The sequence below is a fragment of the Danio rerio genome, chromosome 21 (assembly GCF_052040795.2).
Source record: "Danio rerio strain M-AB ecotype USA chromosome 21, GRCz13ab, whole genome shotgun sequence".
Taxonomy (NCBI): domain Eukaryota; kingdom Metazoa; phylum Chordata; class Actinopteri; order Cypriniformes; family Danionidae; genus Danio; species Danio rerio.
In genome coordinates this window covers 32,818,871-32,890,959 of record NC_141041.1, presented here as the reverse complement: position 1 = coordinate 32,890,959, position 72,089 = coordinate 32,818,871, and the positions used below count along the sequence as shown (strand labels likewise).

The 72,089-nt window shown below is 36.0% G+C and overlaps 1 protein-coding gene across 7 annotated transcripts; it reads left to right on the top strand.

Annotated features, from left to right (window-relative positions):
• The first annotated feature begins 17,164 nt into the window (after positions 1-17,164).
• cxxc5a (CXXC finger protein 5a) lies at positions 17,165-68,405 on the top strand. Of its 7 annotated transcripts, none has more exons than XR_015520414.1 (3): positions 17,165-17,407; positions 36,335-37,709; positions 67,048-68,405. XR_015520414.1 is itself a non-coding variant. In XM_087301647.1 (3 exons), the coding sequence occupies exons 2-3, from the start codon at positions 36,558-36,560 to the stop codon at positions 67,087-67,089; spliced, it is 852 nt and encodes a 283-aa protein (XP_087157773.1). In that variant the 5' UTR covers positions 17,165-17,407; positions 36,335-36,557; the 3' UTR covers positions 67,090-68,405. The 7 variants fall into 7 exon arrangements, 6 of the variants coding, with proteins under 6 accessions (XP_087157773.1, XP_087157770.1, XP_087157775.1 ...); XM_087301647.1 differs by having other exon boundaries at positions 36,335-37,367; XM_087301644.1 differs by having other exon boundaries at positions 36,335-37,367; positions 67,045-68,405.
• The last annotated feature ends 3,684 nt before the right edge of the window (positions 68,406-72,089 follow it).

The window sequence follows — 72,089 nt, the reverse complement described above, 5'->3', positions numbered from 1 at the left end:
TATTATATATATTGTTTGCTTAAAGTGAATTCATGAAAAAAAAATTTGAATAAACTTTTGGTTTTTAAAACTAAATCTTCCCCTGATTTGACTGCTGACTAATCCATGATTGGGAGTGAGGTGACACATTTGCAAAGATGTAATAATTATGGTAGAATTGTTTTTGTTAAACATTGACCAAACAAAACATATCACAAAATGCCATTTCATATCATTTAGAAAAACTTTATTACTAGCTTCATGGGGCCCTAAGCAAACACTTACCTCTCTTGTTGGTTGAATCTGCCCCCGGTTGAAAACCTTTATTTTTACTTTGTTTACTGATGTTCACACGGCCATACATGCATTGAGTCTATTGAATTTTCCCAGAACACACTTCTCAAATGTGAATGTTATTTTGACATATAAACCCCTAAACAAATTATGACAAATCTGCACATTTTAGGTGAAAGTATAATAAATTTATTTAAAAATATAGTATTTAAGTATCCAGCTTTGTTCACCCAAATAAGCCAGCATTTGTGAAAATGTAGATTTGTGCTTTCACTCTGTATAGATTTGAAATGTATTATGAAATGCACTGTACAAAAAAGTGAACTAAATGCAGTGACAGCATACAGTAGGTGGAACAACCTTTGGATGATATTAAATGGTCTTATGTTTGGTCACTCTCCTAGAATTTTAAACAAATAAAATTAAAGAAATCTATTTTTTAAAATATTCAGAGATTTTATCCAGTTAAACAATTTTCAAAAAATGACATTGACATCTCTTGCTATAAAAGTAAACAAAATTTTAACTTTAAACTTTTAAACTTTTAAACTTTAAACGAGAATTGGATTTGTACTTGAATACTATATAAGAGTCTCATAACAAGAAAGCAATTAAAACTTCTAAAATGTGTGCTTTATTTAATATTCTGCATTCATTTTGATTTTATATTGTATTGTCTTTTTTTCTTTCTCACTATTTTTCTCTTACCATTGCAATAATTCTTAAAAATTTGTCATTCTCTTTTCGTGCAAAGGGTATTTGCATTGTTTGTATTATAGCTACTTATTCTTCTGTATTTTCATTGTTGTTACAATAAGAAAGGCAGCATAGGATTTTCACTATCGTTCTGCCAAAAAACACAGAAGCAAGGTACTGTATGTCCCAAACTCTAACACTTCAGATGTGGCTAATAGTCAAGGAGACATTAAATAAATAAATAAATAAATAAATAAATAAATAAATAAATAAATAAATAAACGACGCATTACAGGAACAGAAGATGATCCAGTCTGACGGGGATCTTGTTGTGCTGATCGAGGCGGTGGTGGGGGTGAGCAGGACAGAGCCTCGGGGCAGAGAAAGATCGGCACTGCGGTGTTTGTTAGAAATCTCACACAGCTCGCAACATTCCAGAGCGTCTGCGAAACCGGACTTCTTCCTCTCTCTATTCCGCTGGTCTTCTGGGGCTCTCCTGCGGTGCTAGTCTTGTATGCAGCTGGAGTGGGAACCAGTGGGCAGAGTAAAAAACCTAATACCCCCCTCTCCCTCTGTCAGGAAAGCGCCTGTGCGTCGTCTCACGCAGAGAGAAAGCAACAAAGATGTGAGTGTGGCCGCAGCCCCGGGGCGAACGCGCCCGCCGCGGCCTCTCCTGTGTCACGCATTGCTGATCGCGCTCCTTTCCATTCCAGACCCTTACTTTTCTCTCTCTCTCTCTTTCGGTTTTTTTTTTTTTTTTTTTGGATATAACTTAGTTTCTTGGTTAAACGTTTGGTTGGTTTTCTTATTTCTGTGCTTCTGTGGTAATTGTTTACACTTTTAAAAAGTTGTGATTGAGCATTCATTCATTCATTTTCTTGTCGGCTTAGTCCCTTTATTAATCCGGGGTCGCCACAGCGGAATGAACCGTCAACTTATCCAGCACGTTGTAACGCAGTTGATTCCCTTCCAGCCGCAACCCATCTCTGGGAAATGTGATTGAAGATTGAGCATACACTCAAATATGATATCTGCTGTTTGTTTAAGCTATTTATCTAAATGTGTTGAAACAACATAATTCTGGATATTTTTTGCAGAATCAATTGGTTTTTGATCAATCCACTTGTGTTGCGATAACAGGAATAACCTTGAATTAAAACTGTAGGCTACTTTTTGTCCATATAAAACACTTTTTTAAAGAATTTTAAAGGGATAGTTCACAAAAATGTGAAAATTTTGGTCAATTTTCTCACCGCCATTTCGTCCAATTTTATAGATGAAGTGATATTCAAGTCAGTGGCTATCAGCAAAATGAGAGTAGAAAAAAAACACACTATCCCCCTACCCAACCTTATACCCCTAAACCAAAACCTCAGAGGAAACAATCTGCATTTTTACAATGAGAAATGATGAAATTTCAATCATAACTATGTCATAATGTAATTTTTGATTAGTAATATTCATTGCTAAATACTTAGTGTCACATGTAGCCCACTTACAGTGATTTCACAGCTTATCATGGGAGTACTAAAGATTTCTGACATGTGTGACTTACTGATTAGAAGAATTGTCGGTACAACATTATTACTAGGTACATTATTTTATTCTGCTCAAATTGTACAATTTAACATGACTGAATAATTGGGTTGAACACACAAAGGGTCTGTCTTTAAACATTTTTCAACTGCTTTTACTGTTTGAACCCGACTCTTGCACTCCCATTTGTTCACATTAGTTACTGTAATATTAACCAGTGATAAGTTAGTATCATTAAGATACAAGTGTTTATATAGAATAATTTTTAAAATCTATTTTATGAACAGTTTAAGTTTTTTCACAAAAATATTTGTTAAAGTTTAAGTAATTATGTTGTTTTTATTAGTTTATTTTCATGTGGTGCAGTGGGTAGTGCTGTCACCTTAAACCAAGAAGGTCGCAGGTTTGAACCTCGGCTTGGTCAGTTGGCATTTCTGTGTGGAGTTTGCATGTTCTGCCTGTGTTCTCGTGGGTTTCCTCTAGGTGCTCCTGTTTCCCACACAAGTCCACAGACATGCAGTATGTGAATTAAGCTCAATTGTCAGTTGTGTATGCATGTGAATGAGAGTGTGTGGATGTTTTCCAGTGACGGGTTGGCAGTTCATTGATACAGCAGAATAATTAATAAGGTGATTAATAAAATGACTAAGCCAAAAAGAAAATAAATGAATGAATGGATAGTTTTTTTTCTTTGTTAGATTTCTTTGCTTATATTAATATATGAACAGCAAACATATTGTAGTTATGCAAATGTAGATTTTTTTAGGTATATTGTGCAGTTTATACGTGTAATGTCTGTATGTGCTCCACATTTTATTTCACTTTTATTCATGATAATGCAAAGAAAGCTGTTTGTTGTGGAATGCGTCTACTCAATCCCTGAAGAGATTTAACGCATCTGTAGTTTGCCTTTTTTGCCATGTAATGTAGTCAATAATTGTATAAAATATTTTTAATCGGTTTAACCCCTCCCAATGTAACATGTTCCTCATATTTTGATGCTATTACAGTATAATTAAACAAATAATGTGCAAATTTTTCATCCGGACATCACTTTTGTTGACTAATTTGACTAATCTTTTAATTATTTTGTTTTAGTGAAGTTTATTCATAAACTAATTTTGAGAGGATCACGTGCTTATGATTTATCACGGCCGGTCTCGCATTTGCTAATCACTATCTTCCAATCATATGAGCCCTAAGCTACTATAAATAGCCACAGTTTTCAGTTCACTTTATCTTCGTTTGGAAGAAACCCCCCTCCTCCCCTATTCTCCTCCTTTACCTCTGATTGGGCGGCACGGCGGCCCAGTGGTTAGCACTGTGAGCCCCACAGCAAGAACACTGCCAGCCCTGGTTCCACAGGACCGGTGGGTGTTTCTGTGAGAAGTTTGTATGTTCTCCCCGTGTCCGCGTGGGTTTTCCCCGGGTTCTCCGGTTTCCTCCCACCATCCAAAGACATTCAACATACATAACAATCAAGCTTTGTCTAATCCCTTGTGTTCCCTTAGCTACCGGAAGTTCTGAGATCCACCGAGCTCAGGCTCCCCTCTTGCTCTGCCAACAGGAGGAAGCTCCGGGCTCGAGGAGCCCTTGAGCTCGGGGCTCTCTCCCGGGACAGCATGCCAAACAAGCTTTTATAAATCATCAGCTAAGTGTGAACTCTTGAATTATTGTTATTATTAATCAGGTTAAACCAAATGTCAATTAAAATTACATTTCCATGGCAACACACTGAAATAAAATAAGTTTTTGATAAATTTTGTTCATTTCATGTAACAAAAAAAAAAAAAAAGAGGTTGTAGCAAACCCAAACCTGAAAAAGTAAAATATGTGTTAAAGGTTGTCCATTGAGTACACTGTAAATCAACCAGCAGTATTGATGTGATAATATTACTATTAAACAGTATTTATTCAAGTGAACAGCCAATAAAAGTATGTCAATTTTTTCTATGTTAAAGAGGATTAGATGTACAGGAAATTGTTCTGTCAAAGTAAAACAAACAAGAATTTCAGAGTACAAACTGATAGATGATGCATCACGCTGTATAAGCTGTCAGAATTCTGGGAAATTCATTGCTTTCAGTGAAGAGTGACACAGTGCAAAGATCATCACTTTACAACTACTGTAAGTCAGCACAGCAGTGCATTAATATTTATATGTTTTTATTTTCCTACTCTTTCTAATTCACTTAACTCTCTTTAAAAATGTGTATACATAACTTCAGATTTAGAATTTTATTATGATACTTTACAGTCGAAGAGGGCTCATTCGTTTGTTTAATTATTCTTAAGGATTTGTGTCAAAATATTACTTAGAAACATAATAAAGTCTGACTGTTATTTGCATTACATACAGTGAAAAGTATGGTTCTATAAAACACTTTTTATTGTTTTTCTTATTATAAAAGCTACATTTTGAGATATAAACTTGTCTTTTTGTCATAATCTTTAAAGTTAATTGTTGATGATAGACAAAATGACATCAAAAAATGTGTAAAAAAATCCCAATTGATTTGATGTCAAAACCTGGATATCCAATTGACATCCACACATTGATGTCCTTTTGACCACGAAAATAATGACAGAAAAGTTTCATTTCCATACACTGGCACATTCAGACACAAGTCCTGTATACAGTAAAAAATCAATTATTGACTATAGATAGTAATTGAAAATCAATGACTGTCCTGTAATTGATTTACTTGTTATGGCTGTCAAATGTAGATGCCAAATGGACGTCAACTTTTTATATCAAGGTGTATTTTCATTACAGTGGGGAAAATAAGTATTGAACACATCACATTTAAATAATATTTCTAAAGGAACTTTTAACATGGAATTGAACCAGATTTTGGTAAAAACCCAAACAATTCAAACATAATAATAATACAAAAAAAATTATCTGAAAATTAGTTATGTTTAATAACAATGAAACGACACAAGAATAAAGTTCTGAACTATTGAAACACATTTAATACTTTATATAAAAAGCTTTTTTGGTGATGGCAGCTTAAAGACGCATCTTAAATGGATAATGAAGTCACATCAATTGTTCAGGTGAGAGTTTTTGACTACAACAGAGTGTAAGAATCTTGATGGTTCTGTGCGTCTTGTCTATCAAATCTGATCTTTCATTTGTATTTTATATAGGACTCAAGTCAGGTTATTAGCTGGGCCATTCTACAGCTTGATTTTCTTTCTCTGAAAGAATTTGAGAGTTTCCTTGTCTGTGTTTTGGATCATTGTCTTGTTGAAATGTCCACCCCAGTTTCATCTTTATCATCTTGCTAATGTAGCTGTTGAACTGAAGAAGCTATAATATTAATTTACAATGACGAAGGGCAGAGGGTTGCTGAATAACTACTTTTACTGTCTTTCTACATGTGTTTAATACTTTTTTCCCTGTGTCATTTCATTTTGTTATGCATTACTTAATTTGAAAACTCATTAGTTTTGTTTTTTGTGCATGTATGGGTTTCTTTGGTTGTTACCAAAATCTTGGGAAAATTTCAAGTCAACAGCATCTTTAGAAATATGCTTTCTGAGAAAAATGCTAACGTGTTCAATGCTTATTTTCCCCGCTGTATGTAGGTCACAATTAGATAACTTTACACACACTTTTGTCATTGAATGCTAAACTCATGCAATACTCCACACATCCTGAGGCTATACTATTAAAATACTAAATGTTTTAATGTTTACTTCAAACATTGTTTTGCCTTTTTAAATAGAAAAAAAGGTAAAGTGACTCATCAACAATTAAAACTGCGCCACCAAATCTGTCAACTGATCTTGAACTTTTAATACTCATAGAATATTTAATCTAATAAAGGTTTCAGAAGACCGCTTTGAATGATACTATTTATTTCTTCATGTCTGTAAATTACAGCACACGATTTGGAAGAATGTGGTCTGGTTAGCTAAAACCAGGCAAGTATTTAAGAATTTTAATACCTATTTTAATACTTTTTTTTTAGCTAGAAATTGAATTACATGTTGAAAATGTAACGTAATTGAATCAACATTTCCCTTCCTTTATATCAACTGTTAACTCAGGATTATAAAAAGACAATAAGCATCAATCCTGCATTTTAAAAAAGCAGATTAACCAGAATTTGATTTACATATAACCAACAGTTAAAATGTGTGATCGTGCCCTAAAGTGCGGTCACATGCTTTGCACGTGCCATAGTTCTGGATCCCAGGGTCAGTCTCTATCAGTTTCTTCCAATGTGAGTTCCTTATCCCTCACAATTCTTGAGAAAAGCTGAGGTCAAGCTTGGAATGCTGTGAAGTCTCAGGGTCAGCCTGATGCAATGAATCTAGAAATGTCAGGATTTCAGCACTTTCTGATTTTGAGGGAGTCGATTCGGTTTTGCCTCTATACTTATAGCCAGAGTTATAGCTGAAACTAATAATGGAGACAAGTACAACTTTTCTGTCAAGTGTCATGATTTCATCAGCTTTTTTTCCAGACTAGTTCCACTATCATTCTTTTACTTTAATTACATCAGCCCGATTAGTTGATTCACTCACTTGCTGGATTCATTTTCTTGTAAGGTTGCCTCAACTGCTGCTCGGAAAACTTCCCAAACCTTTAAAGATATCTACTGTTTAAGAAATTGTAGCAAGACTCAAATGTAGCACTAAAACTTTTGTAATGGTACAAAAGATATGTATATTTAAAAAAAAAAAAAAAAAAAAGTTTTTTTTTTAGAACTTCCTATATTCAACAATGAAAGTATCATATAATATAGACCAATTCAGTGTGGTGATGTCATTAGCCAATGAACATTTCCTGCATGTTGTCAAACTTCATAACCATAACAAGAGAGAATTCAGTCATTATTATCTAATTTAACATTATTTATGAATATGTTGCTAATTTTTTAATCTTGGAAGCTATGGAAATAAAAAAAATAAAACAAGAAATGTGTTAGGATCATTGCTATTGTTTACATCCTTCATAATGGTCTATGAGGTTTGTTTTCAACAATGATAATAAGAAATGGTTTTAAACACCAAATTAGCATATGATTTCTGTGGACTGGAATAATGAGCCAGAAAATTCACAAGAATAAATTAAATGTCAAAATAGAAAACAGACATTTAAAATAGTAATAATGTTTCACAATATTATTATTTTTACAGTGTTATTGTTTTTAAATGCAGCTGTGATGAGCATAATAAGTAGTTTCTTTTAAAACTTTTTTAGAAAATGACTGGAAAAGCCAACTCTAAAAACATTGTGTATTTTTACATTAAAATCAATCAATCAATCAATCAATCAATCAATCAATCAATCAATCAATCAATCAATCAATCAATCAATCAATCAATCAATCAATCAATAAGTCTTTAGCAAGGTTAAGGACAAAAAATAAATAACTAGGTGATTAAAAATTCAAGGTATTATTTTCTACCACAACATAGAAACCAAGATCTTTATAGCTCTGGTTTCCCCCACAGTGCAAAGACATGCATTACAGGTGAATTGAATAAACTAAATTGGCCATAGTGTATGTGAGTGAATGAGTGTGTATGGAGGTTTTCCAGTACTGGAAAGGCATCTGCTTTGTAAAACCAAATGCTGGATAAATTGGCGGTTCAGTCCGCTGCTGTGATCCCTGATGAATAAAGGGACTAAGCTGAAGGAAATTGAATAAATTAAGTTATTTTTAATAATAAAATAGATTTTTTTAAATGTTTCTGTATAGCTATGCAATTTATAATACAATTTAAGAGAAGTTTACACAACAGCACTTTCAACCAAAACATAATAATATTGTGAAACATTAGTAGAATTTTAAATGACTGTATTCAATTTTAACATATTTAAAAATGTGTTTTATATCTGTGAATTTTCTGCATCATTACTCCAGTCCACAGAAATCATATGCTAATTTGGTAATTAAAATATGCATGTTGTTTAGGGTGCATGAATATACAAAACTTTTTGGATTCTGGGTTTCACAATACAAGCTTCTGAAAACAATACTGTTATAGTTTTTGTGTTAAAACAGTAACACAATTTTATGAAATCAATGACATCATGTGCATTATGTATTCAGTCTAGACGTTCATAAGTACCTGACAACCAAAACATCAATGGTGAACTACAGGACTGTATGTGAATATTTAGCACCTACAGGTCTGGCACGCAAAGTACAGTGTTTTAATCATTTTTGAGTTGTGAATGGAGGTGAGTGATAACATCGCTGACTGAAACTAAATGAAAAATGCAAAAACATTACAATTAGTGTCACTATTCAGTTCCAGAGTCCCTAAACTATATTGCATGTAAATGTATATTTTGTAAATGTTTGGGTATAAGAAATTTTATGAATCAAAAGTGACACTAAAGACATTCAAACAACCCGGGCTTTTTGGAAGGAGCTACATTATTTTACTTATTTTTTGCAGTTTTTGTTTTTGCGAATCTTACACTGTGTATGCTTTTTCAGATCTCAAATTTCTCTCACAAGCGCTGTTCCCACCTGCTTTTCTCATGTAACTGACTGACTGACTGTCAACTGACTGAATGACTGACTGACTGAAAGATCGACTCACCCACCCTCCTCCTTCCCTAAACCCAACCATTAGTATTTTCAAAAGCACCAATCGACCTGCACACCCACTACCCTAAACCTAATCAACAGTTTTAAAAAGCAATCCAGAAAATGAAAAGTGCTCATCTGATTTTTACCACGTTTACTTTTTGGCTTCTGTTTTTGTCTTACCTGCTTTCTAGAACCGTTTTTTCCTGGACTCAAACCCGGTTGTTGTGGTCAACTCCTCTCTGCATCTCAAGTAAGCTAACTGAACAAACTGGTAACAGCAGGAAAGTCATCCATAAAGAGGTAAGCGGTCAGCTGGTAAGAACGAAAAAAAAAAAAAGCGTAATACTGCCCCTTAACGCTCGTTTTAAAAACTAAATGCAGCCATACGTACTTCTGGCTACATAATTTGCGACTTTTCAGAATTGTATATGGGGGACGTTTTCAGAATAAGCCTTAATGTTCTTTACTTCAACAAAGTATCCCGTTTCTTTTCAAATAATCCATTACAAGAAAATAAAAATTCTCAAGTTATTTATTAATAACTCTTAATCGCACATTTACAAATAAACATCTCAAATTGATGATAAAATTTCTGTCTTTTGTTTTTCATTTAGATATAATAGTACATCAACCAAACGGGTGTATTCCTCAGTTCACGCACGTCTATAGGAACTCAAATTGTCACCATAATCATTGCACACACCGATACCGGACCACCGGCTAATATTTTTGCCCATCCCGCTCTCTCCTGGACCTGGTTCTGTAGGACTTGAGAGTTGGCGGCGCCCAGGCACAGAAAGCGGTCAGGCACTTCGACATGGAAGTGATTTTCAAAAGCGAAAGGAGGACGAACGGATTGACGTCTGCTTAATGTAAGATACGGTGAGGCCAGGCACTTTGCCAGAGCCATAGAGACACTCAGGGGATTACGGAGCAATGCGTGTCCAATTTATTCACGCCAGCCCGTCAGTGAGGGACTGGATGCGTCCATTGTGCGCTTATCTCTCTGACGAAACCCGTGCGTGTCTGCCCACGACCACGAAAATATGTCAGCGGTGAAACAAAAGCTAATTGTCAAACTTAGACAACCCGTGTAACGCAGCACAAACCTGGATTAGAAAACAGTGGCCTCTGTACATGCTAGATATTTTTTCTCCGTGGACAGAGAAGAATCTGTTTGGTTTGTGCTGCTTTTTTGACAGCTAATGATAAGAAGAGATTCGCATGCCAAAACTTTTTTGCTTAGCAACAGCAAAATGAGATGTTTAATGTTAATAATTTGGTTAATGGCACACAGGCAGGGTGTCACGGTGGTGTAGCAAAAAGGTCGCTGGTTCGAGCCTCGGCTCGGTCACTTGGTATTTCTGTGTGGATTTTGCATGTTCTCCCCGTGTTCGTGTGGGTTTCCACAGTCCAAAGTCTATAGGTGGCTTGGGTGAGCTAAATTGGCCGAATGAGTGTGTATGGGTGTTTCCCAGTGATGGATTGCAGCTGCAAGGGCATCTGCTGCATAAAACATATGCTGGATAAGTTAGTGGTTCATTCCGCTGTGGCGACCCCAGATTAATAAAGGGATGAGCCGAAAAGATTATGAATGAATGAAAGACACACAGGCAGAGTGCGAATTACAGGGGGGTTTGGGGGGGTCTGACCCCCTTAATTAATGCTTGATGACCTCTAAAAAACATAAAAAGAGCCCTTCAATATTTAATAAATGGTTTGCTCTAATCTGTTTCTTGAATGAATATTAATTAAATAATAGATAATGTAAACATACACTCATTGTAAAGGCATGTTGATGCATAAAACATTAGTTTAGCGGAAAATCTAGAGCACCAACAGACAGCTTAAGAGTTTACAAAACATGTTTCTTGTAAAATAGACGTTTGTACTGTAGGTGTCCATAAATCTCGATGCATAGTTTGCATTTAAACACTTACTCGCATGGAAGTTAAACAGTAAAATAAAAATGATGTGCAGTCATGATGTGCAGTCTTTCATGTTTATCCATTAAAATGCAGGAGTGCAAACCTGTCACCATTTATTTAATATCACAAATGTCATTGAGAACCACTCAATATGCCCCAAAACATTGAAAACAATAGTTTGATTAATAAGGATGTAATTGAATTAAATAGATAACTTTGGTTCTATGAGGCATATTACCCTGAATACAGGCATGTTATAAAACTACTGCTGTGTCAGTTTTTTTTTTTTTTTGTATACTCTTAACACAGATCTATTCACCTGTCAGACATGTAGCCACCATTGACTCATTAGTGATCTTTCATTTTTGTTCTTTCTTTTTATTTTTTGGCAAAAGAGATTTACCAAAGAGTTTTTATGGGGGCGTTACCATGGCATCACCACAGTTGCTATGGCATTACCAAAGTGTTACTATAACAAGATGTTTTGAAAGTTACCGACAGACCTTGGATTTTCCTCCCGATCTCTACTAGAAATGTAATGTTATAGATCTGTGTGTTTGTTATGTGATAATATGCATACATTTGCTGCATTACAATGAAATAACATATTTCTGGAGAAAAGCCTTTGATTTGATTTGAAAAGTGCATTGTACCACATGCAAACATTGTCAATGGATCCACATGCTCATAAATAATGCTGGATAATAAATTATTACATTTATGGGTGATGCAAACATTCAATAGGCTGCCTGTTATTATGTTATAATACTATAATATTATGTTATAATACTACAATATAGATCTTTGTGCAGATCTTTCAGAAACGCCAGTTTGGAAACACTGAAGCATTTTGATGATTGGTTTACTTCATGTTGTTGTTAGAAAAGGAGTATATTTTCATTCTCATTCTATTTTTAGATAAATAGGACACAATGAAACCATGAAATCTATCTGATAAAAATTTAATCTAAAAGTAATCAAAAAGGAGCCAGATTACATTAACCAAATGTGTAATATTGTGTTACTATTCTGTTTTACGTGTAAATCGCAATCACTCTACGGTTTCCAAGTAATCTGTACATGCAGCGATGTCTACAAGTATGCAACAACATTGGAAGACTGGGATCCAAAATATTCCTTAAATAATAATAATAATAATAAATAAATTATATATATATATATATATATATATATATATATATATATATATATATATATATATATATATATATATATATATATATATATATATATATATATATATATATATATATATATATATAGTTGTAGTCAGAATTATTAGTCCCCCCCTTTTTTTGCCTAATTTCTGTTAAACAGAGAGAAGATTTTTTTCAACACATTTTTAATCATAATAGTTTTAATAACGCATTTCTAATAACTGATTTTTTTTATCTTTGTCATGATGACAGTAAATAATATTTGACTAGATATTTTTCAAGACACTTCTATACAGCTTAAAGTAACATTTAAAGGCGTAACTAGGTTAATTAGGCTAACTAGGCAGGATAGGGTAATTAGGCAAGTTATTGTATAATGATGGTTTGTTCTGTAGACTATCGAAAATAAATATAGCTTAAAGGGGCTAATAATATTGACCTTAAAATGTTTTTTTAAAAATAAAAAGCTGCTTTTATTCTAGCCAAAATAAAACAAATAAGAGTTTCTCCAGAAAAAAAATAAAATATATTATCAGTCATATTGTAAAAATATCCTTGCTCTGTTAAACAACATTTGGGAAATAATTAGAAAAACAAAAATCGAATGGGGGGCTAATAATTCTGACTTGAACTTAATGGACACAAATGTGTAGAATTTTCTCAATAGCCAGAGATTACACAAAATCTTTTTAGGGCCCCATAAATTTATGTGTTGCCGTGTGAATAAATAAACCAAAAGTACACAAATAAACTAATAACACAAATAAACCAAAAGTACACACTTAAGCTATTTAAACATGAAAGCATGTAAACATTAAGCCCCTCAAAACTCGCCAATCCATAAATATTTTACTGCAGAAAACAGCTAAATACAAGTTATAGGTTAAATTTTAATAAGTGACATAAATATATTACTATTGTCTTAATTTTTAACAAAATAATAATAAGTTATTTATGTAATAATTAGTTATTTATGAATTATAATATTATTAATATTTAAACATCTCTTTTAAAACACAAATAATTAAAACAAGCTCCAATCTGAGAGTCACAGTATTTTTTTCCTTTACTTAAGAACCCATCAGGGCACCACTCAAATTTGTGTTGGTCTATAAGTACTTATTTGACAGTAGATGTTCTTCTATGGAGCAAAGTGTTCTGGTTGAACAAAACTGTGCAGTTAATGCAGCTCAAATGCTGATATTATTAAAGTAGCCTATACTTAATTAAAAAGAAATCTGAAATTCATATTAGTTTTCCAATTCAAATTATCACACCAATTATAATATGCTAATATGATCATTTATGACAGATAAAGTATTAATTTTAAAATGTAAGTGGTCTTGAGTGTTTTGGGCTCCACTGTATTTATACTGAAGTATTGGCACGCTTGCTAATATTAACCCATAACTGCAGCCAAACCACACAGCGGCGTTTCGTTTGGCTCACTTCGGCAGCTGGGGAAAAACAATATCCTTTTAATGCTGATGATGAATATGATAAAATATCCTTGCGTCAGGAGTAAAGTGTCTTTGATGCGCCTTCCATGAAATTACGGTTTAGTAAAGGCGCTATTTGTGTGAGAGAGCCGAGTATTAGTAGCGCATCCCCTCCCCATTCTCTCTCTCCCTCTCTCTTTCTCTCTCTTTCTCTCGCACGCGCGTTATTTTCCAGCTCGGAGCCTCAAACCCGCGCGGCTCGATCGATTCGCATTGATTGTCCCTGACGAGCTGCTCCACTTTCTAGCCAATGTCAGCCCGTCTGCGATCGGGAAGGAGAGAAATGAAGGAAAATCTCTGCCGCCCTGGCGGTGTCATTTCCACACACTTCGGTTGGCCGCCTGCCAGCAGACAGGACATTCAAAAGAAGCGGAGTGGACTGAGAGAAAGAGGAGCCGAGCGACCACAGCTGACCCCTGTTTACCACAGCAGACCAATACAGTTCACAGCGCGCTGCGTCACTGAGGCTTTCACAAAAACAACACTCAACATTTCACACATTTATGGGGCAGGGATAAATAATAATGTCCGAGTTTAATAACATCCTGTTTGTAGAAACATAATAAGAAGTATCTTATAGTCTATCATCATTTAAAAAGTTTCAAACTACTTATTTAAAATGAGCTTAAACAACACAATTCTGAAGATTTTTTAAGAAACGTACTTTTTTATGCTCAACTTTTTTTTATTCAATTTAATATGTTAACTTAATCGATTTCCCACTACTGGGTTGCAGCTGGAAGGGCATGCGCTGTGTAAAGCATATGCTGGATAAGTTAACGATTCATTCTGCTGTGGCGACCCCTAATGAATAAAGGGACTAAGCCGAAGGAAAATGAATGAATGAACTTAATTGATTTGTGTTGGGACAACATGATTGAATTGGGTGGAACTCTGTATTTTTATGTTGGTTTCGTGGCTAAACCTAAAACATAAAAACTTGTATCCCTTTATACAAAATCATTTAGCAGTAAATGAGCAATAACAAGAAATAAGTAAAAAAGATAAGGTGTAAGCACCAAGTAAAGTTTATTCAAATAAATCTAGTCTGTTTATCATAAACAAGATTTTAAAAGATTTTTTTTCCTAATAAAATATATCTAATAAGCCTGAATAGCATAGTAAAGCTGAATGACCTTGACAGTCATTGCAGGTTTAAGGGGGTATTTATACAACATAATGGTTTAAAAATGTATACATTTTGGCTGTCCATTTATAAAACAGAATTTTGGGGGTCTGAAAATGCACAATTGGAAATTTGAAAAAATAAAAAAAAGTTATTATTTTAAATAAACTTAATCTGTTATTTTACCCTAGCTGTCGGAGAAAAAACCCAGCTTAGTTAAAAAAATATTTAAAATAACAAACTTTAAATTACAAAAATTTCCTTAAATTAAAATTTCCGGTAAATTTCTGTAATTTATTGTCTGTTATTTTACAGTAAATGTCTGTAATTTAAAATCCATTAATTTACATTCACCCTATCTGCTATTAAACAGTGACATTAAGTGCATAAAAATAGTGTGTTCAGTCTTCACGTCATGGATGCATGGATACTAGATAACACTCCACTTGTTAAGTACTTGTACAAATTACTTCCTGAGTTATATTGTAAATTTCTTCTTTTCTAAATAAAAGTTTGTTTGAAAAAAAAAAAAAAAAAAAAAAAAAAACACTCCACTTGTTAAGTGTGACGTCACATGAAGCAGCTTCCGGGTCCAAGTGCTCTATCAAACTGCATGGGGAGACTCAACAAATGGTGATAATAAATGTTTACAAATGATGTAATACTTTCAAAAATCACGATCGCAAGATATCCATGCCTAATATCCGATTGCCAGAAAGTGATTAATATTTTAAAAAAATATTAAAATGTTGATGTCTGCGATGCGGCGACACAGTGGCGCAGTAGGTAGTGCTGTTGCCACACAGCAAAGTCACTGGTTCGAGCCTCAGCTGGGTCAGTTGGCGTTTCTGAGTGGAATTTCCACGTTCTCCCTGCGTTCGCGTGGGTTTCCTCCAGGTTTCCCCCACAGTCCAAAGACATGCGGTACAGGTGAAATGGGTAGGTTAAAATTGTCCATAGTGAATGAGTGTGTGTGTGGATTTTTTCCAGAGATGGGTTGCGGCTGGAAGGGCATCTGCTGCGTAAAAACGTGCTGGATAAGTTGGCGGTTCATTCCGCTGTGGCGACCCCGAATAAATAAAGGGAATAATCCGACAAGAAAATGAATGAATGAATGTCTTTGATGCAGAAAATTCAGACAATGTTGTGTAGGCTACATTATGATACTTTATAAAATTCACTTTAATGTGTGATATGACTAAAAAGTGGTCATAAGCGAATATATTCGCGGCTTGGACCTGGAAACAGTATTTCATTTTTCACGACTTAACAAGTGGATGGTCTATAGGATCACATGTGCGCAGATGCATCGTGTTTATTTACAAAGTGACATCGCCTACTACTGGTGTGGCATGAACAGTGATTTTAGTCGAATTCATTAATCTGTGTGAACAAGCATTTGTTCTGACAACACTTGTCTACATGTCAGAATGTAAAACTGGGGAAAATTTTGTATCACTTTCTAGTCACATGATAATGGCAAATTGCCTGAAGCTCGTGTAACAGCCGATGATGTTGGCTTTTTAAAACTTAAATGAATAATAAAAAAAAATCATTAAACCCATTTTTTTAAAGAAATTATATTCAGTTTATGTTGGGCTACTTAATGATATCATCCAACTTACTATTAGTATAATTACAAAGTGAAATCAACTGTGATGGATTAACTTGTTATTTATTTCTAAAATATTTAATTTTAATACTCACAGATCATTGATTAACCACCACTGATATAGGTAAAAAGCACCCCATAAAATTTTGCTAGCAGCTGGAATGTACTTGGGGATTTATTGACACCAAGCCTAAAGTCATAAAAAAATATATTATTATAATATTATTTGCATAACAAAGTTTCTAAAAGCGCAAGACATAATGCACTTTTAATACTTTATTATTTCATATTAATTTATTCCGTCGAGCAATACATAAAAACATGCCAAAATGAAAACAAATAGTAGGATTACAAAGTCATGCAGTCACCACGTGCATCCTTCTGACATTGTTTGATGGTAAATATGAATGTGTTGAAGGGAAGTTCAGTCTTAAAGCGGTATGACGACATATCAACTTTTGCTCCTGGAGAAAAAAAATCACAGGCTGCTCAGCGCACAGAGAAACAGAAGCGACACAGATCTCCTTCCGTCACATTAACCCGCAAATCATTCACAAAGCACGTGCACATCGAGAAACACCCTTTAGTTTAAGGTCCGACATTTAAAACGTCGGCGAAAAAAAGCGCCGCGTAAACGCGAGATGTCTTTGTTTATCTGTGTATTTTCTCCGCCTCAGCGTCGCCGAAAGTCCAGTTCGGTTTTTACGTGAAGCTCCAAAAATCTATGAAATGTGTTTGCATGTTCTTCTGGATGTAGAGGTGGGATTGCGAGAATCGAAAGGTTGGTGAGCCCACACGCTCAGCTTCCCAGAAAGTACGTTTAGCAATAATTCACCATTCTCTTCCTCACGCGCTCGGCTCGGTCGAAGGCTCCATGATTTCTGGAAGTCGAGAATAAGCTTTTTCTCCCTTCTTTTTGCCATCAATCTCAACGACAGGCTTGGAGAAGGGGCGCTCGGACAGTGGAAGCCCTCCCCTCCGCTCGGATCTGCCTTGGTAGGTGCGAATAAAAAAGGGGCCAGTGTTTGCAAATATGCAGATACATGGAAAGGGGGGAATCATACTTTGTTGAAGTCTGCTCAAAGTTGGGATGTCATCTTCCTAACGATTTCGTTGGCTGGGAGAACGGGAGAATGATTGTGCCGTACATTGTCAGGCGTGCTGCTGCAGACCGTTCACTGGCACCGCAGAGACCCAGGTTTCAGATCACTGAGTCTAGACAAAAGGTATTTTTGTGCTGCTTTAATGTCAAATTAAATAAGGATCCGACTCGTAATTAAGCGACCGCGCAATATTGGCTCGTTCTCGCAAATCTGAGCTTTATTTTCCTGTGGAAACGCGCTCGCGCTTCCCAGGAAGTAATATCGCTTTGACTCTGTACAACGCGATTTAATCAATTGTCAGAATATACAAATCGTAAATGTATTTAAATGCTTTGGTGGGCTGTGCAAACTTAACACTCTCTTGAATAATTTGCTAGTAAAATTATGATGCCGATGACGTTTATGATAGTTGCTCCTCCAGCATGTAACGACAGGTGGTATTGTAGTTGATGATGCGTTATGTTATAGACGCGGAACTTTTGCTCTTCCAGCAGCTGCACACCTGTGCGTTACTAAAACGCTGTGCTCGTGAATATTGCTGTATATCGTTAAATAGAGGGTGTCTTGAATGTGTTTGCAGTTTGATGTTTAGTCGCTTGTGATTTGAGATGATTTGTGCAACTCGTCGCGGTGGGATTAGGCAAAAATGTGCGCTTCATTGTTCGCTGAGAGGATATTATCAGGCTGATGTCGCCGCGGAGAGCGCGCGGGGATTTACTGCTGCAGTCCGCGGCCGACAGCGCGCGGCGCTCATGCACGCACTGTTTGTGTGATTGCCAGTCATTAACTTTCACTATGACGCAAAGAGTTGGAGAAGTTTTCAAGCGCATTTAACTTTGAGCTATGCAAATGCGCACAGGGACGCTCGGCAAAGTCCACATCTGGATAGAAAAACATGAATTATTGTCAGCGTCCGCTGGATCTCGTGCGCGAGAGTGTTCGTGTGTAGCGCTTGCGTGTGAGAGCGTGCATGCGTGAGTATGTGTGTGTGTGTGTGTGAAGCAGTGTGAGGAAGAAAGACAGCGGCAGGGGGAGATAGATAGGTGTGTGTGCGTGTGGTGTGTGTGTGTGTGTGTGTGTGTGTCTTGGGGGAGATATTACGTTGGACTCCGCATCACCTGAATTACTCGATATCTGCTTGCGTGACGTTTCCAAGTAACCTCACAGTGATTTTTTCCCTCCTTTCAAAAGCGTCAGCAGTCCGGTTTAGTGGCATGGTTTATCCATTAGGCTGCATTATTTTTGTTTTGGAATAATAATAGATTTTAGTTTAGTGTTCTGGATTGATTAATTGTAATGTGATTTAAAAACGAATAATTTATCATGTTTGGAATTACAAATAATGAATAAATATACTCATGAAATAATTTTAAGGAAATAAAAAAGTTAATTAATCAACCTTATATAAACATAAGCAAGCACCAGGTCTAAAATTAACTTTCATAATTGCTAAAATCTAGTAAAAACGTTTTAGTGAGTTACAACATTACTCACTAGCTGGCCGGTAACTTTAAATTTGTAAAGAATTATTATAATGTGATATAATTTAGCTTCTAAATTTTAATTTTTCAGCATTATTATGAAACTGCAAATAATTATTTTAATGCCTTCCGTGATAGCACACATACGCCACAAAGATCTTGTGTTGGTGTTTGTGTTTACATATGGAACACAATGGATTTGCTGAGCGTTTGCTCATCTTCAGTATGTCTGCAAGATGCTAATTAAACTTATAGACTATGTCTTTAGGATGTTTAGGATTTTAAATGATCATAAAATGTTTATTAGATGATTGTACACAGCAGATATTTTCCTGATGAAATGTTCTTTAAACACACTTTGCTAAATGCTATCGGGGCTAGAATTTGGATTAGCTGCTAAACTTTAGCATGATTATCAGTTTGCAGAAACTTCTATCATCACTTTAGTATGTGATGTGGTTTAGCCACTAAAAATGTTAGCATAATTACATCACAAAATCACAAAGACTTTGAATGCCTAAGAAAACAAATATGGCTATAGCTATTAAACTTTAATGTGATTTAATATCACAAAGATTTGTATAATTGCAACTTTAGCATGCTTTAGCCTAAACTTTATTATGATTATAAAATCACAAATACTGGACTATTTGTAATGTGAAGTGCGGCACTGTAATTTTCATACAGTTTTATGGCCACCAAAAATATATAAGTCATCACCATTAACAAATGTTATACTTCATTTATATAGCTAAAAATGTAAACTCTTTTTCACTGCAAGACTTTCCCTATTGTTATTCAATAGTGGAAGGACCAATTAGCCGCGTGTTTGTCCCTAGGGAAGAGTCACGAGCTCTCTCAGCAAACAGCTTCACATGACATATTACCATTAGAGGCCTTGCAAACTTAAATATGCATAAATGAATACGTTTTGTCAGTTAACATAAATGTTTAAATAGTCCACTGTGGAGACATATCCAATGTTTCTTCCAATTAATAAGCTGAGATATCATTTTCATAACATGTACCAATATAAAACAGCGCAGTGTGAGTGTCAACATATGCAAAGGCACATCGTGACCATCACTAATTGCTGAATTTGTCAGATGGAAATTAGAGAAGGAACAATGATTGCGATTTAAAGATTTTAAGGATTTACAGGAAGGCAAAGTTTAATATTTCCAGACCATCCTCTCCAATGGCTGTTTGGGTGTAATTAGCCATTACTAGACTTCCTTCCTTTTAATGTAGCGATATCAGTCATAAAAATCTCCAGACACATCTTTATGTAGCTATTATCTTGTGCTTTAGTACATTAATGATTCTGCTGAATATGTGTGTAGCCGATATCAGAGACACACAGCTTTTATACTTTTTGACACTTATTATGCAGTTAATAAATGCTGACCAAATCAGATTAACTTTACACCTTGCCTTTGGCATTTTAATATTTTAACAGCCATTACCCTTACATAAATGAACCATGCTTTTAATAAAACCCCAAAACACATGTTTATTGCAGATAAATTATGGTAACCACACATTAACCACGGTTTGCTACATTAACTACAGCTTAAACATGGTATTTGTAGCAAAACTGTGGTTATACAAATAATAACCATTTTCCAAAAAAAAAAAAAAACTATGAAACATTAACTATGAAGATGGTTAGTTGTAGTAAAGTTAATATGATTATTTTTACTTCAAGTACATTAAGAAATTAATGCATAAAACACATAATTGTTGTGCTGGATAATCGTTTCATTGCTATATGACTTTAGCACAATTTAATTTAGTCAAACCTAATCGGTATGATTACAAAAGTGTTTACATCTGTGTTAATTGATCTGGCATACTTGAATCTGATTGGTCAAAGACTATAGAATACACAAGATGTGTCACTCGTATACTCGTTTTAAATGGGCATAGTGTAACGGTCCATTTTGCGAATGAAGCCCTGCCTTTTAGTACTTTACAGCTATAGTCGCTATAGACTGAGGATTCTCCAGGGGAAGGTCTCGGACCAGACGTGAGTTTTTGCAGATTTTGTGATATTCGAACATTTAGAAATAAAACTAAAGATACAGTTGTTGTCTAATTTTATTGGTGATTCCTAATAAGAAATGTAATCGTAAGCTTGGAAAGCAATTTTGGCGATATTGATGTTGGCCCTATCAAACAGAATGCCTGAGCATACTGTCCGAAAGGTGTTTCGAAAGAGGTGTTTCAAAGATGGACACAAAGTGAAATGACTTGCCTTAAAGGGACTTTAACACAAGCTTATCTGGGTATTTTGAATCATCTTGATTGTTAGTGATTATATTTATATATTTATATGCTCATCTCTGTCAATCCAGTATTCTTGACTGTTTGGTGCCGTCATGCCACTGAATAAAATTAATAATAATAATAATAATAATGATAGTAGTAGTAGATTAGTGTAGGCTGCATCCAGGCTTTTGTTAAAAGAACACATTTGCTTTCTGTAAGCTTTAGTTTAATTAAAGCGCTAGTAAATTATTATTGATCAAATAAATTTTTTTTGTGTCTAATAGATCAGTTTTGCTGCAGATAACTTTGTAGTAAAAGGGATATTGTATATCCAGCAAGTTGTTTTTTCACAGAATAAAGCCCTTTATTCGTATACAGCTGCCTGTCAGGCTTCATGTTAAAGATAAAGTACATCCAGGAGGTTGTTCTCTTAGAATAGAGCCTGACAGGCTTATCGGCAGCCAGATTCAAATGAGAATGCTGGTCTATAAGACTGAAGGGCTTTAAATAACCATGCTTGATGTACTTTATCCTGCTTATTACACAGGTACTTGCCACAAAACATTAAAATATTATTCATGGTATTCACTGACAATTAAGATGATTTTGAAGTTCCCAGATGGACCTGCGTTATTTAGAGGTTGTTATCTTGGAAGAAAATACCTTAGCATGTTGACAGACCAATCAGAATTGAGAATTCTAGACAACGTTCATATCTGCAATAACAACTGTCTGTATGACCATCTAGTATCCAAAAAAGGTCTTTTCATTCTTTAGTCAGTTGCTAGATTGACACTACAGCCACAAACAATGAATGCTATTTGCTAGCATAGTTGCTAACAGCTGTCATCATAGGGGACAAAAACAGCGCTTTGATTCTCTCAACTTTTCCATGTTGTCAGGCTAGTGTTGACTTTTCCTTTTCAGCTGTAAGTTTCTTGACCTCTCAACCTCTGTTTAAAAAAATGAATCCTCTTGTCAGTTTAAGTCACGAAGGTCATTCCTCAGCTGTTTGATCACAGAAAAAGGCTAATACCTTACATTTGTGACACACTGAACTCCAAACTCCAATAAGATATTGTAGTTTGTGTAAACTAATGACAGCTTCAGGTAGGAGACATTTATATAATATGTACACTTTTAAATGGGTTTATTTCTGGTTTTAGATTATATGAGTTGATATTTCTATCCCCTTTGTCACCCGTAATGGGGAAGTTAACCCTAAAATGTAAATGTTGTCATTATTTACTTTTTCAGACTTCTGTTGAACACAAAGGAAGATATTTTGAAGAATGGTTGAAATGAAGAGTAAAGAGGCACACATTACACACTGATGTATTTTTTACTCATTTGGTAGACACTTTCAAATTCCATTTTTTTTTGCTAAAACTTTAGTTGAAATACTAATCCTCAGTATTAACTTGTGGTTTATTGTCTGCCTATTATTAAGATATTGGCTGTTTTTGAGTATTATAAAGTACATATTCTGGATGATAAACTCTTAAAGTGCTGAGTTAACCAATGTTAGGTTTTAATCCAATGTTGGGTCAAATAGGGACAAACCCGATGTTGGGTTCCTTTTCAGTTAAACTTAAATGACAGTTTTTTTATTATCCCAGTTGTTGTGATAGTCCAGATTTGACTCGAAGTTTAACCCATATTTGACCTTATGAACAACTTTTAATTTTTTGAATGTATTCTACATTCCCACTCCTACCTAATACTTAAACATAACTACTACCTTAATAACTATAATAAGCTGCAGGTAGGGTTGGGCGATATGGCAAAAATACAATCTTGATAATAATTTTTCACATTAAACGATAACGATATATATTTTGATATAAGCTGTCAATGCTGCTAATGCTAAAAGTGTACATCAACAATGACTGAAGCCACAAAAATTAGAGGGTCCATTAAATGGTACAGCATATTTTCTGGCCATGAATTTTTGGTGGCTGACAATTTGGTACATCTCTAATATCAACACATTTTTAGATTCCCATTTTTGCACATTAATGGTGTGTGATTGGCTCTTAGATTAATATAGAGTAAAAAAAAAGTCTGAAGCTTACTGTATCATTGTTTTTGACATACATTTTATTGCGGTTCGCAGTTTTGGGCAGTAGCGTTGCGACAAGAAGTGACACTACTAGCTTAACTACATTTCTCAGTAGCGTTGCGGTAGCTTCGCTACTTTCTAAACCAAATAACTTGTGTAGTGAAGCTATTTTTAAGCGCAGTAGCGTCCACACGAGCTACATTTACCGATTGCGGATCAATAAGTGACAGCACCAACAATCACGGAGCTATGATGCCGGTGTCTAACTGATGAAAGTAAATCCATATGATGGCAAGAATGACGATTTTGTTTTTCTTCCTGTTTTACGGGGGTCGACAATAAACCTGAACAACAACATAAATTGCAGCTGAACTATCATAGTACAATGCATCGTTTGGGAAAAGAATGATGTAGTGACAAGTGGTTCCCAAAACGCATAGTGTTTCTGTTGCAGATTCATTGCTTGAACCATGTTAGTTATAACTAAAAATGCCCATAATGACGCTCTAAACTGGGTGGAGTAACAACTTCTTTAGAGAAAAACCCCATCATTTATTTGTGCAAATTATGTTGTTTTACACAATCATGCATTTAAAATAAAATCCAATAATAGATTTGGTAAAAACATGCACTCGCTTTCCATATTAATTGAAATATATGTAAATGGCACATGTAGGGCCTATGTTTTCTTTACAAATAATATTGAGAATATAACCTATATATATCCTATTCTAAACTATAAAATAACTTACAAAAGCTAACACGCATTCTAATATCATGTATAAATCATATAAATAAATAATGAGACTATTTATTAAGAAATTAAATTTAATAATTATTATGTATTAGAAATGAAAAAAACAATACTTTAATAATAATATTAATGATAATAATATTAATAATATTTATAATAATAATAATTATTATTATTAAATAGGATATTGTTATTTATTTATTTTTTAAAAATCTACTTTTACAATTTGATACTTGTAAATCACAGGAGAACGCTCTAACCAGCAGGCCTATGTCATATACAGTACAGATATATTTTATAAATAACCCACTATAACTGAACTATAATAATAGTTTGAAAGCAAATTACACCTAATAGAGATGACTTTTTTATTTTTAATAATTCCAACTTTGAATGTTAGAATGTTTTAAATGAATAGGGCATTGGGGGGACAAGTGGGAACAGAACACAGCCATGAACTATGTTTCTAACTACAGCTCCAGAGGTGTAGTTGTGAGTGCTCAAGCTTGTGACGCAGTTTGCGAATGTTCGCTGCAGCGACGGATTTGGGAAACGGCTAATTAACAAACTATGTTTGTAATGATGGATATTGCGACCTTAGTTGGCTAACGATGGTTTTGGGAAACGCACCCCTGGTCAGTGATGTCGTCAACCAATTAGGCAAACATGAGAAACTTGCTTCTTATAGAAAGATGACTGAGAGAGAGGATTTATAGTTTACAGTAATAAAGACTAAAGTATATGGATAGTTCATGATAGTTACTATTGATACTACATTTTGTAGTGTAATATGAAGAGTTGTAAATATATATATATATATATATATATATATATATATATATATATATATATATATATATATATATATATATATATATATACACACAATATAATGCTTATGCCTAAAAAATTTTTGATGGGATTTTTTGTTTTTGCTGTTATATACTATAATTTGTTTCTGTTTGGTACAGCATATTATTTAAAGTAAATATTTGAACTGAACAAGTATGCCTCATATGTTACATTGACAGTTTTATTGACCATAAAGATCTGATTGGCTTGGATTTAAGTTGCTTCGATTAAGAAAATAAAATTGCAAAAATAGCTTAGATGTAGCTAAGCTTTTTAGCTAAACTTTTGCCAAGTAGCTTTTAGCTCAGCTTGCTACACTTTCAAAAGGGTAGCTTTCAGTGTAGTTAAGCTACATTTTAAGTAGAGTAGCTAATAGCTTAGCTCACTGCATTTTTTAAGTAGCTTGCCAAACACTAGCCATTCGATACAATATTGTTTATCAGCCCAGCCTTATAACTGCAGGTTATGAGTTTATTGAGCTGAAATAAGTCATAAAGGTTTGTTTAAAGTAATAATTGTACCTTAAAATAAAGCATAACCATGCCATGCTCTACTTTATAAGCTAAAGGAACACTTTATAGTTTGGTCTTGACACGAAAATATTTCAGTTTAAGGATTAAACAACAAAAATGCCTTTTACATCCATTTCTGCATTTCATGAGAAACTGATTCTGACCATATGACAGACTATAAATGATGGTTTCACCCAAGACAGTTGCTCTCTTTCTGACTGGTCTTTGAGTTGTTGTATTTATTGACTCATCTGACTTCATGCCTTTTTCTCTGATATTTCGGAGCTTTGACATTCCACATTAGCTATAAATGGGTCATTATGTTTTCTCTACTGGACTGCTGATTACATGGTTAAGGGTCTGATTACACAAGCTCTGTCTGAATGAATACAAAGCCTTACAATCATTCATAAGCATGCTTTTGAATGGTGCTAGGTTAATTGCATTGGAGTCTGGCTTGCCATCTTTACAGCTGCGAATAAGGCATTGTGTCTGAAGCGAATCCAGCATGTGGCCTGGGGTACCACAAACACCTCTTAAGCTATAGTATGCAATCAGGTACATATAAAAGTTGGCCCAAACTAAACCATATGACATCTGCATCAGCATATACTTCTGTAGCCTGACATATCTGCCATGTTTTTTTGCTAATTAGAAGCTTTATTAACAACAAACCTCAAGAAAAGAAAGAACATTGGACTTATCTGACTTTATGGGAATATTATCTTGAATATTTGGTGATCTGATTAAGTTTCATTTAAGATAGGAACATCCACAATCAATGAGAGGAACACATGTCAATCTAAATTTAGATTAGTGGTCAGTCAATATGGGTTTTTCAATAACCGATTCCTAAAAGACAATGTGATAGAAGTTATCTCTTCCTTGGAAATCTTCTCAGTTTTGTTGTTCTAACCTGAGAAGATTGGCAGGATGTTTGTCTTTTTTATTATTGATTAGCTATGTCTAATTAGGGATGCAAATGTTGGCCGTCAGTTTGTTTTTTCAGGCTTAAGTGTTGGAGTGTACATGTGTGTGCCTGTAGTTTTGTGGTTCCTGGTCACAAATAAATTATGATATATTTAAGATGACAAATTGTGGCCAAATGAGCACGGGAAATATTATTATTTTTTGGTTGGATTACCTCATTTTAAAAACAAATGCTTATAAGGGTTGTTATTTAATTGATGTGGAAATTATGATTGGAAACACATAATCCAGCCATATAAAAGGATATTAGGCTATGATTCGGTGTGTCAGGGAATTTGGCACATTTTTGGATGAATAAATTTTAAGTAGGCTGTATGCTTAATAATATATGATATGGACAATAGTTCCTGTGAATATTAAAGTGCAGAAGACTGCATGATTTTGCATGTGGATGTATAGTGGTTTTGTAGTTTCATAACAACTCTTTGAAAGTAAAGTTAGTTTTAACAATTTTAATTTGTTTTGAATCATTTTAATTCTTTGTTGTTTTTATTTCCTATGATTATTGTGTATGTAAAGCACCTTGAATTACCATCGTGTGTGAAATGTTCTATTTAAATAAACTTGTCTTGCCTTGAAGTAGTTATGGCAGAAATATTTTACTGTTCCACAGTAGAATGTAGTTCTCAAAGTAATTACTAACATAAAATATAACCTGTATACTGAACACATTAAAGAAATACAAATGATAAAGTTAAAAGAAGGGACAGTGGGCCTTTTTCTATATTTTTAACTTACTAGAATTTACTTTTATGCTGCTTTTATTTTTAGGCATTTATTTTTTAAATGATTATGGAGTTGTTTTCTGCAGTTGCACCCATTTTTTAAGTTAACCCTTAAGTGTAAGACTCCAGTTTTATCATCTTACATGGCACCAAGAATTAAAAGTTACAATTTACTGTTTTAAATCTGTTTAGCTTTGCTTAGCATAAATCATTGAATAAAAATATCATGGTTTTACGGTATTGTGATTACAGCTCTAAAATATATATTTTTAAAACAAAAACTTTTTCCCCTTTGAACACAATATGTTTATCTTTGAGAAACATTTTAAATATTTTGGAACATTAAACATCTCTGGCTAAATAATTCAAATCAATCATTGACTTCTGCTGTCTTCATTAGTTTCAAAAACACAGATTTCTTTACAATTTAAAATGTTTTTTTGGATACTTTTTCTGCTGGAGACACTGTTGTCCAAAAAACAAAACAAAAAAGCAATAAAAAACCTTACACATGCCTTCGGAACGGTATAGCAGAACATTTTGATGGTTTTGAAACCTTGATATTTCCAAACCGCGGTAAACCTTGAAAACAGTTATCACGATATGCCTAATCCCTTTATCATTTTGTGAGATTTTGCACTAAATATCCTAGTCTGCAGTCTTCTACACTCATCAATAATGTATCTCTACACCTATAAGTTAAACATGAAATACGTTCTGAGATTGTGTGATATCATATATCAGTTTTAAGTTCAGTGTGCAGAGACAAATTGCTTATTTTTAAGCGTACTAGTGATTCGAATTGCATAAACAGCCTAGCTAGTGACTTCAAATGAATGTAAATCTTATCTAATATCTGCGTCGGAACATAATATGCTGTCATGGAGGAATGAAAGAAATGACAGTGTTGCAATGACAATAATTTGACTTAATTTGAAAAATCTGTGACTTAATTGGTTGAAAAATGCTGGAAGAGAACGAAGCGCTCGCGGTCGACAGAATGTGGGAGTTGCACAATTGTAGGTTGATAAAATCAGAGGGTCAGAAGCAGACTTGACATGAGTCCTCAGTGAATACTGTGACACAGGTGCAGAAAAGCTGGAAGATAGTTTAACTTAAAGGTGGACCTGATGTTGAAGAGGTTACAGTGATTGACAGGAGCCAATGCGGAGGCGGCGACACACAGATTCACTTATTTCAGCTTTTACGAGACCTTAGCAAACACAGGTCATGTGTTACAGGAGCAGATGGAGAAGGTGGAGGGGTTAGACTCCAAATACAGACAACTGACAATGCTTAGTAACCATCACACATTGGGTTTGCATTTTATTAGCTTTAAGATCAATGCTGGTGTATTACCCCAGATAGCATCCGGTGCGCTGTGTGACTGAATTTACTCCTTACAGGAAAAAAAAAAAAAAAAACTTCTCAAAACGGGTGGAAGCAAATCGATTTATTTATGTCCAGTGGGCTTATTTGCTAAGTCATTTTGTGGGCTCATTTCCATCACCCTAATGGCTACTTTGGGAACAGTAATTAAGCAAGTAGTGCTAACACTGAGCCACCTGTCCCTTGCCTTTTTCTTTGCCTGTCTGACTGGCCGCTCTGCGATTTTCCTGTTTTTTAAACAAGGGTTTGTTTGAATTTAATTTTGCTAGTTGAAAGTTTGGAGTTGGTGAGATGTTTCTGAAGGAATATCTTCTGCTCACAAGGGCTGCATTTTGTTTTAATCCAGCTGCCGTAGGCCGATGCGCTGTGCATTATGGGATATGGAGGAAAAATATTTGTTGACAGCCCTTTGCCAACAGAGAGAGAGAGAGAGAGAAACATTACCTGATGGATTATTGGTAATATTACTGCAAGATGACCATGTCGCAGTTTAGCTAAATTAATTCACGCCTCCCTGAAGTGACAGCAGAGATACAATCAGTCAGCGCAGTTGTCCCTTCATAATAAAAAGCGACATTTTGTGTCTGCCGGTTTGTTACTGTTTGAACTTATGGGAGTTCATTGGCATTTTCCCGCACATGAATTTTGAGTAATCGATAAGCAGTTTACGAACTATGTTCAACAACATCGAGATGTGGATTTTGTCAGATGAGTGCAGCAGTGTGGTTTGAAAACGACCCAAACACGGCAGAAAATGCAACAATTTATCATTTATTGCCCTTGGTTCGGACCACATGAACCGAACTACAGATGTGAAAGCACCCTTAGTGTAAAACTTGTCTGTGTAATGGCCCAGTTGTGTTTTCAGCATCTATTATTCCATTCAATATTGTAACAGGATTTAGAAAAAAATCATTCTAATATGATGTTACAGTGTACTTGCCTAAGGAATTACTGACTACTGATGACTACATGCGGTCAGTTTAGGTACTGGGGTAGGTTGGTTTGGGCATAGTACTTGTTGTTATCAAGTTTATGTAATGATTATCTCAATAGCCCACCAAGCGAGGTGTTGATAAATTTTGGTAGCCCAACTGAAGAAACAATAGCTCTGGGACTTTACCAGATTTTGCAAGCCCTGAGTATAGTATTTGTGAAACAGGACTGTAAAAAAACATTCTACCAATTATTAATGTACATCTTATTTTTTCATATTAGAGCCACTATTCATTGTAACTCAAATGTGTGGAGCCTCATTCACATTCATTGATGTTTAGCTTTATGCTAGTTAATTGTACTATTTTGTTAAAATTACACTGGTTTGTAGTGCAAGTAGTTTGTCGTTTACTGCCATTTGTTATTTCTAGCCATTTGTTATTTTCTAGCCATTTTCTAGCTCATAGCAGAAAATGAATCAGAAGTCCTAAAACTTGAAATGACCCTTTTTGGTAACACTTTATAATAACTACACACTATAAATCATTTATTACGCATTAGCAAATAGTAAATTCTTTATCCGTTAAGCATTAACTTTACATTAATAAACGTTAGTAAGCAGTTTATAACTGCAGCTACAAATGCTGTATTCTTGACTTATAACCACATTTAAAATGTGCTTAATAATTGTATTTTCATACTTAGTAAATTATTTATTTTTCATTACAAACTTAAGTATCGCTTTATTTACAAACCAGTTGTATTTAAGAGTAGTTGAGGGTTTTTAGGATTATTCAGAATGAGTTAGTAAATGATTAATAAACTAATAAAATTAATGTTTATATGTCTTATTATTCAGGCATATATTAATGGTTACTATGTATGTTAATAAATGCTTTATTAATTCAACTTCATCTGGTTTTGTGACCTAATCTAAAGTGAGGACTATTTATGCTTTATAAATCCTTTATAAATGACAAGTTAAATTCCAAACAGGAAAAATTAAATTATTCATTACTATTCAATTAAAGATACACAAATGAAACTGTACTTCAAATAAAAAATAAATCTTTGCGACCTGATCTAAAATAAAATCACTGTAGAGTTTAAACATTACATTTTATTACATTGTTTAATTATTATATTGTTGTTTTATCCAGTTTTGTTGTATTTTGACACTCCTGTTATTCAGCAGTGTTGAAACTTTACATTCATTTTACATTTTAGAAAAGATTGCAAAGATTATAGTTTATTTTACTCTGAGCCTTTATTTGTCATTTATAAGGGATTTATAAAGCATAAATAGTCCTCACTTTAGATTAGGTCACAAAACTGCATGAAGTTGAGTTAATAAAGCATTTATAAACATATTAGTTGACTATTAGTGTATGCCTGAATAATAAGACATTTAAACACTGATTTTTAATAGTTTATTAATCATTTACTAACTCATTCTGAATAATCCTAAAAACCCTCAACTACTCTTAAATACAACTGGTTTGTATATAATGCGATACTTAAGTTTGTAATGACAAATAAATAATTTACTAAGTATGAAAATACAATTATTAAGCACTTTTTAAATGTGGTCAAGAATAGAGCATTTGTAGCTGCAGTTATAAACTGCTTACTAACGTTTATTAATGTAGAGTTAATGCTTAACGGATAATGAATTCACTATTTGCTAGTAATAAATGTAAAGTACTTGCTGGTGAATGACTTTTTTGCTAGAAAGTTGATTAACCAAAAATTGTCATAGTCTAATATAGATTTCTGTATATAGAGCTGTGGGACCCGACCAGATTTCTTGCGGCGCGGGATAGGGTTGGGCTGATAGACGATGTCATCTTCCATCACCGATGTCTGATTGACATCACAATGCGGAGCCAGCATTGCGATCCTCCACCCCCCCTGTTGCAGCAGCAGCCCGCTCGCAAAAAAATACACACGACCCTGTTTACACTAATATGTCTAAGTTTTAAAATGGCATTTTAGAACAAAAATGATCCACATCCACACTGGCGTTTCACCTAACATTTTGGAAAAGATCCACACTATACCACTGAAAACGCATATCACTAGACCACACACACACACACTCTGTCATGCGCTGCAGCATATGCGCATGTCTGAGCTCCAGCAGTCAGCAGGTTTTTTGAGCACAAAACCCCAGAGAGCAGTGCACGTCGGTTATGGGTTTGTCAAGGATGTACCTCTGGATCTGATCTCACAGTAGTTGTTAAACGTGATATTGAATTAATCTTACACTGACTCTTACAATGCTTTAATCTTTCGCATTCAAACTTGTACTTAGTAATTTTTGTGAAAACCTCAGTCACTGTTGGTTGGTTCCAGTTAGTTGTGCACCTTTTTTACCAAGCAAGTTTGTTGACGCCATTATAACGACACAGATCATTCTGCCTGTTCATGCCAGAATCCCATGCACGTAAAAAGTGATTGACAGGTGGTAATTTGTATGTAACTTATTTACTTATGGTCTCTTTATTGGTAAAACAAAGACCATGCAGGTCAGGTAGCTGAAACGGTAGACTACAAATAAATAATTTGTTATGAATTAATTAATTATTTATAAATAGTTAATTCACCGCTGCCTATGACGACGATGCCACCGTCCATAGTTTCACATTAGACATCGTACAATGCCAAATTGGTTGTCATCGCCCAACCCCAGCATATGAATGATTATTCTAAGCAGGTTGTGGGTGAACCTATACAGTGGGAGAGGTCAGGTGCGTAATAAAACCTAGCAGGAACAAAAAAAAACAGTCCTGCACATACCTCTAGTCTAATAACCACACAGAAATCCTGTGAGACCCTATTCAGATAAGTTTGTAAAATTAGAGAATCATTTATTTGATACTTGCTCTGAAACGATCATTTAAACCAGTGAATCATTTACTGGAGACTCATTCTAAATTTATCATTTGAATAAGTGAATTGATTACTGAAGACTCACTCTGAACGGATCATTTGAATCAATTAATCGTTTACTAGCGTCTCACTATGAACAGATCATTTGAATGAGTTTTTTGTGAATAAATTTTACAGGTAAACTGATAAAATTCAGCTTGTTTATAAATTCAGCACCACTATCTTGTCTTTGAGCAGGTGACAATTTCTCCCCTTCAAAATTACTTTTACTCAGCTTTATTCAGGAAATGTAGCTACTAAAAAGTGAAATATTTTGTTTAGGAATTGAGTAACATAAAATTTCCCCTAAGATAATACTCAAATATAGTAGAAATACTTAAAATATGTACTCAAGTACATTAGTGAGGTAAGAATAGTTACCACTGGTAATCAGGAAATCAACTAAAAAATGTTAACAAGTGTACAATTCTTCCAAACGTGTGAATGACAGCAGAGCATGCCTTGGATTACAGAATATCATACGATGAAACCAACCCAAACAGAGAAAAGTGTCTATATCATTGGGACAAACTTCGCCGTGCTGCTAGGATAACGCTTGGTGTGAGATGATGTGTGGCCAACTGTTGGCTTGATGCAGCAACCATAAGAGTGGAACGGATTTGAGATGTGCCATATTGCCATTCCAAGCCAGGATAAAAGAGAAACCACGGGCTGTCCATGGCAGGCTAGCATGGTCCGTTAGAGACATGTTTTTCTCCTTAGCTTCGGATGGGAAGTGAGTCATTGCTGCTAATACTGAATGAAAACGCCGCTATGTAATTTCAGTGCTTTAGGGGGACGTGAAGGTCGGGTGCTTCCATAGTCCCAGCAAGAGATGTGTGCGGTGGGGAAGGTTTGGCAGGAGCGAGGTAAGGCAATGTGGCCCCTGGTTTGGGAAGGAGAGAGAGAGAAAGAGAGAGAGAGGCTGGCTGTGGTCCGCTGGCGCCACAGACCCCTGAGCTGGGGAGAATGCGGGGGCTGCGCTCCTGCCTTTGAAGCTTTACCTCCCACTAATTCTGGCCTTCCAATTTCCACACACTGCGTAGATCCCCTCCACCACCCCTCATCCTCTCTCTCTCCCTCCCTGTCCCTTTGTTTCCCTTATAAGGACTGGCCCGGCCATTTCCTCAGCTTTTCTCAGTGGGGTTGTATGTGTGTGTGGGTGTTTGTGGATGTCTCTGTTGTGGACGGGGGGCAACCATTAAAAAAAAAGAGTTGAGTTTTTGGCATTGGGATTCTGAAATGCTGTGTATGTTCACTCAGTATGTTGTGTCACGGTATGCTTCATATTTTATCACGTGATTGACAACAGGTTTGTGGATTATGAAAGGAAATTGGCGTCTTTTCAAGTTTGCGTGAAGTAATTGTTCATACCATTTGAACTGGAGTGCTAATAAAATACACTGTGCCATCTTAAAGTTCATTACTACATTTGAATTATTCTGCAATACAACACTCTAGGATATAATTAGGCCCTCGGGGAGGTAACAGGAATGACAGTTTTACTGTTGTTTTTTTCTTTTTCTTTTCTTTTTTTTTTGACATTACAGGCCTAGCACTCAAGGTCATGAAACTATATTTGTGGTTCTTAGAAATTATTATTATATATAAAAAAGATAATATTTAAAGTCAATCAATGTAGTTTACAAGCTGTCACCCACTATCTTTAGCTATGGCTGAACCTCACTAGTAGAACAGTGTTTTACGAAAACACTTTTATTTTGTGGATAATTCTAAATTTGTGATATTATTTGCTATATTCTATAAATCACAGTTTTGGAAAGATCAGGTTCTTTGGCTAAGGCTAAAAAAGGGTTATCCATTTTACATGATATAGACTACTAGTTGTCAGAGAGTATCAATTACTGTAGAATAGCTAGGTGTTAGGCATCTAGTCAAATAGGCTTTGTCAGATAATAAAGACATTACAAACAGGTGATAGTGTTTATTTATTTTGATCAGTGTCTCATTAATGTTTTTATACTGCGTCAAAATATGTGAAATTCATAATATAATATGATATAATATAATATAATATAATATAATATAATATAATATAATATAATATAATATAATATAATATAATATAATATAATATAATATAATATAAGGCGAGGCAGTGGCACAGTAGGTAGTGTGTCGCCTCACAGCAAGAAGGACGCTGGGTCGCTGGTTCGAACCTCGACTCAGTTGGCGTTTCTGTATGGAGTTTGCATGTTCTCCCTGCCTTCGCGTGGGTTTCCTCCGGGTGCTCCGGTTTCCCCCACAGTCCAAAAGACATGTGGTACTGGTGAATTGGGTAGGCTAAATTGTTCGTAGTGTATGAGTGTGTGTGTGAATGTTTGTGTGGATGTTTCCCAGAGATGGGTTGCGGCTGGAAGGGCATCCGCTGTGCAAAAACTTGCTGAATAAGTTGGCGGTTCATTCTGCTGTGGCGACCCCGGATTAATAAAGGGACTAAGCCGACAAGAAAATGAATAATATAATATAATATAATATAATATAATATAATATAATATAATATAATATAATATAATATAATATAATATAATATAATATAATATAATATCAAAAGTCATCTCCGAAAGTAAACAAATAAAATTGTTAGTTGTTGTTCACTCTATGCATAAATATATAGTTGAAGTCAGAATTATAAGCTTCCCTGTTTATTTTTCCCCAATTTCTGCTTTCTGGAGAGCAGATTTTTTTCTACACATTTCTAAACATAATAGTTTTAATAACTCATTTCTAATAACTGATTTATTTTATCTTTGCCATGATGACAGCAAATAATATTTTACTAGATATTTTTCAAGACACTTCTATACAGCTTAAAGTGACATTTAAAGACTTAACTACTGTAGATTAATTAGGTTAACTGGGCAGGTTCAGGTAATTAACGTTTTATAACGATGGTTTGTTCTGTAGACCATCAAAAAATATATAGTTTAAAGGAGCTAAATTTTTTTATTTATTTATATCTTTAGAATAAAATTGCCTTTATTCTAGCCAAAATAAAACAAATAAGACTTTCTCCAGAAAATTTCAAAAAGGTCTAATAATTCTGACTTAACTATATACATGTAAAGGTAAGAATCTGATTCGAAATAAAGTGGCAATGAATTATGTAGGTTATATCAAACATGTACATATGGGACAGTGTTGCCCTGCACCCTTCACAGTACATGATGTGCTTTTGCCCTTCAAAGTGAGTAGCACATACTGTACTTCTGCTAATTTTCAAAGAGATGCCTACCTGAATGCTCACTTCTACTGCAGTGAATGAATGAAAGAGCAGACAGGTCGTCAGGTTTATGCTTGCAGAGTTGACATCATACTTTAAAAGTTATGTTATTGACTTTATTCATAAGAACTTTACTAAAGTTTGCCAAAGACATATTGATCTATTCAGAGAAAAATTGATGTTATTCATTTTCTGTGATACATGCGCTATCTGATAAAGGAAAGTTAATTGGTTCAGTCAAGCTTACTGTACAGTGTGATGTACTGTCTGGTTTACTTTTAGCTTCTCGTCTTTTATAGAAGCAGTGAGACGTGCATTTCCCAATGTAAACCAGTTTGCTGTGGAAAAGGGCTAACTGTGAGACATGATTTTATGGTTTACAGTTTTTTTTTTGTTTTTTTTATTATCCAAGATGTCACAATGCCTAGCTCACTTCTGTCTCATTTTCGCTTTACTCCTTCTACGTAGCGCTTGAAGATAAATGTACATATTGATTTTTCAGGCGCAGTAGGGGCATCAGTACAGCACTCAATAAAATGCTGGAGCCATGAGAAAGAGAGGCCCAATCGCTGCTCACTGTTCTCAGGGACTGCTTTTTTGTTGTCAAGGACTCTTTTAATCATCAGAACACTTTCAACATCTTTCCATCTTTTCTTCTGTCTTTGTGTCTTAGTTTACAGGTTGCCGGAGGAAAGATGTGGATGAGGGCTGAAGTCTAGAGCTGAGGGCATCGGGGTCTGCCTGCCTATTGGCCGGCTGATTCACCCATTAAGGGGAGGCTCCACCCTCACCTGGGTACTGAACGGATCGCGAGTGCTGCCTGGCTCCTCCTCGCCAGCCCCCATCCCCTCCCCAACCCCGCCCCCCCTCCCGTGCTCACATCCCGGGGCTGGACCATGTCTGGCGGACAGCCGGAGGGCAGCCGGACACCCAAGGCCCAGGACCAGGACACAGACCAGGACTGTGGGGAGGACAGTCCTGTTATCGAACGCCGTAACCGAAGCGGCATCATCAGCGAGCCTCTTAGCAAGAGCCTGAAGAGGTCTCGCACCCTCTCACAGTACACAGCCGCATGTCCCCAGACCGCCAACGGACTGAAACACAACGGTCAGGCTAAGAGCCACACGGCCAAGCCTGCCCAGCCTGCCCAGCAGCAGCCACAGCAGCCTTCCGCCTCGGCCTTGGTGCCGAGCAAGCTGGACCGAACCCTGGAGCAGGTGTTGGAGGGACAGAATGGCCTGTTGCACTTTGCCCAGGCAGCTGCGCTGCTCAAGCGGGCGGGCATGGAGCACATGCTGCTGCCAGGAGGAATGGGCGTGGGCGTGGGTGGGGGTGAGGTTGGGTCGGTCGACCTGGAGGGGGCATCGGTAGCTGACACAGTTGGGGGTCACACAGATTTCCCGTATGGTGTGGGCGGTGGCTTCCCCTTCAACCCGGGGCTGTTCATCATGACGCCGGCTGGAGTCTTCCTCGCCGACAGCGCACTGCACATGGCAGGCTTGACGGAGTACCCAGTGCAAAGCGAGCTGGCCTCCGCCATTAGCTCCGGGAAGAAGAAAAGGAAACGGTGTGGGATGTGTCCACCTTGTCGGCGCAGGATTAACTGCGAGCAGTGCAGCAGTTGCCGGAACCGAAAGACGGGCCACCAGATCTGCAAGTTCCGCAAGTGTGAGGAGCTCAAGAAGAAACCATCTGCTGCACTGGAGGTAAACGATACCGAGACTCTATAATTTGTTCAGTTGCTGTTGTTCAGTCATTTTGGAATGTTTTGTGGCCAGAAAGTGTCATAATCTTCATTGCTTCATGTTGGGGTTGAACTTTGTACATGCTGGCTGTTGGTGATGAGCGAGCCTCTGCTGAGGTTTAGTCTGCGAGATGAGGCTTTGGGGTGACAGGTGGCACTGACAGTAGTGGGGGAGGGCGATACGGCCAGACATGCACCATGGGGTTTGTTCTAATCTGCCCCCCACTGCGGCATCACGTCACTCTTCCCACATCCTGCCGCCGTGACACTACTAGGACACTCCTCAGAGACATGACACCCTCCGGTACGGCCGCTTTTATAGGTCCCTGCATTCATTAGTTTGCTTTTACAGAGAAATGCGGTTGCTTTTGTTAAGATTAAGATACGTATTGAGTTGGTTTCATGAACCCATTGGTATTTTTATAGGTGTAGAGGTGGACATGATGTGGATGTATTTGTGTACGTGTTTTTGTGTTTTCTGTACGACGTAATCCATCTGGCCACAGGGCTGTCATCTGGAGCACCAGGTGTCAGTGACGAATGGCTCACCCCCTCCTCTCCCTTTATCAGTGGGGGCTAATGGTCCTCCAGACGTCTTGCTGAGGTCATCCCTAGGTGTTTGATTTGTACAAATGCTCAAATTTCAATAGTATTCACATTATCTTAGAGAAAATTATTCATTTATAGAAAATTCATTTTAAACTCAAAATTTACTTAATGATCATTTCTGGTCTCGTGGTTTATGTTATTCCAGGAAAAAGATGCTAACATTTTATAATAAGGTTCAATTTAGTATAATGAACTAACAATGGACAACACTTTTATTGCATTTAATAATCTAGCGTAATGCTAATTTATTAATATACTATTGTTCATTGTCATCAGTTATGTATGCTTATAAGTATTTGTCTATTAATAGCTTATTATTTTATGAAGGTATTTATATGAACCTAGATTGTTAAATGCTAATAAAGTATGCTTCATTGTTAGTTTACTTTAGGAACTGTAATAAGAGATCAGTTCACTCAAAAGAAAAAATTCTGTCATTTATTATGCACCCTCATGTCATTTCAAACCCAGGCTTCGAAGGGTCAAAGAGCTCAAAGTATATCCAAAAAATCTACATTTGTGTTCCAAAGTTCCAAAATGAAGTTCCTGTTTTTTTTATTTTTGTTTTTTTTAATGAGGGTGAGTGATTAATGACAGAAATTAAATTTTTGGCTTTAAAGTCAACTTACTGAATGTCATTGTGAAGTGTTTTATGGTTGTCTTTATATTCATTTCAAAATGTATAATTTCAATCGTCCAAATATACTTCTATTCAAAGGAGGTTGAGAAAAATGTTTTTAAAATAAGTTTATTATGCTCACCAAAGATATATTAGTTGTAAATTAGATAAGCTGTAGATAACCCCCTAGATTCAGCATCATTACTTCTCATTATCCTTCAGAAATAAGACAATTTGATGATCAAGAAAATGACCTCAAACTTTGAATGGTACCATGGTTTTCATTTAAAATGCGGTCACACTTTATTTTGAAGGTTTTTTTATTGAATTTAAGTTACATTGCATCTACACGTCTACTAATTCTCATTAGATTAAAATTAGACTGTTAGGTTGGGGTTAGGTTTGGGGTTCATGTAAGTTGACATGTACTTGCTTAGGTTTCTTTTAGTCACTTAAATGTCTTTTGAAGGATCATATCAACTGATATTAAGCAGAGAGTCTACTAATACTCAAACGGACCATCAGAATAAAGTGTAACACTTTATTGTGATAGTCTATTTGAGTATTACTAGACTGTCTGCCTAATATCTGTTAATACAGACATTTAACAGTCCTTCAACAGACATTTAACTGACTATAAGTAACTTTGCAAGTACGTCAATTTACACTAAGCCCAACTTAACAGTCTGTTTATAATCTAATGAGAATTAGTTGGCATGTAGATGCAATGTACCTTAAATTCAACAAACGGATCATCAAAATAAAGTGACCAAATAAAGTGTTACCTAAAATACTTTTACATTTTAAAATGTATTAAAATAGTAAACAATTCTTTTAAATAATAATAACATTTCACAATATTACTGGTTTGTTCAAATTAGTAAGTAACACAATCTTTTGAGCAGTAGTGTAATTAATAATGAAAGATTTCCACAAATCAAGCAGTTCTGACATAGGTAGACATTCTGAAAATATGAAACATATAAGTAGGTTACATATAATCTGTAGAGCTTGACAAAAAAAATTATCCATTGAGGCTCTGGCGTGTCTAGAAGAACTTTAAAAGCGTTCTTGTACTGTCTCCTTGGAAAATATACAATTTCTCTTATGTTGGATATTTCTGTGCTTGATATGAAATTGTCTCAGTTCAGTTTTCAGTTGCTCATGCTTCGTTTCAGTTGATGTCTGATATATTCACAGGGAGTGGTTTTGGCTTTGTCCATTTGATGTGTTCCACATAAATAAAACCTTTAAATCAATGCTTTTTTCGTCGTTCTGTTTGCTGAATACAGACTCGTCATTGAAACACTGCTGGTAAGAATAATAATGGCAAGGCGATGCTGTGTCGCTAACGTTTCAGCCATTAAAATGGTCTGATAATTCCATGCCACGTCTGCTTCCCCAGCTGTCCAGTCAGTATGGAGTCAAACAAGGTCACGTCTGATGGCGTCTCAGAGCCCCTGCGATTAAAACGTGTCTAAAACATAAAGCACTGTCGGTTTATGGTTTCTTAAATAGATGTTAATTCGAGCGCCTAGCATGATGGGAATAGTTTCGTGCTAAGCGTCTGAGATGTGCTGCACCTGCTGTTTTATTGCTACTAGACAGTGTTGAAACAGGCGCTGTGGAAAGCACAACATATTGATTCATATATATATTTCTGAAAGTGAATTTATTTATATACTTTAAATTGTTTGATGTTGTACGTTGTTGGCTACAGATTACCGCTGTTGCATTTCATAGCCTTTGGACTAGTTTACTTTTCTTGCTAAAAAGAAAAGTTTGTTTGAATCAGATTGCTGACCTGTTGCAAATCATATCATCATACTCGATGCAACACATAATACAGAAATATTCTGATTCATAATTCCTTTTTTAGAGTCAGTTTCTGAATGGAAAGTTTACTTGCTAGATTATATGTGTGTTAGGCTAAAACTTACCCTGCAATAGAGCATTTTGGCTAGTTAAGCTGTTTAATAAGAAGAAAAGGATGTAAAAATTTAATTGTTGTTAATTCATTTCTATTGTTCTGTACACATTGCTTAAATAACCACCTCACATTGTTCAAATAACCACCTCAAAATATACTGAACAATCTTAAAATTATCATACTTGCACATTTTTCGACATTTCTGCTATTGGCACTAATCAAGATTACATATTGAGATTTGAAGACATCAAATTCAAATCTAAAAAAAAAAACGAACACTGATCCAGATTGGAGGATGAGCACTAGCTGGAGACTTCTTAAAGTAGTTAAGACCAAGTTTGTTTAATTGGTTAAATAATTTAAGAAGCCTGATAAGGACACCAGTATATCAGTGTTGCACGATGATCGTTCACCAACATAGCGTTTCTTGTTGTTTTGTATGCTTGTGTCTCCACCTATGTTGTAAATTTATTAGATTTACTGGCAGATTTACTTGGTCATTCGGGCTCATGCTGCCCCCCCAATTTAACCAATACAATTTATCTATTTAGACTTTTTAGCATATCACCATTAATTAAATTAAGGTAACACTTTACAATAAGGTTCATTAGTTAATGCATTTACTAACATTAACTAATCATGAACAACACATGTACAGCATTTATTAATCATAATTGAACTTTTACTAATGCATTTTTAACATCCAAGTCCATGCTTGTTAACATTAGTCATCATGCACCATGAGTTAACATGAACTAACAATGAACTGATGAACAGATGAGTCGCTGACATCCGTGAGATATTTGGCATGCTAAATATCTGAAGCTGTCGGTGATTCAAAATCATGCCGTGTGAAATGTGTTCTGATAAATATAACAATGGCCATTACCTTCAGCCAATGAGAGAGCAGCATCTAGTTAAAGGTGTTTCTTTTTGGTCTATTTGTACCCAAGAAAATGGAGGAAAAACTAGTGTGAATTTGGCAAGAGCACCAGTATCTGTTTCTTGTACCACAACTGGGTCGAAAAAGAAAAACATTGAAGAGATTGCTAATTGAAGATTGCTAATTCCATTTAAAAGCCAGGTGAGCAAAATAAGTGAATTTTCTTCCCCACTAAAGGCTTCATTCTCCTTATGTAGTTATTAACAATATACTCCGTGACCTTGCATGTCAATTCTCGCGTGTGTTTGGTTGTGAGTTTGCAGACAGAGACAAAGTTGGTGGTGATTCCTATTCTAAAGTCATGCAGTGTGAAGCCGATGTCGCCGATCCATCTTGCAATGCAGCAACAGAATGCAACAGAATAGCAGCAACAGGATGCTACTCCACGAAGTCATTCAGTATGAGAACATCTGACACGACTACTTTGAAAATTATGCAGTCTAAACTTGGCATAAGGTCACAAGCTTCTTTAAAGAGTTCACACTTAGCTGATGATTGATTATAAAGCTTGTTTGGCATGCTATCCCGGGAGAGAGACCCGAGCTCATATAATCCTCGAGCCCGGGGCTCCCTCCCATTTGCAAGGCGAGAGGGAAGTTTGAACTTAGGTAGATCTCGAGACTCCCCTGCTGTAGTAGCTAAAAACCAGATAGTAATTGCTCTTAAGAGATAACTACCCACTAAGGAGCATGTCTATGTCAATTAACTTAAGCTGCATGTTTTAGGACGGAGGGAGGAAATTGGGGAACCCAGGGGAAACCCATGTGAGCACGGGGAGCACAGAAATGTCGGAACTCCGCACTGAAACGTTGGCTGGCTTGGTAAGGACTAAAACCAGTGAAGTTCTTGCTGTAAGGCAACAGTGCTAACCACTGGGCCACCGTGCCACCCATCTAGGAAAGGAGGAGTTGGGGTGGAAGGGGGGATTCTTCAAAACAAAGATGTTATATGGAACTTAGGGTATTTATATTGGCTTAGGAATCGTCTGATTGGTGAATCATAAATTGAATAATGTGGGGCCGGCTGCAAGCAATCATGAGCATGTGATCCTCTCCAAATTAGTTTATAAATGAACTCCACTTGTTACAAACATACCAAATTGATTTGGCATTTCTCGATTCCATTGTTTTAATGAACATTCGCAAATTGTGTAGCAAAAGTGTGCAATTGCAACTACACCTTTAGAGCTAAAGTTAGAAGCATGTTCTTTTGACTGTAATCTATATCCCCCTGTGTCCTATTCATTTTGAACATACCAACATCCACTTTGAATGATTGATAAAAAAAGCTTAAAGCCATCTTTCTCATGTGTAATTTGCTTTCAAAGTGAACTTTTAGCGAACTTGTGACAATTGGACTCGATTTATAGTGCACTCCGAAATCATTTATGTAATTTTGACCCCAATGCACTCCTGATCAGGCTCGTGTTTCCACTGTCAGTGGTACCTTTACTTGGTAGGTGATCAACATAATGTTTGCTGATAAAACAAAGCCGTATGGGTCTTTAACATATCGCATCTTTTGCAAAATCAAGTTCAATATTTCAAATATAGACACTCAGCAAATGAATACAACTAGAGGAAGGAATTGGCATCTTTTGCTCAATTTTCAAATGGCTGCCTTGACAACATCAGAAGAAGACAACAAGCTTTGATTTGATCATGGTTAATTTCTATGTGCTGTATTGTATTATTATAGTGTCATGTTTGGTGCCTTCTGTGTTGTCGCTCTCTTGTCTTGTTGCTTGCACTCATGGCAATTCCCTGTAAGCCAATAGCATTCAGAAACAACTAACATCCACCATTTTTGTACCGTATTGTTGTGCTAGGTGGTACCATTTGATAAGGTTGCCAAAACAGCGATATGTTACAATATGATATTTGGGCACTTCTGACAGCGGAAGCGGAAAAAAATCTATTTTGTACTCTACTGTACTGAACTGTATCAAAAATGTACCATTATTGTTTACACCTTTAAACCATCTCATCATTGTAAATTACAGTGTAGAATCCAATCTGTATTAGCACTTCATTCTTAAATATCTTTGCTTGTAGCAACTTCATGCAGCATGACCAGAAAGTTTTGTCATTTAACATCTCATCACCATTAACTAGAACATAAAATCCTGTCCATTGACTTGGGATTGGAAACCAATTTACCCCAAAAAGCTTCTTACAGACTTACTAGTATTACTCATAAACATTTGACCACTTATTATGTTATTGACATCAGTGTTGGTAAAAAGTAATAAATCCATTTGTTATGTCTGACATCACATACACAGCTTCTGGGTCCAAAAGCTCTATCAGAGTATATAGTGAGGCTCAGTAAATAGTACCAAATAAATACTCATAGAGCGCTGTAATATTTATATTCCTGACAAATATCAGATGGCCAGAAAGTGATAGACTTTTTTATAAATGCTTAAAATGTTGGTGTCTGTGATGGAGAAAGTGCAGAGACTGTTGTGTACACCATTTTTTTTTATAAGAAAATCCCCTTTAATATGTGATATGACTGAAGTGGTCATCAACAAATATTTTCTCAAGTCAAAACAGTAGTGACTTGGAGTCGGAAACAATAATCCAAATGTCACGACTTAACAAGTGGATTACAATCTTTACAAAGTAGCTGAATGTTTTACATAGTTACTTTTTAAGGAAAGTAATGTATGTTATGTTATTTTTACGTTTACATTTAAATTAAGATTAAAATTGTAATGTTTTACTTTTTTACCCAACACCAAATGCCCTTAATTAGAAGACTGGATTCTAAACTAACTTAAAGGGCCAAGAAACCCCCTCGTTTCAGCAGGGTGTTTTCACACCTCTACTTTGGAAAAAGTCAGAAAAGTGGGCGTGTCCAGCTCTGTTTAGGGGGGAGTGTCGGAGGAACTAAAGTGGGAGGGTGTGGGAGTGTCTATTTGGGCACGCGCGAGTTTTAGTCAAAATACTCACACACAGGTGAAAGTGATGGTGTTTAACCTACATGGACATCTGTAGTCGAATTATTTGCCAAATTATTAAATGGTGGACTTTAACTGCAGTTTGGCTCTTTCATTCAGGGAATTCATTCATGCCCCTCGCGACAAACGAGATATTTGATTCGAGGATCTGCTCTAAGCGTGTATTTTTCATGCAATGTTTGATACCGCACGGCGAATGAGAGAAAAAAACCTCAGCATTTTCCAGAAACTTAGATGCACACGGCAGGTAGTGTCAGAAAGCCGCGTGTGTTATTCCGGTCACAAAATGCGGTAAAACAAACTGAATAAACAAAGAGCACTGGTCGCTCACTTACCAAATCTGTAGAGATAGGACAATCCCCAGCAACTAGAGCCCGCTAGAGCCGCGTCTTTATGAAGAGAATACTACAAGCGAATCCGATCTCAGCGTTTGCAGATGAGAACAGCTCTTAGGTAAACAATAATCCTTCTTAGACACGTAAGTTATTGTTGTCGAGCGTCGCGTACACTGTTAATCCACACGGGATCCAGATGAGCTCTAACAGAGAGAAAATAAAAACGAAACTTAACGGCAGCAAACTATAAAAGCAACACTTCACGCTTTTTTTGCCAACACAACGTGTCGTCTATGTCGTGTAAACACAGTAATGAATATTAATGAAGTTGCACAATAGAGCGCGCTGATTGGTTTGAACCAAGCCTTACTCATGCATTAATGCATCACACTGTAAGACGTAATAAGACTCACTCTGGCACAGACGCCCAGTCTGCACGCTGGAATACAACGCTATTATGTCATGACCGTGACGCAGCTTCAAAAATTCGTTTCAAACAGGAAGTACGAATTTGCTTGAAATAACGCAAAAACAACCAAGTTACACTTTTTAGTGAAATATAGGTGTCCTAATAGTGTGGGACACATATACGACTGTCAACAGCTCAAAAAATGTGTTTTGGTGTTTCGTGACCCTTTAAGCTACACTAACCTGGCCATCCAGCTACATCCATGCAGGTCATGTCATCAAAATGAACATGGTGTCAGCATGGAAGTCCTGACTAGGTTAATCTGACTAATTTAGTCTTGGTGCAGGCTAACTACTTTCATTAGTTTTGTCGTTTAAACCACTTAAACCACTTTGTAAAGAAACGGAGGGTCATATCATAGCTAAGCCAACAAAATCTATCATTTTTGTAACTAACTTGGTTTGCAACCTCTTACATCATAGGTCTCAAACTAGATTCCTAGACGGCCGCAGCTCTGCACAATTTTGCCCCAACCCTGATTAAACACAGCTGATCTAAATAATCAAGGTGTTCAAAACTACTAGAGACTATTAAGCAAGTGTAAAGCTGTGGTCACACTGGGCTTTGTCTCCCATAGACTTCCATTCATATGCACGCGAATATGTCAGACCGGAAAGGCAGGGTCATGCGTTAAGTTTCGCAGGTTGCTGCGGTGCAAAGTTCAAGCTTGGTAAACTCTGACCTGCGAAATCGCATCACTAGACTGCGTGAGACCAATCGAGGATCAAAACATGACATCTCTGGACAGAAATTTAAAACATGAAGCAATCACTCGCTTTTTTAAATGCCTAATAAGCTTGTTTAATCCCGCCACTTTTCGCATCGCCACATGACAGAATATCACACACACAAACTCTAGTGTGACAGTAGCTTAAGTTGGAGGTGGTTGGAGCTAAACTGTGCAGAGCTGCGGCCCTACAGGAATTGAGTTTGAGTTTTTCAGGTTGTCTTACAGCATGATCAATTTCACCAGAGACATTTTGTAATTTTATTGTCTATTACAGGAGTGCCCAAACTCGGTCCTCGAGGGCTGGTGTCCTGCAGAGTTGAACTCCTACCCCAAATTAGACACTTGAAGCAGCTAGTCAAGCCCTAACTAGCATCCTAGAAACTTCCTGGCAGGTGTGTTGAAGCAAGTTGGTGCTAAACTTTAGCATACTGGCCTTTGAGGACCGGCTTTGGGCACTCCTAGTCTAGCTCATGATTATTACCTAGAAAATAGAGTATTTTCTTTAAATAACTTGTATCTTCTATTAGCAAAATTAAGTTAGTCATCAAGCTTCTTGTAGGGTGTCCAACTACACCAGTACAGTTTTAGAGTTTAATCTCCCTAATAACTCATCACCATTATTACAACTTGGAGTCTTAACAAGGTCAGCAAGTTCCTCATAGTCTGAGAAGTTTCACCAGTAAAGTTTCGTAAAAAGACACTGACTGCATCCCTATAGAACATAGTATTCTGTTTATAAGCATGGAATTCTTAACCAGCAAGCATCTTGCAGACTCACTGTTAAAGACTCTGCTGGTACAGATTTATCATTTAGAGTTAAGCTCATCTCATCACTATTAGACTATCTGTGACCATGTGTTTTGTAACCAATTTAACCAGAACATGCGAGTTTTTTATATAAAATTTACCCTCACCAGCCACTTGATTATGTACACTTTACTAGTACCGGGTTGGTCTATATTGACATGATAGCATCGCGCAGGGTCAGCAACAATACTCAGGTAGGCTAAGGCGTTAACATGATGCACATTTGGTACTAATAGGCCAAAAGTGTGCCTAGAAAATATCCCCCACACCATTATGCAATGAGTTTTTAAAAAAAAAATCTCTTTTTAATGAGATTTGCTGGTTAGTTACTGTTGCCTTTCTGTTAGCTCGAACCAGTCTGGCCATTCTCCTCTGACTTCTGTCATCAACAAGGAATTTGCACCCATAGAACTGCCGCTCACTAGATATTTTATCTTTTTCAGACCATGACTATAGAGATAGTTATGTGTGAAAATCCCAGTAGATCAGCAGTTTCTGAAATACTCAGACCAGCCTGTATGGCATCAACAACCATGCCACATTCAAAGTCACTTAAATCACCTTTCTTCCCCATTCTGATGCTCGGTTTGAACTGCAGCAGATCGCCCTGACCATGTTTACATGCCTAAATGCATTAGGTTGCTGCCATGTGATTGGCTGATTAGAAATTTGCATTAACAAGCAGTTATACAGGTGAACTTAATAAAGTGGCCGGTGAGTGTATTTTCTAGCGTTATATTCCTACTTAACTTAAACTGCAATTGAAACTTGATCATTTAGTAATTTAATCTGCTTAGTAACTCATTGCTATTATAAGACTATTGAGTCTGTGGAATACTTAACTAACTTAACCCTCAAGGCTAACTAGGTTAGTCAGCTTCCCACAGAATGACCAACACTGTAAAATAATTCAGAAATTAGCTACTCTTCAATATTTTGTGAATCATATTTTTATTTTGTTTATTATTATTTTTATTTACATATGCTTTTGAATTGCATTATAGGACCCTGAAAAGTTTGAAAAGGTGACTTTTATTAACATTTTTAACAGTTCAAAGTGATAAATTGTCTGTATTGTTGTTGTATTACTCTACAAAAGCCTTGTTATAAACTGTCAGTACATTTCTGTTATCTTACAGACTCATTTCTCTATATATTATTTCTTATATATTATATTATTTCAAACTACTAAAATAAAAGTCACTTTGTTAAACTGGGGCTTTGAATTTTCAACACCAAAAGTCGACAGAGCAGAGATTAAGCTCCAATAATGCAATTCACAACTTTAAATAACTGGAAAACACCACCTGCGAATCACAAAATACGGAAAGTGTTAATTAATAGATATATTTTACATGGCTTTCTGTCCTCAGCACTTGCAGTGAACTTCTATCGAACTGAGTGTTTACTGGTTGTATTTTGTGTGTGTGTGTGTGTGGTAAAGTATGTTGTGTGTGTGTTTGTTTGAGAGCGAGGGCACAGGCAGGCAGTGATCCTGCAGCACTGGGTGTTTTCAGCTTTCACGGTGCATTGCTGGCGTCTCAGAGAGAGCCATAAAAACACAGGGGCGAGTGAGGGGGGAGTCCAGGCCTTCGCCACCTCACACCTCACTGACTGGAGATGTGGGGAATTATTTTAGGAAGCCTGCGTCTGAATGGAAATAAAAGAAGCACTGGAGAATTAGAAGCGTGAGTCTCGTCCTACTGACGCTCACGTTCATCTGCGTGGAGATGCTTGTTTGTTTGTTTATTTCAGCTGTAATGCACACTTGCTTGTTAGCATGTGTTAGCATAAGTGTCTGTGAGGATTTATGATAATTACATTTCATTCATTTGTATTTTGAGTCTTAAAAAGTGTCGGTGTGTTTACGCATACATTTTCTTGATGATGAATGTTAGGGTCTAGTGCTGAAGGAATTTTCATTTTATGTTTGTTTTATTAAACAAAACAAAAAAAGACTACGCTGGCTGAAACGGTGGCTCAGTGGTTAGCGCTGTCACCTCACAGCAGGAAGGTCGCTTATTCGAGTCCTGGCTGGGTCAATTGGCATTTCTGTGTGGTTTGCATGTTCTTTTCGTGTTTATGTCGATTTACTCTGGTGCTCTGGTTTCCCCCACAGTCCAAAGACATGTGCTAAGTAAATTAGATAAACTAAATTGGTCTTAGTGTATGTTTGTAATTGAGATTGTATGGATGTTTCCCAGTAATAGGTTGCAGCTGGAGGGGTATCCACTGTGTAAAAACATATGCTGGATAAGTTGGTGGCTCATTCCGCTGTGGCGACCCCTGATGAATAGAGGGAGTAAGCCGAAAGAAAATGAATGAATGGACTGAGGCTAAGCTGGTCGACTAGTCTTCTAAGGTCTGTTTGGCTGATTGGCAGTTGGAGTTTTACTCATTTCTTTGCTTGTCAGACTGGAATATCAGCTCACTGACAATTTTGGTGAATTAAAAATGCAAAAATTAGAATAAAAACTAGAATATTCAAACAGTTTAACTAATACTAAAAATCTGAAACCCAATAAAGTTCAACTGATTCATAATTATTTTTTTAGTTAGGTGATGTATTTATTTGACATTTTCTGGCTTAGGGTTACTCTGTAACAGAATTTCATTAAGTAAAATAAAATTTAAAAATGCAGCACGGTGGCTCAGTGGTTAGCACTGTCGTCTTACAGCAAGATAGTCACTGGTTTGAGCCCCAGCTGGGTCAGTTGGCATTTCTGTGTGGAGTTTGCATGTTCTGCCTTTCCTCTGGGTACTCCGGATTCCCCCAGAGTCATGCAAAGACATGCGCTATAGGTAAATTGGCTGTAATGCATGCATGTAAATGCGAGAGTGTATAGGTGGTATGCGAGAGTGTATAGGTGAGAATATGGTATAATCTGAAAACGTGGTAAAATCAGGCAAGGGCTTTTCTTTTTCTGGATTGCTTTTTAAAACTGTTGTTTTAAATCAGTGCTTTTGAAAACACTATTGGTTGGGTTTAGGGGAGGAGGAGCGTGGGTCAGTCGATTGCTTAGTCAGTCAGTCAACAGCTGCCTCTGGTGGATTTATGCGAGAACAGCATGTGCAAATGACACTCGCAACAGAAATTTGAGAACTGAAAAATCACACACAGCGGCCTCTGGTGGATTTACAAAAACAAAAACTCCAAAAAAACTGCTTCTGGGATGTATTTCGTGCTCTCCTGAAATGTATATAGCATTACGTTTACAAAATGAGCCTGTGTCATTCCACTGTGGCAACCCCTGATAAATAAAGGGACTAAGCCAAAGGAAAATAAAATAAAATAATTAATTCATTAATTCATTTTCTTTTCAGCGTAGTCCCTTTATTAATCTGTGGTTGCCACAGTGGAATGAACCGCCAACTTATCCAGTATATGTTTTATGCAGTGGATTCCCTTCCAGCGGCAACCCATCACAGGGAAGCATCCCTACATACTCATTCACACACATACACTACGGACAATTTAGCTTACCCAATTCACCTATACCAAATGTCTTGACTTGTGGGGGAAACTGGAGCACCCGGAGGAAACGCGCGCGAACATGGGGAGAACATGCAAACTCCACACAGAAACGCCAACTAACCCAGTGACCTTCTTCTTGCTGTGAGGCGAATGTGCTACCCTCTGCACCACTGTGCAGTCAAAATTGTATTAATTAAATTATTAAAAGAAATACTGTTAACATGGAAACTTTTCTTAACTTCCTCTTATTTTACTAGAATCTAAAACAATCTAAATCAAAAGAAAATCTAAAAAAATACTTCTAAGCAACTAAATACAATTTATTTATATTATATAATATAAATAAAGAATAAAATAAAAACATTTAATCAAATTAGTTCAAATAAAAGTGACACACAAATAGATACATTACTAAAACCTTAACATTGAAATGAAAAAGGACGATAATTGAAAAACTACAATATTATAATTGCTCTATACACCTGTTAAAGGTAATGGGTAAAAAAGCTGTTTATACATATTAAAATCTAAACAACATCTTTCATCAGTGTAATCTCATGTTGTCAAGTTGATTCAATCATATAAAACAGCTTGATATTTTTGACTGATAATGATATAATTAACACATCACAATTAATACCTGGCAAAATGATTTTCACAGCTTAATTAGAACCACGTTTATGCAAAACAACTGAAATGTGTCCTCATTTCTATTGTAATAATTTTGTTATCATCTAATTGTCACCTAATTTAAGGGGTAAAACAAAACATTTAAAATGACATAAAATTAACATTTACTTACAATTCATTTATTATTTCCTCATCTACTTTGTCTTATTTATTGCTGACATACTTTGTTATGGTTATTGTGGCAGGTTGGCTTAGTTTTGCTTTTTTAGCTTGCTGTATATCAAAGCAAAAGAGATCTATGCAATGTCCCTATTTACATAACAGCTAAATATATGTGTATGTGTGTGTGTTTGTGTCTAATGCCGGTCAAATGTAGGCTTGATTTAAGAAGATGGTGATATCAGTGCTCTGAAAGGGGGAGATGGTCTCGTCTTGGTATGAGCACACAGAGAGAAGCTGCCAACTTGCACCTCTATCTGACACCACACACACTTTCACATTCACGCGCACGCACACAGACACAACCAAAGGTACACATGACCGCAGGGCTGCTGCAAAGACATACAGACACTGAAAGCAACAGGCAGATCGGCTTGGATGCTTTTAGAAAGAAGAGGCCTAAAGGGTTGAAATCTTATAGTAGATCACACAGAGAAACATCATATTATTGCTTGCTTGTCACCATACAGTTGTTTTTGCTGTGAATTCATCAATAATGGCTTCTTGTTATGTTTCAGTGAAATAAACACTAAAGATATCTGGTTGGAACTTGAAATTTTATGTTAGATTAGCAATAACAAAAAACAAAAAAAAAACAACGATCAAAGCTACAAAAAATCTAAAAACTTTAAAACTTTAACTCTTACAGTGTATTTAACATATATATAACCGGTTCAAGACCTTTAAACCTTCACCTATCAAGCTATCTATCATAGCTAAGCCTAGAAATAACCCAGGACAGTTAAAGCATTCTAGGATCTCTATGTAAGCTCTAGGAACATTTTAATACATGCTAGTAATATGCTATATGTATATATAGCAAATTTCTAATTCATGTTAACTGCGCTATACATCTAACCCAGGCTCATTCTGAAAACTTACCGCTATATACATTTCTGGAGATCGCAAAATAAATCCCTGGAGGTTCATTTTTTTGCAGTTTTTGATTATTGATATTATATAATGTTCTATTCTATTTAATTTAGTTGCTTAGATTTTTTTTTTTTTTGATTTTTCAATTGTTTTAGATTTTAGTCAAACTAGAAGTTGAGAAAAGTTTCCATGTTAACCATATACCTTTTTATACTTATTTTATTTTTATTAATTTATTTTCCTTCTGCGTAGTTCCTTCATTTATCAGGGGTTGATACAGTGGAACAACCCAGGCTCATTCTGAAAACGTACCTCTATATAGATTTCTGAAAACCGTAATATATGTCCCAGGAGCTACGTTTGTTTTGCCGTTTTTGTTTTTGCAAATCCACCAGAGGTCACTGTGTACGCTTTTTTGAAATCTCAAATTTCTCTTGCAAGTGCCATTCGCACCCGCCGTTCTCGCATAAATCCACCAGAGACCTCTGTTGACTGACTCACTGGCTGATTGACTGACTGGCTGATCGACTGACACACCCCCTCCCTAAACCCAACCAACAGTTTTTTTAAAAACACAGATTGACCTGCCCATCCACTTTCCTAAACCCAACCGACAATTTTCAAAAGCAATAAACAAAATGAGAAGCCTTTGCCTGATTTGTACCATGTTTTCAGATCTTATTCATTTGTTTATTTACCCGATTTCTGGAACCATTCTTTGCTGGACTTGTGGTCAGCTCGTGGTCGGCTCCTCTCTGCGTATCAAATCCACCGACGTACATGGCGAGCTAACTGAAGAAACTGGTAACAGCAGGAAAGCCCTCCATACGGCAGTATGCAGTCAACTGGTAAGCGCGAAAAAGAGCGGTGGCATACCGCCCTGTGGCGTTTGTTTTAAAAATTAAATGCAGCCTTACGTACTTCTGGCTACATAAATCCTGATCTCCAGAAATGTAAAAATAGGGCTACGTTTTCAGAGTGAACCTGTGTTGTATACATTAGTAAAAACATGTTAATTTAGTCTAGCTAACATGCCAGCAGCAACAGCTATGACATGTTAAATCATGCAAGCATAAAGTTTTTAAATGGTGAACACTATAAACTTGCGAGCAACATGTTAGCCGTAAGAAACATTCTAGAATCATGCTTAGACATGCTAGCATAATGTTAAAACATGTTCATTTGTGATAGCAACTTGTTATTAGCATGTTGTTAACACATTTTAAAGCAGCTAAGATTAGAGAAGCATGCAGTCAACATGTTAGCATTAACAACTGAAATGTTAACAATATGGTTTTAATGGAAACAATATTGAAACATGTTAGCAAAATTGTAAATATGTTAGAAACCTTTTTACACAAAATTAGCTAAATCATTCGGGAAACATGCTAGCATTAGCCATCTAATAAAAACGTAGACTTATTTTATTTTGGACAGTAGTTATAAAGTAGCTATTCAATACAAAAAATACACCGCTAGCATGCTAGCAACATATTCTTCTCTATTAGCATAGTATGCTAAATATCCATCTGCTAAAACATTCTATATATCCTAGAAACATCCTGCCCTGCTCACACTGTGTGATTTCAGCCACTATTTGGTCGTCTGAAAAAAATTCTGATTTCCTAAAAGATAATGTAATCCTAGGCTAAAATCTGTGGTCTTTGATCGTTGGTTTGACATGTTTACCGACATACGCTTAATGCCCGTTGCGATCAAATCTTCCCTCCGATGAAGATCTGGCAGCGTCAGAAGATTTCAGAGACCACTCTGCAGTGTGACTTTAGTTTGTGACTTTCTAGCATAGTCCTAAACATGTCAATTCTTGCTAACAACATGACAGTTCAGTGTAAAAACATGCTAACAACTAACAAATTCATGCTATCACTGCCAAGCCAGCATCAAAGCTCTCCCATCAAATTCGTCTAGTTTAATTTAACCTTCAGTCCAGAATTTTTAGCTCAGACTATCGAGCGGAAGAAGTGAAACTGTGCTCTCCTGTCCCCTTAGGTCAGTAACAGAGCGCCATCGTATCACTGACCTGTGGAAACTGAGCCCTCAGCACATCGCAGCGGTAACTTATTCATAGGAAAATCAATAAACACAGATTAAGATGTGGGTCTTCTGGTTGACACCTTGCTGGAATGATGACCTTGCCGAAAAGAGTCACCTCCTTGTTAGGGTCTGCTGTTTGGACAGAGCTGGGGTTAAAGGTCACGGGTCAGGCGTCGCAGTGGTTGCCTGTGGGCTGGTCTGTGAAAGAGGATTGGGCATAAGGGTCAGTTCTTGCGGGTTAGTTACTAGTTAAAGGTCAGAGCTAGTGAATTCTCAGGGGCTCGTGTGTGAACCTATAGTGTTGTGATTTCACGTGATTGTATTGTTGTTGCGAAATTAGTATTTACTTGAATTTTCAGTGTGTAAACTGAGCAGGAGGAGGAAGTGCTGCATGAAACAATGTAAATATTTATTAAGGACAAAAGTTAAATAAAAACTACAGATGAATATGCAAATAAATACAAAGTCTTAAGAAACATAATAATAAAATAAATGAATAAAAAGATAAATAAAAATGAATAAGCAAAGAAATACATAAATATGATAATTATTTAAACAAAGGGGACACAGTTGAGGGACATACATTTGTAAACAGATCTATCTATCTATCTATCTATCTATCTATCTATCTATCTATCTATCTATCTATCTATCTATCTATCTATCTATCTATCTATCTATCTATCTATCTATCTATCTATGTCTGTCTGTTCGTCCGTCCGTCCGTCCGTTTTGCTATTTAACTATTATGTATTTTAAATTATTATTATGTATTTTATGTTTTGGGAGGCTTTGTCCTCTATATTATGAAGTCTTAACACGAGAATTAATTTCTTCTTCATACTTCTCTAATATTACTAATTTATAAATGAATAATAATAAATAGTAATGATAATATACTCCAAAGTTTAGAAATAAACATATACATATACAGTTGGAGTCAAAATTATAAGCCCCCCAGACTTTTTGGCCCCTTGTTTATTTTTCCCCAATTTCTGTTCAACAGAGAGATGTTTTCAACACAATTCCAAACATTATAGTTTTAATAACTCATTTCTAATAATGGATTTATTTTCTCTTTGCCATGACGACAGTAAACAATATTTGACTAGATATTTTTCTAGACAATTACATACAGCTAAAAGTGACATTTAAAGGCCTAATTAGGTTTATTAAGTTAACTAGGCAGGTTAGAGGAATTACGCAAGTTATTGCATAACGATGGTTTGTTCTGTAGACAATTGAAAAAAAATAGCTTAAAGGGGCTAATAATTTTGACCTTAAAATGTTTTTTTTTTTTCTTTAATTAAAAACTGCTTTCATTCCGGCTAAAATAAAACAAATAAGACTTTAACCAGAAGTAAATATCATCAGACATATATCATCAGACATACTGTGAAAAATTCTTTGCTCTGTTAAACATAATTTTGGAAAAAATTAAAAAAATAAAAAAAAATAAAAAGGGGGCTAATAATTCTGACTTTGACTGTACATTACTGTTTTTCCTCAGTCTCTTTGGTACATTTCTCAGATCAGCAAAACAGTAAGTGCATTTTTCAAAGCAATGTGTACAAATAGCAAAACACCATGGATTTCAGGCAAAAGCCAGTCTCATTCTCAAAATCCTTAGTTCATCTCTCGAAATGAAATTTCTGTGTCAATGAATGTGTCAGTGCCATCAGAATGAAAAGTCCTTGTGTCATAGTATACGGACAAAACAATCTGATCACTTAGTCATGTTGTCAATATAATAGTGTGCTCTGGAGGGGTGGTCTAATGTAAACTATGGCAAAAAAAATAAAATAAAAAATTGTACTGTACTTTTTTGACAGATTATGTCATTGTGATACAGAAAGGAAAAGACAGCACTGCATAACACAAATAAAAACTTAGCAAAAATAAAAATGTGAACATAAGAATCTCCTTTGAGATGCACCATCATTAGAAGAAGTCAGGATTCACCTGGGAAAAAAAATTACCAATTGTATTCAGATTTAGGAAAAAGGTCTAATGGAAATGTATAGGACAATGCATTATGACTAAATATTATGACAACTTGTTCAGCCATTTTGCATGTTAAGACTTATGCCATGAACAAATGATTAAATGTTGTTGGGGGTGAGACTATTCAACAGAGACCAAAATAATCAATTTTGATCAACATGACATAAGCAGTTGATAATGTAGGAAAGATCAGAAAATAACACATAATCAATGGCAGGGATGTACAAAAGCATTTTGCAAATTGTTCAAAGAAATGAGAAACTGCTTTTTGATGTGCACAACTGACACAATAATGTGAAGATGGAACAGATCGTTTTGAGAATTTCAATTTTCTGATCTGAGAAATGGACCAAAGTTACTGAGAAAAACTGTAATACTATTAATATATTAATATTAACACTTTTATTAATACTTAGTAATTCATTCATTAATTTTTTTTCGGCTTAGTCCTTTTATTAATTTGGGGTCGCCACAGCAGAATGAACCGCCAACTTATCCAGCACATGTTTTATGCAGCGGATACTCTTACAGCCGCAATCCAACACTGGGAAACACAGACACACTTTCATTCACACACATACACTATGAACAATTTACTTTACCCAATTCACCTGTACCGCATGTCTTTGGACTGTGGGGGAAACCGGAGCAACCAAAGCAAACCCACGCGAATGCGGGGAGAACATGCAAACTCCACACAGAAACTCCAACTGACCCAGCCAGGCTCAAACCAACGACCCTCTTGCTGTGAGGCGACAGCACTAGCTACCGTGCCACTGCGTCACCTAATACTTCGTTTTAATATATTTATTATTATATATACTTAATTTATCAATTTTATTCTGCAAGAAAGCATTAAATATATTATAAAATATAAATATATTCATATTTCTTGATCAACAAATCAGCATTTATGAATCTGAGGGATCATGACTCCAAAAACTGGAGTAACGATGGAGAAAATTCTGCTTATAAATGACCATTTCAAATAAATGTAAATAGAAACAGTTATTTTAACTGTAATAGTGTCTCACAATATTACTGTTTTTATTATATTTTTAATAAATAAAGTCATACAATACATTAGTTTATTTCTATACAGGATATTGAATATTTGGACATTGAATGAAGTTTATATGATCTTGGATACTTTATTAACTGAGGTTAACAATGCATTATCCACTTGTTAAGTGTGACGTCACACGAAGTGGATTCAAGGTTAAATCGCTGTATCAAACTGTATGGTAAGACTCAACATATGGTGATAATAAACATTTACAAAGCGCTGTATTTCGAAAATCACGATCGCAACATAAAAATCCATGCCGAATATCCTATGGCCAGAAAGTGATCAATTTTTTAAAACTTTTAAAATAATGGTGTTTGTGAGGCAGTAAGTCTAGAGACTGTTTTGTACACCATGATCTTATGTAAAGTTCACTTTAATCTGTGATATAACTAAATAAAATATTCTGAATATTTTCTCAATTTAAATGAGCAGCTGCTTGGACACGGAAACAGCATTTCATACATCACGACTTAACAAGCGGACAGGAATGTCTTCAGTTTCAGCCACTAAAATGCTGTATTCTTTCTTAGTCTAAAGAGTTTGGTATGTTAGAGTTTGGTAAATTTGATGTATTTTAACAAGTTGCATACACCCTAATGAAAATAACCTCTGAAAACTTGCTTTCTAATTCAAGAACTCCATCTAATAGCTGTATTTAAATATTACATGAAGAAGCACTAAACCATTGAAGAGCTCAAAGTTAACATGTGTCCAGCTTATGTTGTGGAACACTTTAGTTAATAAATCATCTATCTCTACATGTTCTTTGAGTGTTTGAAACATGTTGGTCTTACTTTGTCTTGTCCAGGGCCGCTTCAGTGATACTGAGTGTGTGTGGGCTAGTGGTGCACAAGTGATCATGTGAGCAGGGATGTGTTTGCGCCCATGGCTTTGGCCAGATTTTGTGCCGCAGTATGAACACAGCAATGCCTGAGCTTCAACCTCAACGTTGCCTCACAAGGCTTCTTGCTTTTCCTCAGCTGGCCCGATCTCAGCGCCCACCTGAGTCCTGCCGCGGACGCCAACCCGACAGACGCGCAGCACTGAGAGAAGACAGAGAGAGAGCGAGATATAAAGAGGCCGTAGCGAGAGCAGTGTGGTGGGCGCTCGACGTGACTGCGTGGTGACTAAATAATGAATGTGGCGTATCGGCTTTCACGTGGAGCCAGGGCCATGGCCCATGGCTGGAGAGGAGGAGGGGGCAGGAAAGACAGAGCAGGGAGCGAAACGGGGAGAAGGAAGAATTAGATGAATCACAACGGCCGCAGAGGAGAGCGGAAGGATGCAAAACAAACCAAAGTCTGTCGATTTGGGGATTTTTTTATTAGAAATGCTTTAGAGAAAAATGTGTCTGCAGGAAGTGGGATGAAATTTAGAATGAAATCATGTGATTTTGTTCATACATAAGCTCTTTGCTTGTAGAGATGCAGCAACATGTCAGCCGATAATACACATTGGGTGTTTTTTGAGCTAAATTTTTTTTTTTAAATATCTAAAAAACAAAAATCACTAGAACAGTTTTATATATTTTTCTGACTTAATTCAATTCAATTCAGTTTTATGTGTAAAGCTTTTTTTTTTTGTTCCAAAGTAGCTTTACAAAAGGTGCACATTATTCCATAACAATCAAATTCAGAAAGGTTTAGGAGCTGTATATGAACAGTTGAAACAAGTTTACATACACTCTAAAAAAAGAAACATAACCACTTTTTCAGAAATGTCTGATGGTAAATCATACTATCATACTTGCTAAATACCAGAATAATGAGAGAATTTTTAAAAAATTTTGTATTAATTTCTAGACAATCAAAAGTTTACATACATTTCCTTGGTATTTTTTCAGCTTTGCTTTTAAACTGTATAACTTTGGTCAAATGTTTTGGGTATCCTTCCACAAGCTAGCTTCTCACAATAGTTTGAATGTATTTTGGCCCATTCCTCCTTAAAAGAACTGGTGTAACTGAGTCAGATTTGTTGGCTGTTTTGCTCGCACAAGCTTTTTTAACTCAGCCCACAAATTTTCTATTGGATTGAGCTCTGGGCTTTGTGATGGCCACTCTAAAAAATTCACTCTGTTGTCTTTAAAGCACATTTTACCTAATTTGGCAGTATGCTTAGGGTCATGGTCTGTTGGGAAGACCCATTTGGGGCCATGTTTTATGTTCCTGGCTGAAGTTTTGAGATGTTGCTTCAGTATTTCTACATAATGTTCTTTCATGATGCCATCGATGCTGTGAAGTGGCATATATGATGCTGCCACCCCCATACTTTACAGTTGGGATGGTGTTACTGTAAGCTTTCCCCTTTGTCCTCCAAATGTAACACTGGTCATTATGACCAAACAGTTCAATCGTAGTTCTATCAGATTACGGGACATCCCATTCTCCAAAAATTATTCTTATTTCCTAGTGTAATTTAGCAGATTGTAATGTGGCTTTTTTTTTTTTTTGATTCTGGCTTGTTGATTTTCCCATGTTGTCACACAAGGAAGCTGTGTGTTTGAGGTTTTCCTTAAATGCTATTCTACAGTTGTGCCTCCAATTAACTCAAATGTTGTCAATTAGCCAATCAAAAACTTCCAAATCCTTAACACCATCTCAGCTTTTTTAAAGGCATCATAATCTTATTGCATGTAAAATTGACTTTAAGAAAAGTTATAACAATTTCTCAAAAAAAAAAAAAATCTCTCATTATTCTGCTATTAAGCATAACAGAAACGAGTTTGATAATCCTAACTTACCTAAAAAAGAAAAAGTTTAGTCACATTAACATCTGACTTTTTTAAACTGTTATGTGCTTTTTTATACAGTGTATGTACACTTCTGGTTTCAACTGTATTTACAAAAAAACACTGTTCAACCATATTAGGGAGCATAATTGGGCAGACACAACCCTTTCTAATATTTTAGACATAAATAGAAGATTTGAAATGGGCCTTTAATTAGCTAAGTTGCTGGGATCAAGTTGTGGTTTCATAATAAGAGGCTTAATAACAGCTATCTTGAAAGGGTTTGCATGACCTAAAGATAAAAAAGAATTGATAACATTAAGAAGCAGTTCTCCTACTATAAGTAGTAACTCTTTTAGTAATTATGTTAAAAATGGGATCTAACATACTTGTAGCTGATTTAGACGTAACGTTAATTTATCTAGCTCTTTTTGTCCTATGATTTTGAAGCACTTACATTATACCAAATGTTTTGAAGAATGTTCAAATGTAGCTATAAGTAGTGGCAAGGACCATGTACTAGCACTTCATGATTTTGTCAAGTACAATGCGGTCCTAGATAACCATCTATGCTGATCCTGAAACATTATTTTTGTTGGAAAATGTAATCCACACCTATTCCCTATGCCTAAATTCAACCATAACTGTAAATTATTCCCCAAATCAGAGAGAAATAATGATTAGATTACAATCATGTAGAAGTGCATAAACCGAACTGTAAGTCTGAACGGTAAACATGTCTCTTAATTCTGATTGTCTGATTGGAATGTTGTTCTAGAACCAACATAGATGTTAATACAGGAACATGTCCTACTTGGTGAAATCAGGCTGGTGAGCGTTATAAGAACCCTAAAATATGATTAATGTGATAAAACAGCGCTTCTTCTCTGATCATGACCAGGAGAACCAGAAGTGACTGTGCCAACAGTGGCATTATATAAGCTCTGCTGTGGCTTTCAGCTTTAGTCTGCTTAATACTGCCATGATAATACAATTTTTGATATACTAAAAACAATGATTCATTGGATTTACTCAACTTTTTAAGGTAAGTGTTTGCAAACAATTTATATGGCATGTATTTAAACAAACAAATTAAGTTGCACATTACTTTTAAGTTACTTAATTAGGTTGCACATTACTACATTCAATTTGTTTATCTAAATTCCGCCCATATAAATTGTTTGCAACCACTTACCTTAAAAAATGTAGTAAATACAATCATTTTGTTCGGTGTACTTATCTCATATATGAACATGATTTCTAGAGGAGTCCCGTAATGAACGAAACACCCATGAGTCCACACTCACTCAAGGTGTCATCAAACTACACTTTTTTTTGTTGTGAATACAAAATTACATATTGCGTCTTTAAATTAGTAATCCAATGCTTTTGTCTAATCAGCTTGGGTGTGATCAGTTTAAAACTCTATAGGATTGAAACATCTTCAAAACAATCATCTGTTTTAATGACTATAGTTTACATACAGCAGGTGAGCAATTAGCTAATGTCATCATTGAACCGGCCAATAGTTGTTTAATCAAATCTGTGCTGGTATCAGCTGGCAGTGCTCCACTAATAGCCTTGTTAAACACTTGAGATCAAACTTTTCTATTGAAACAGAAACTTTCATTGGGAGATACTGAAGACCTAAAATCACCCATAATCATTAGTTGTAGTTAAGTAATATTTGTCCCTGCTTCTGAATATTAATAGTTATCTACAATATGGCAGGCAAGCAGTATGCAAAGAGTATATCTGACTTCATAGTCTTTGTAAAACAGTGGGCAAAAAAAGTTTCTGAAAGGCTTTCTTCTTCTGGTCAGGATTCTGGTCGCGATTTGTGGTGCTGTGCATTGATGGATTTGTTCTTCAGTGCTTGGACTTTCAGCAATAAAAAATACTCTGAACAGAACTAAACTGAATTTCAACTCTGAAAACTGGACTGAAAGTTACTAGAAGTTCTATGTTAAGCTGGTTTGACACAATCTTCATTGTAAAAGTGCTATAGAAATAACCATGAATTGAATTGAATTCTTGTGTGGCTACTTATAATTGCAAAAAAAAGTTTATTATTTTTTAGAGAGTTTATCGCAATGGGAATCGTTTTCTTCTTTTAAAAAAAATTTCCATTTTAAAAATTAAATTAAGTTAATTTAGTTCCAAGTTTTAGTTCCAACTCTAGTCTGGTCTTTTTAGTGAAGTCAACTAGTCGCTTTTAAAGCAATAGTTCTCCCAAAATGTACAGTTCCATCATTGTTTACTTACTATTTACTTGTTTTAAACCTTCACAAGTTTGTTTTTCTGTTAAACACAAAAGAAGATATTTTGAAGAATGGTGGAAACCGGAAACCATTGATTTCCATAGTACTTTTTTCCTACTATAAAAATGTAAATGATTTCAGGTTTACAGCTTACTTCAAATGATCTCCTTTAGTGTTTAACTGAAAAAAGAACCTCAAGAAGGCTTGGAACCATTAGCGAGTATTTATTTATTTATTTTTATTTTTTTTGAGGGGGGTGAAAACAACAAGTAATTATTCTCTTTTTACAGTGAATGCTTGAGTTGATTTATTAAATGTGGTACCTGCTCAGATAGTTTGTGATTGTAGTTGTTGTTAAAATGTGAAGAGAGTAGTATTACTGCTGCGTTTTGTTTACCTTGGAAGCTGGTGTTTTGAAGGTGACCACGTTCCTGGACACTGATTGGAAAACCTTGATGGATGCATCCATTGATAGCAAAAGCAGCTGTATTAGCACCGATTGCTCAATAGTATCATGTCCACTGATGGAGGTTGGATAGTACTCTGTGCAGCAAATAAAAGTAAATAATACATTGCAATTTCTTATTGTTGATGTGCTGAGCAGCCATCTTGAAATCTGAAGTAGGGGTCCTCCAGTCAAAGTTTCCTAGTAGAAACTCAACATTTCCGACATCCTTGTATAAATGAAATGTTCCATAGACCTCAACCACTGTCGTAGCCACTTAGCTTATCACATTGCATCCTGGGATTGACTTCTCCATAAGGGAAAATTGCAATGTTACCTTTGATTCTGGCGTTTGTCGTGCGATATCCTTTTTCAGCCACAGCAGTTCATTGTATTTACTTTCCTCTGACAGAAAATAAGGACCATACACCCTCTAAAGGAAAGAAAGTGACCTTTGAAAAATGAGTTGTTTTATCCAGGACAAACTTTGATTTTTCACTTGAAGTGGTGAGATACCGTTTCTGAATTTGTATTATTGACAAAATGTAAGCAGAGAGAATGGCAGTGAAGGAACACAGCTAATGCAATTGGTCACATGTATGTGACTACATGACAAATGTAGTAGGCTATGTTTGATTTAGTACTTATACAGTACACACATTCATACTCATTCATTCATTCTCCTTTGGCTTAGTCACTTTATTCATCAGGGGTCACCACAGCAGAATGAACCACCAACTTATCCATCATATGTTTTACACAGTGGATGCCCTTCCAGCTGCAACCCAGTACTTGGAAACATCCAAAGACACTTCGTCACACACAAACACCACGGCCAATTTAGTTTATTCAATTCACCTATAGCACATGTCTATGGACTGTGGGGGAAACCGAAGCACCTGGAGAAAACCCAAGCAAACGGGGAGAACATGCTGACTTCACACAGAAATGCCACCTGACCCAGCCAGGGCGCAAACCAGCAACTTTCTTGCTGTGAGGCGACAGTGCTAACCACTGAGCCACTGTGTCACCCCCACATTTGTACTATATAGACAATTTTTGTGTTCAGAATTTAAAGGTAAATGCTAAACTAAAGTCAGCTAACCCAACAGTGTTTCTATTAGACAATGAGTAAAATGATTGCTCAGATGAACGTGCAAAGAATAAAACAATTACAAATTTGAATCACTGAAATGTTCACAAATAAAGGAAAAAATCAAATAACATATTTGCAAAATAAACAAATGTTCCTTTGTCAGTGCAAATTACAATGATTATCATTTTACACTACAAAGATCCATAAAAAAATACATCTCAATTCAAAGTGCAACTCGCGTGCAATAAAAACAAGGTAACGTATATGAATTCAATCAATAAATACTCAGTTCAAGTACAGCATAAGAATATGATAGTGTAAAAAAAATCTCTAAACTTACTTTGTGCATCACTCATACAATGATGCAAGCAATCAAATGAACTCTCAGAGCAGAATGGATGATGAATTATGGTTACAGAGGTTTTTGTCAGACGAAATACCTACTTTGATATCACAAATCGGACAAACCTGTTAGAGTGATTATCAGTTTATGCTGTATTTTGCTGGTGGGACTTTCTCAATCTGAAGAGCATCTTCTTTTTCTTGAAAGAGGAAGCCACTGTTTTAATGTGTTTTTGTACACAAGTATATTGTGGTGGTATTTGGATGTGGTACACTCTCATTCTAGGCAGCATTTGATTGGATGAAACCTGTGTCATGCAAGATGAGTCATCTGTGTTTGTGTTCCATTTTCTTGAAAGAGAAAGTCGGTGTTTTAAGGTGTCTATGTTCTCCCGTATATCGTGTTAACATTTGGAGGTGGGCATTCTCATTCTAGATTTGTTGCATTGTCATCAAAGAGAAAGCCGCTGATTTAATGTTTATTTGTACACCAGTATATTGTGCTGGCTTTAGGTGTGGGAGAGTGGGACACTCTCATTCTAGACAGCATTTGATTGGACGAAACCTGTGTAGTGCAAGATGAGTCATCAGTATGTGTTTAGCGTTTTCTGGAAAGAGAAAGCTGCTGTTTTAATTTCTATTTGTACACAAGTATACTGTGGTGGTATTTGGATGTGGGGCTTTCTCATTCTAGATAACATCTGACTGGAAGCAAATCTATGTAGTGCAAGATGAGTCATGAGTTTTTGTGTTCCATTTTCTTGAAAGAGAAAATCACCGCTTTAATGTGTATTTGTACACCAGTGTATTGTGGCTGCATTTGGAGGTGGGGCATTCTCATTCTAGATAGCATTTGATTGGACGTAACCTGTCTAGTGCAAGATGAGTCATCTTTATTAGTGTTCTTTTATCTTAAAGGAAAAAGCAGCTGTTTTAATGTGTATTTGTACACAAGTATATTGTGTTAATATTTAGAGGTGGGGCATTCTCATTCTAGTTAACATTTTATTGGACGAAACCTGTCTAGTGCAAGATGAGTCATCAGTATTTGTGTTTCGTTTTCTTGAAAGAGAAAGCCTCCGTTTTGAAGTGTATTTGTATGCAAGTATATTGTTGTGGTATTTGGAGAAGGGGCATTCTCATTCTAGACAGCATTTGATTGGACGTAACCTGTGAAGTGCATTATGGGTCATAAGTATTTTATAGTTCCATTTTTTTTTAAAGTGAAAGCCCCTGTTTTAATGTATATTTGTACATTAGTATATTGTGGCTAAGGGTGTCACGATTTTGATTTTAAATCGAAATCGATCGAAATTTATGCTCAATTTCGATTATCGAATCAAAAAATAGAATCGTCGATGCTGCCACACCCTCAATGTCACGTCAGCTTGGCTTGCCAAGCGGGAAAAACAGGCTTGTTGAAGTGCTTGTTAAACTGTGCAGACGCAGGAGACCCGTCGACAGGGCTTAAACTTTTAGGGCTCGACAATAAGGACTGCCCGATGGCCCGGGGCCAGCGTGCGAGACGCTCGGGTCAGTGTACAGTGCTGCCTTGTTGCATGCCAGATCGAGCCAGAGCTGCGTGCTGCGACTGTCTGTCAATTGTGTGCAGATACAATTTTACGGTGCTTTCACACATAGACGTTTGTTTCGGAATCTGTCTTGTTTCCCCCGTTAACGCGGTTTGTTTGGCATATATCCAGCAGTTGCGCTCGAATCTGCGCCAAATCAATCAGTCCGAGATCGCCTGAATGAGATGGTCTCTGCCCTATTAAGCTGATTGATTGTAGTGAGAAAACAAAATAATGCAACGAACTAACGACCCAGGCTATATCACAGTTTGTTATGATCGTGTAATAGCCATTTATACGAGAGAATGATGAGCAGGGCGAGATGTCATTCTTACCAGTAAATGCGAAAGTGAAAGCATGCTGAAATATTACCGAGAGCTGTTTATCCAGCCTGATCTCGGTTTATCCGTTAGGACAATTGACCGAAGTTACTATTTGATCATATTTTCATGTTTTATTCTCATAATACGTTGTGTTAGGCCAGTTTTCTTTCGAGTTGTCAGTGCGGAAACCATCAACATTGATCTGCTTCGCGATCTGATGCAGTCTCGGTTCATCTGCTATATATAACATATGTCTCTATAATTTAGGCCTAAAATGCAGAATTCTAGCCAACGTTTCTTTAATAGATTGATTAATTCAATAGATAGATTTTGGTAATTATGTGTGTAACTTACCTTTATTCATTTACTGTATGATTTGGTTATGGGTAAAACAAAGACCATGCAGGTCAGGTAGTTTAAACGGTAGGCTACAAATAATTAATTCGTTATTAATTAATTAATTATTCATAATCGAAAATCAAATCGAATCGTGACTTAAGAATCGAAAATGTAATCGAATCGAGGATTTGGAGGATCGTGAAACCCTTAATTGTGGTCATATTTAATTGTGGGACGCTGTCATTCTAGGGAGCATTTGATTGGACGGAACCTGTCTAATGCAAGATGAAGCATCAGTATTTGTGTTCCATTTTCTTGAAAAAGAAAGCCACTGTATTGAAGTGTATTTGTACACCAGTATATTGTTGTGGTATTTGGAGGAGGGGCATTCTCATTCCAGACAGCATTGATTGGACGAAACCTGTAAAGTGCAAGATGACTCATCAGTATTTGTTTATTTGTCGTTTTCTTGAAAAAGAAAGATGTTTGTGATGCATATTCATACACCAGTATATAATAATTTGCAATGGAGTATTTGTATTTAAATGTGGATCATTCTAATTGTAAAGATTGGACATAAGCTGTGTAGTTTAGGATTATTCATCAATAGTTTTGTTCCATTTTCTTGAAAGACAAAGACAAAGTTTTAATGCAAATTTGAATTCTTGTATCTAATTAGCTTGATTTAAAGCCACGAAACACTTGGTGCTTTAACCTATTTGTTTTTCAATCAAATTGCATTCTACTAAATGTGGCCATTTTTGTTTCCCCACCCCCCCATTTCTCTTTTTCTTTCTCTAAGAAGGTGATGCTGCCGACGGGCGCGGCGTTCCGGTGGTTCCAGTAGGACTGTGACCTCTGACCTCCACCCAAAGCTCTGCCATCAAGTGCAATGCCAACTCTCGCTTGGATCATCTCGGGCACCAACACTGGCTGACAAACACAATCTACATGAAAAGAAAAAAGAGAAACACAATACAGCTATGAAAAAAAAACTTCATCACAAGATGCTGAACAATTAAACAACAATACAAAAAAGAATCAAACGAGTAATGGATGCACCTACTTATTCCTTGAACCAAAAATTAAACATAAATAAAAATATCTATGGCAACTTTCATTCCCTTTTATATGTTTCCATTTTGGTACCTTTTTGTCCCTTTTCCAACAGATTTTTGTCTGTGGCTTAGACATGGAACTGTTCATTGACAAACAGAAATGGCGGACTCAGTGTGGACAATCAACAAAATTTCTGTGTTTGGTGTTAATGTTGTTCACGTGTGGAAAGATACAGTACTTGTGTAGAGAATGTAAATTTTACGGCTATATTTTAAAATTAGTGGCTAATGGCAAGCACTATTGTAATTTAGGACCATTGTTCTTACTTAAAAAAAACTGTATTTTATGATCGTTTCCTTTGTTTGTTTGTTTTTTGTTTGATTTCAATTTATAGTTTCGAAAACTGATCAATGTTTTGTCTTTTAAGGGATTCCAAAATCTGCAAACCCAGTTTTCTGAATGAACAAATATGCATCATAATAAACCCTACTCTATCGATGATGTAATTGAAATATGAAATTACATCATTTCTGTAGGGTTGTTACTACTGGAAGCTCCAAAATATCAATATTCATTTTGTTTTACTGTACTGGCAGCATTCTGTTATATTTTGTCAGATTATATCATGTGACCTCTCATTATATTATGTTTAAAAGTGTAATATTACAGATTGTCACATGATTGTTCTCAATGTACAGGTCTGAATTTTTACAGAGCCCTCCACAGCACTTGCTCGGCTCAATCGAACGCACTGAAAAAAAAAAAAAGATTTATCTTTTTATTTTGTTTTGTTTTCATGACATTGCCGGTAGCTACATCTTTTAAAAAAAGCAGCAATGTTTGTATTGGATTAGAACTATGGGCTGGTTTTGTGAATAAAAACAAATGCATGTATTTGTGTCGAAAAATTTACAGCTCTGACGTCTGTCTATTTGCATGTTTTTTAAGAAACAGCAACAAACTTACAAAAAAAAAAACTGACAACAAAATGGAAATGTTCGCAAAATCCTCTAGGTTGTTCTCTTTTCCATTCAAGCAGTAAAATAAAAAAGCAATGGGACACGATATGTCATTTTGAGATGCGATAAAGATGTTTTATCAAGAGTCTTTGATTTCTTCATCTTTTCCTACTTGATGTCTGACACACTTATATCAATGAATGAGCCCACTGATCTTAATATCACCTGCATTCCTTCATACGGTACAGTCTGACATTTAAAGGTAAAAAACACAATTAGAAGACAATGAATTATTGATACTCAGCCAACGTCTCTGACCGACAGTCTGTGAAAGGTAATCAGCAGCAAGTTAAATAGGAAAGGCAGAATGTTTTGGCTGCGCAAATACCTTTTGAGGTGTTCACAAAAAAAAGGCATGTGAGACAGTGGCATAGTTCATGGGGAATCATATGGTGTAGAAGATGGATACTTAAACGATTACTATCAACACCTTCAGTCAAATTAAAACTAAATATCCAGCCTGATCTCACGAGGAAACGAGTTTTAATTTGTAAAAGTTCAGTTGTATGACAAAATACGATTTTAAACGGGAGGTGTGGCATTCAAGTCCACCCCTAAACCCAACCGTCATTGGCGGATAAGCAAATTATACTAAATTGAATGAATGAGATCTTACGAATATCTTACGGAATATCTGAGAGTACTGGAACCATTAAAAGAAGTCAAAAGGTCTGTTCACACTAAGGATGACAAATCGTCACCTTGGATTTATAAGGTTCTGTCTGCATTCTGAATGATTTTGAGATTTTGAGCTTCAAAGTTTTTGCAGTCCTTCATTCATCCATTCATTCATTTTACTTTGGCTTAGTCCCTTTATTAATCTGGAGTTGCCACAACAGAATGAACTGCCAACTTATCCAGCATATGTCTTACACAGCGGATGCCACCCAGTACTGGGAAACACCGATACACAGTTATTCATACACACCACAGCCAATTTAATTTATTCAGTTCACCTATACTGCATGTGTTTGGGCTGTGGGGGAAACCGGAGCACCCAGAGAAAACCAAAGCAAACATGGGGAGAACATGCAAACTCCACACAGAAATACCAACTGACCCAGCCGGGACTTGAACCAACGACCTTCTTGTTGTGAGGTGACAGTGCTAACCACTGAGCCACCGTGTCAGGGCAGTCATCAAAAACCAAATCCATTTAGTTACTAACTTTTTTTTATGATTAAGTTTTTTATTTTCTTTAATAATTCAATAGTACCATCAATTTACACATTTTACATTGTTTCAATGTTTCCCTTCCCTCCACAGAGTCAGTTACAGTAATTAGATGTTGCTATCATAAATCCAAAAAAATTAACTCTCAACAATTTCCCAGTACTGGGTTGCATCTGGAAGGGCATTCGCTGTTGAGAAGTTGGTGGTTCATTCCGCTGTGGCAACCCTCATTAATAAAGCTGAAGGAAAATGAATGATTAAATGAAAGCTCAATAAAAAAACAAACACACATACAAAATAATAATACAAAAACAACAATAGTAATAAATTAGATAAGCCTTATAGCTGGTTCGAGCCTCTGCTGGGTCAGTTGGCATTTCAGTGTGGAGTTTGTATGTTCTCCCCATGTTTGGGTGGGTTTCTTCCCGATGCTCTGGTTTCCCCCACAAGACCAAAGACATCCGCTATAGGCGAACTGGGTAAGCTAAATTCTCTGTAGTGTATGAGAGTGTATTGTGTGAATGAGAGTGTATGGGTGTTTCCCAGTGATGGATTGCAGCTGGAAGGGTAATCGCTGCGTAAAACTTGCTAGATAAGTTGGCGGTTAATTCTGCAGTGTTCCCCTAATGAATAAATGGACAAGCCAAAAAGAAAATAGATGAATGAATGAATGAATGAATAAGATAATTACACTTTTACCATGTCTAACCACATTAAGCCTCCAAAAATGGCAAATATTTTCCCCATCTTGACAGATAAAGTTATCAAGTAATCTATATGTCATTTTTTCATTTGCGGCCACCTTCCCCGATTCCGTAACGCATTCTTGAAATGGTGGTTGACCTGCTGATAGCCATCCCCCCATAATGATTTGTCTTCTAATCATAACACTTATAATACAATAGACAGATTTAGTTATTGACAAAATAATGACACTTTTTGGGTGCATTATCCTCATAATGCTGTTACTAGCACTTGTATTTTAAAAAAGGGATCATTTAATCACTGTATAGAGACTGCTCATATTAGTGTCCTATAATATTCAGTGATACAGTGCTCAGCGTAATTGAGTACACTCCATTTTGAAAATGAATATTTGAATCCATTTCTCAGTGACTATAGGCAATGCATTTTGGTGCATTTAAACAAAACAGATTTTTTAAACAGATATATTCGTTAAAATAATATTTTAGTCACCAAACATATTTAGAAATTGAAAGATAATACAATTAAATTCAAGCTAAATATTGCAAAATAAATTACAACAAACAAAATTTAAAAAAAAAATTTCTTGCTTTATTTGATTCGTCCTCTTTTTTTAAATTTGTATTTAATATTTTTTCTCTAACATTTATTTGGCTTTATTATCTTTTGGATCGTTATGGTAAGTTATTTTGTATGATAAGCTTCAAATTTGGCATCAGTACTGACTAATCTAATGTATATGCACAAACATAATATTGTATAGCTTCCTATTAAAAACATGAATTTATGATAGAGATTTGCGAGGGGTGTACATTTATATGCTGAGCACTGTACAATTTTAAAATGTAATGTATTAAACTTTTTAACGACTAGTATGGAAAGTGAAACAGCCTCTGACTTCTACTGCCGCAGCCAAGTTAATTGCAGCATTTCAGGGGCGCCGAGATGAAAGACTATGGACCGAATCCCCCCTAAATAGGGTCAAGCGATGCCTATGGGACCCACGGAGTAATGAGACTTTGAAAAGTAATGATTAACTCAAATGCAGAAATTGCAATCATCATTACACCCCAGCATACAAGAAACACCTTTGGCCCGCCACAAATATGAACTAATAAACGGAAAATGAACAGACAGGTGAAGGTAAAGAGAATGCGTATGGTGTGAACACAGAAAAGCGTAAGAGAGAGGTAGAGGTACCAGCTGCAGGCCTGGAGAGCTGGATTGAGTCCTCAGTGCCGTAATGAGCCCAGGTCTGTGGTGCAGTCATCAGAAGCAGGATCTGTAATGAGCCACAGTCTCGGGTGGAGGCCCAGTTTGGTGGGGTTTGTGCAAAAGTGTGTTATGTCCGCGTGTGTGTTTGTGTGAAAGAAGTAGAGCTGGAAAGAGAGAGAGAGAGAGAATGTTCCCAGCTCCCCCCTGGTGACAGCGATGGGCCAGTGCCATGGCCGCGGCGCTGGGAGGAAGCTGAGGCTCTGCATTATTAATGTGCGCCGCGGCGTCCTCGCCTCTTCCCAGCCGCACAGCTCACTGCCCGTCCTGCCATCACAGAGGGAGAGAGAAAGAGAAGCACGGAGAGAGAAAGAGAGAGAGGTGTGTGTGGGGGGGTGCAGATAAAGAGCAAGAAAGGGTGGTAGTGTGGATGTGCCTCCTGTTAGTGAATTCAGTGTGTTTGTGTGTGTGTGTGTGTGTGTGTGCGTGTGTGTTAGTGTGTGTCAGGCTCTTTTGGTCAGTATATCCGAGTGAGATATATTATTGGGCCAGTATATACAGAAACAAGAAGCATCATGTATATCTATGGCTGCTGAAAAGACACATTTCTTGTCTAAAACTGAGCACATCGCTGTTCTAGACTTTCTATGCATACAAATGATACTGACGAGATAAAGCT

What these genes read in the sequence shown, in the direction of transcription:
- cxxc5a (XM_087301644.1), top strand. Translation starts at nt 36,558, where the DNA reads ATGTCTGGCGGACAGCCGGAGGGCAGCCGGACACCCAAGGCCCAGGAC. An exon ending in AACCATCTGCTGCACTGGAG is followed by an intron (nt 37,368 to 67,044) that starts GTAAACGATACC and finishes TCTTTCTCTAAG; the next exon opens with AAGGTGATGCTGCCGACGGG.